The 72,089-nt window shown below is 34.6% G+C and overlaps 3 protein-coding genes and 1 pseudogene across 3 annotated transcripts; 2 read left to right on the plus strand and 2 right to left on the minus strand.

Moving 5' to 3' along the window:
• Positions 1-9,387: 9,387 nt before the first annotated feature.
• On the minus strand, positions 9,388-13,714 carry LOC139040922 (olfactory receptor 4P4-like). The gene is made up of 2 exons (XM_070488626.1): positions 12,805-13,714; positions 9,388-9,518 (listed from the first exon to the last, which is right to left on the minus strand). The coding sequence occupies exons 1-2, from the start codon at positions 13,712-13,714 to the stop codon at positions 9,388-9,390; spliced, it is 1,041 nt and encodes a 346-aa protein (XP_070344727.1).
• An 11,090-nt stretch (positions 13,715-24,804) lies between these two features.
• Positions 24,805-27,288, plus strand: LOC139040923 (olfactory receptor 4C46-like; annotated as a pseudogene).
• An 11,022-nt stretch (positions 27,289-38,310) lies between these two features.
• Positions 38,311-39,243, plus strand: LOC123278136 (olfactory receptor 4C11-like). Its single transcript, XM_070487197.1, has one exon. The coding sequence runs from the start codon at positions 38,311-38,313 to the stop codon at positions 39,241-39,243; it is 933 nt and encodes a 310-aa protein (XP_070343298.1).
• A 22,059-nt stretch (positions 39,244-61,302) lies between these two features.
• LOC139040924 (olfactory receptor 4P4-like) lies at positions 61,303-62,238 on the minus strand. Its single transcript, XM_070488627.1, has one exon. The coding sequence runs from the start codon at positions 62,236-62,238 to the stop codon at positions 61,303-61,305; it is 936 nt and encodes a 311-aa protein (XP_070344728.1).
• Between the last annotated feature and the right edge of the window lie 9,851 nt (positions 62,239-72,089).

Consider the following 72,089-nt stretch of genomic DNA (forward strand, 5'->3'; position numbering starts at 1 on the left):
GGCAAGGGTGAAAATCACTAGCATTTCTATCTCCCTCTTCTCACCAAAGGTGACCCTAGGTGCTGAGAGAACAAAACACCTGAGCACCTTTTAGTAATTTACTTTTAAGAGTAGAACTACTATTGCTGATACTAGAAAAGAAATCCAGTACAGTGGTTAAAAATGAATTTCAAAGTCAGAGAGCCTGGATACCATCTCTTACTAGCCACACTATTGAACTTCTCTGCAGAAGGAACATAAGTTCTCTGAGATCGTAAATGCATCTCTAGTCGCAAGATGAGAAACTACAATCACATATATTTACTTCATGCCAGAAACTGAGCAAGGTGCTTCCTATAGTTTAATCAAGGTCAGACAGCTATGCTCTCACTAATAGGTTTTTCTGATTCCAGAACTTGAAATCCTGGCTACTACAACACACCCTGGTCCATCACATCCTGTCATGACCGCCTGAATATCTACATGTGAGAATATATTTTAATCACTGTGACCCTAACACATGAGCTAGATTAAAATGTGCAAGCATGAAATTAAGAAAAACCTGTCATCCTCCTATGATATATTCCCAAGACCTCGAAAAAAGAGAGTTGGAGAAAACAGCTGTAGCTCAGTTTTCTTTGTGGTGGGCCCAATTCAGTAACATAGCTGATTTTAAAGTAAAAGTATCAGACAACGAAGTAAAAGGGAGTATTTTGTGCATTTTCAGAAGAAGCAGGTAGTTTAAGAGATATTTATTAAAATCAAAATATTCTGGGAAATTTGATGAGTTAGCTATTGAGAAAAGGACTATTTGAAACTAACAACGTTTTGAAATATTTAGGATATGCTGTAACCAAGTCTATAGGCTTCTCTTAGGTATTGAAGAGAACACTTGATTAGCCTAGAGGTGTCTAAATCAGCCCACTCAATAGATGCCTAAAAATGGACATAGGTTTGAGGGAGAGGATGAGGGATGACAAGAGTGAGATCGAGGCAGAAAGTCACATGGAACTACGTCACCCACAGGTAGTTTTGATCTCGAATCTTTCCTTTAGGCCCCATCCAAAACTCTGAAGTTCTTCCAGTCTGATGATTTCCAACACTCTGGGACTTAAATAGAGTGCTTGTGTAATGTGAATGTTCACCAGCAGGTTAAGGTATTCCTTTAATGCACCCTAGTAACGGTGAACTTCTAAATTTCCAACAAAATAATACAGTAGTAGGTAACATTTCTTTAACGATACATTTATAATGCAATATATTTGTAAAACATTTTATGCTTTAATTCATACATTGAGCAAAACAAGTTCAATATACAATTTTTTGGCAGATATTTTTACAGAACTCGGACATTGTCCTACAAAGCTAGAAAATAAATACATAATAATATAAATAGAAACAAAATAAAAATTACTAGCAAATAGATAATCTTGTTTACTAAATTATGAGTGTGGACTTTATGTATAACTTAGTCATATTTTCAGCTAATAAAATTTTGTGGCCTCTTGGTGAAACAACAAATGATAACAGTTTCATGGTTTTGTTTCATAGCACACTCTGATGGAAAGGGTCTTTTCCGTGAGTCCTCCTCAAAAGTCCCACACTCCTCATACCATATACATGCAGACACCCACATAGGACACACACAGGCACATATAGGCAAGAAAATTTTCCTTACCTAACACAAATCTAAATACTCTACGGAAAAAATAGCACATCAAACCAAATCAAACAGAACGCTATATAACCTGCTAGTTAGAGCTAATTTTCTTCTGAATGGACAGAATGTTTTTCCCTGGTATTCCATGACTTTAGGAGAAGAAAAGTTGATAACTGTGTAAAGGACTCTAAGAGGTGAAACATCAAACAGTTGTTCCTGGCACTAAAGACAAACTGTATTGTGTCTGTGGTTTTCCCTGGATCTCTCCTTGGATATGAGGCAGGAGTAACTCATTCAGATGTGCTGTGTGGATGCAATTCAGTCATTCTGCTGAGAAAAGACAAGGGCCTCAGCAGAGACAGATGTCTAGAAAACAGAAGAATCAAGACACAGAGCTGAGATTGTGTTACATGATTTATAAAATGTGGGGGTAAAGGGTAGTTAGAATAGTATCTCCTTATGAAGAAAATAAATAAGTAAAAAGACATTATGTGGGAAACAGGGATTAATAGGAGGAGCTTAGAAGATTGATAGGGCAGTGAAAATATTTTGTACAATACCATAATTGTGGATACATGTCATTATAAGTTTGTGTAAACCCATAGAATATATAACAGCAATAGTGAACCGTAATGTAACTATGGACTTTGGGTGATTATGATGTGTGAATGTAGGTGCATCATTTGTAACAAACGTACCACCTAGTGTGGGATGTTGATAATAGGGGAGGTTATGCTTGTGTAGCAGCAGGGGGTATATGGGGAATATATTCACCTTCTCTTCTATTTCAGGTGAACCTACAACTGTTCTAAAAAAAAAAGTATTTAAAAATAAAAGACATTATTGGACTTAGAGTCTCCTGGATTTTATTCTCTTCCCATAATTACTGGGAATACACGTTAAATTTTAGAGATTTTGGGCATCACATCTTCTGTTATAAATGCATGACTGTGAATGACATAAAGAGATGTAGATATGTGAGAACAGTATATACCATCAAGAAAAGAGAGGAGATATTATGTTGAATTCTTTAACAACATTTTAAATTTTATTCAAGAAAATGTCCTGTATTCTTTATGCCATAAATCCATTTAAAAGGGAAAGATTTATTTTTCTCTTTCATAAACAATGAAACAAATTTTCTGGTAATAAAATCGGTCATTTTCCACACATTCCCTTTCAACATTCAGATTGACATGCTTTGTGACGGTTTTTCAAAAGATAAATTTAAATTCAGCTATATTTTTGTTTCTTTATCAGTAATTGCTAAGAGAATAATTTGTCCTATTCCTCCTGCTATAACAATTCTTCTCAATTTTATCTCCCTCATTATTTTTTTCTGTTCTTTATACTTCTCTGCACTGTGCCTCCTGAATCTGTAACTCTTGCATTGCATTCACATGTTCCAGAACTCTTTCAGTATCTAAATTATCTTCCTTTTCATAAAATCTCATTAACCAATCTCTTCTCTGTTGTGATATTTTCTGTATCTTAAGGGATATCTTAAGGGATCTTAGTTTAAATCCTGTTAAGCATGCATAAAAGTCCTTTCATACAAGTTTCTTCTGATTTCTCTAGAAAATATTTCTCAGATTTATCTTCATTATAGTTACAAGTTGATTTGCTTTATGTATTGTGCCACAATATATTTTTTTACTCAATAAACTTTATTTTTTAGAGCAGTTTTATGTTGACAGCAAAATTGAGCAGAAATTCCATCAATTCTCATACACCCCCTGTCCCCACACAAGGACAACCCCTCCCTCCAAAATGGTACACTTCTTACAAAAATGAATCTACACTGACACATCTTTACTACCTAAAATTCACAATTTACATTAGGGTTCATTCTTGGTTTTGTACACTCTATGCATTTCGACATGTATAATGATAGTATCCAAAATTTTGGTAACATACAGAACAGTTTCCCTAAACATCCTCTGTGCATACCTATTCTTTCCTCCCTCCTCCCTAACCCTTGGCATCCACTGATCTTTTTGCTGTCTCCACAGTTTTGCCTTTTCTAGAATGTCATATAGTTAAAATAATAGAGTAGGGAGACTTTTCAGATTGGCTTCTTTCACTTTGTAATATGCATGTAAGTTTCCCGAATTTCTCAGATATAGATTAAGGGATTGAATATAGGAGCAATGATGGTGTAAACTAGTGCAATACTTTATCCTCAGGGAAAGTGGTGGGAGGTCTAAGGTAAATAAACATTACAGGCCCCCAAAATAAGATAAGCACAGTGATATGAGATCAGTTGGGAGAGAGAGCTTTGCATATTCATTCATCTGAGTGATTTATTAAGGTGGATAATATAATGCCATAAGAAACAAATAAGACAACAAAGGCGACTAAGGAGACCATACCTGAAAAGGCAATCATGAGGACACCAGTGATATAGGTACCAGTACAGGCAACTTTTAGCAAAGGAAAAATATCACAAATAGTGATCAATTTTGTTAGGAACACAGAAGAGCAAATTGACTACCGTAGAAAAGAGAGGAAAAGAATTAACAGCCCCACCAACCCAAGCAGCCAAGACAAGGAATTGCATCTTGCCCTGTTCATGATAATCACATAGTGGAGAGGTTTGCAGATGGCAACATTGTGATCAAAAGCCATGGCAGTAAGAATGAAGATCTCAGTACCTCCAAAGAAGTGCATGGTAAAGACCTGTAACATGCAATTACCATAGGAAATGGGTTTTTTTTCCACTAGCAGGTTGGCAATTAATTTGGGTGTAACTATAGAGGTATAGCAGATGTCTATTAAGGATAAATTGATGAGGAAATAGTGCATTGATTGGTTCTAAAGAGGACTGCATCGAATAGAACTAAGGATCATAAGGTTTTCTACCAACAGGGCAACGTAACAGAATAAGAAGAGCACAAAGCAAAATATTTGTATGTTTTTGTCATGAGAAAGTCCTGGAAGAATGAATTCTGAGGTGTTTCTCTGGCTTTCCATATGTTTCAATTGGATGTATGTTATATACAAATGACTTATGTTTCTGAAAAAACAAAACAACTTTAGGTGAAAAATTAATAGTATGAACACAATAATGTAAAATTTACTAAGAAATAGATTGACGTGAATAGAATCTTAACATTAATTGATCTTAGTTTCTTGAATTGAGCCTCTTTCTCTTTCATTATGTCTCATTTTATAAATCTATTGTGGAATAATTTTATAGTGTTTACAATGAGAATAATTATATATTTTCCTCATAAACAGTGGTAATGATTTAAAATATTTAAAACAAAAATGATTACTATTATGTTATATAGATAACAAAATTATTAATTATATTATTTAGTCTGATGTAAACCAAGAAAATTTTTTTGTATATTTTTCAATTTCTTTGCCTTATAGATAAAATCAGTTTTTCTTATTTTTGGATTTTCTGATCAAATTCCTTGAATTATCTGGGAATAAATCTTGAAGAAGTGCAAGTGTGTTTAAACACTCCAGCTTGACTGCTGAAATTTAATTTGTGAAGAGCATACTCTTCTTTGTTATGTGACCAAACATTTTCAAAGGGTCACGTTAAACCAATGGAATAGCTGCTGTATTAAAAAGCAAAGAATACTTTAAAATTATACATTAAGAAAGACTATCAATCAATGACTGGGATTGTGAAAACTAATCTGCAAATTCATTTATTTCTAGTATTTATATTTTACATATTAAAGACATTTAAAAATATGTACTGACATTGAAGTTTGTGATGGAAATTGGTAAAGGAAAGATAAGATCTTTAAATTGCCCACGTGTATTTGAATTGTGCATTTGTCATGGCTTTTGCTAGAGGTTTCATATTTTATATACAATCTAAAGAATGAATGTCAATAAAAGTTGATGATACAGAAAGCAATTTGAAGACAAACTTTGTGGTTAATTATCACTCAGTGATTTTTGTTGCAATAACAAATAAGTGAAAAATTCAGGAATTTGAATCCTTTGTACCTAATGTAAATGTTAAGACATTATTTAATCAGTGCAAAATGAGTGTAGCATAGAGAGAAAGCACTTCAAGGAGTGATTTTACCCACTGATGAGGAATTATCTGACCTTAGTGGGTTTGCAAAAGCTAGCACACCTTCTCCCTTAGTCTGGATCTGATGTGACAGTCAACTCTGGGACACCAGATATCTATTTAAAAAACACAGGGGCCAGCCCCTGGGGCCAAGAGGTTTTCTCCCACTCCGCTACGGCGGCCCAGGGTTTCACCAGTTTGGATCCTGGGTGCGGACATGGCACCGCTCATCAGGCCACTCTGAGGTGGCGTCCCACATAGCACAACCAGAGGCACTCACAACTAGAATATACATCTATGTGCTGGGGGGCTTGGGGAGAAGAAGAAGGAGAAAAAAAGAAGATTGGCCACAGATCTTAGCTCAAGTGACAATCTTTAAAAACAAAAACAACACAAAATGCTTTTGTTTCAAGATTATTTAGGAACCATAAACTCTAGTGATGCATAAATTCAATATCTATGTTATTTATAGTCTTTTAGAGGACTGTAGGTGACAAACAGCTGACAGCTGTGGCATTGAAAAATATGGTCCATACTGAGGGAACCAATTCTATTTTAAATTACTTTTCAAAATTCTAAATTCAAGAAGTAGAAATTTTCAATTTGTTCCTACTTTGCTTCAGTATCACTACAAGACTTCCTACCCGCCTTCATATTAAAAAAAAACCAAAATAATTATCAATCACAGTGTCTAGCAGTTAAGTGTAACTAAAGAGTATTGAAATATTTAAGGAGTGTGCAGATCAATGACCTCTCTTCTACTTAATGCAACTGATATTCATTCTTTGTTTATAAGGTAGAAACAATGTTATCTTTAAGATACATTTACTTATGTAAAACCATTATATTTATAGAGAATTATTATATATGTAGACTATGAACAACATAGAAGTGGAAATCCCTTAACTAATCCAAATCTCTGATTTTAAATAGAAGATACCCAGATGAAGAGAATCTAAGTAATTTCTTAGGATTGGAAAATAATACCCTATGAATGTTAGAACACAGAATCTTGTTTCTCCCTCAATCTGGGGCTACATTTAATGTGTGAGAGCTGGGAAGGATGTCAGAGGGTATCATGAAGGACGGCAATGAAAAGACTATTTTGAATCCTCATCTGAGTAGAAAAGAATAGTCAAGATGCTGGGTTACCAGACACCCAGTCTGTGCTTCTGAGTACTCATGTATGTAAAGAGTAGTGGAGTATTTAACACAAACATGTATTCTAGAATTCTCTGATTCTAAAACATTTGAAATAATTTTCCTTCAGGAAGCTCTTCAAATCAAGATTCTTGCTTGTTTTCTAGATCATCATTGGCATTTAATCTGCAATAGCTCTAAACGTCTCCTGTAGTCTGAGGGAATGTGTTATATGATCGGTGCTGTTAGCAGAGGGAAAAGGGAAAAGTCATTCGAGGAGAATTATGGTCATAAAACAATATAGTGATAGTAAGGGAAACCTCCTATGTAAAAACTGAAGTCACAATTGATTAAATAAAGCATATCAGGAAACCACTGAAGATGGCGTTAGAACAGTTGGTAACACAGAGAAGGAGAAACATTGAGGAATGCTAAATAAACTGACCAGTGTAATCCTTGAGCTAATCATTAAATCTCTTTAAACCTCATTTACCTTTTTTATAGGATTAAAGTATCATTATACAGTTCAGAAACTTAATAAGGAGTACATGAGGTAATATAAAATATCCCAGTGACACACGTGGTTTATAACACACAGTCATTTTCCTTTCACAGTCTTTCCTGTTTGAGTGAATTGTTTGGCAACTACATAAATTGTCTTACACACATATACAACTAAACCCAATGAAAAAATAAAGAAAAAACATTTGTAACATAAATTTAATGTGTGATCAGGTAAACTTCAATTTCGAGAATCTATTAGTGAAAATCTGTTAGTTTGATAATAGATTGGTTATCTTAAGGTACTTCTTAACACAAATCATTAGTCTTTTTAATTTTCACTACAAAAATATACTTCAATAATTACTTTATTTCTCTGGTAGTATTGAATAAAAATGCTGTGTGCTTTTTGTGTTATCCTGTCCATACAAGACTAGACACTCATATTTAAAGACAATTTTCACCACACATTCAAATTTTCTCTCAGTGTAACAGAATGTAGCATACTATAAACTTACTGTAGTTGACTCAGATAAAACACATATTTTAGCATGCAAAGTGTTTTGAAAGATAGTAAATTCTACATTATTGTAGACATTCAAGCATAAGTTGATCTGTTTCTTAATAGTAATATGGCAGATTGCATATAAGCACAAGAATGGGACAAAATGAAATTCACTGCCAACTTGAAAATGTTTTAACTCTATTCTTTTTCATGGGAATTTTGCTTATAAACAATGCCCAATTAAAACTAGAGTCTTCTAAAACATTTTTAGAGTAATGAAATTATCATATGCAGCAAGAGAAATTACAGCCTTTAGAATGAAATTGTATAAAGTAAATATAAAGAACATAATATTAACCCAGCACATGTTTGGTGGGACTCTTCTCAAATCAAGGTGACACGAGTACTTCACTTAGCCATCAGATCTGAGGGGCTGTCAGGTTAACTTTAGGGTGTACCAGGAAGCATTCTGCCCTCACACACTCACTCTGCCAATTCGCCTCCAGTACACAAATCTGAAATAAAAGGCAGAGAATTACAAACCAGTAATTCAAACACATCCAGAATAATTCTCTGCAAATATTTTTAAAATCGCAACATGCTTTAAACCTCCTACAGGTTTACAAAGGAATTAGACTTCAAATAGTCACTAAAAACTAGCAGCAGTGCAAGGAGAAGTGAATCTTTTTTCCTCAGGAAAGCAGGCTGAAATTTTTGAATGCCAATTAACAGCCTAATAAAAACCCAAACAAAAAATAAACAAAACGTATTTTTAAATTCCTGCAAAAGCTAAAACAAGTATTTAGGTCCTAGGAACATCTATTTTATGCCTATGCATGAAGAGAGTTTGGTTTGGAAGAACAGAAGATCAACTCAAGTGACAATGCAAGCATTAGTAGGTATCTGAAAGGTCTAAGTAATTATAGTCCCAAAGGCATTTCTAAACAGATCCTGGCCAAATGTTGCTAAGTCAGTGTCCACAATAATGTGCTTGCTTACTATTTGGAAAATAACTGGTCCTATTTCTCTGGAGGCCCAAAAGTCTATACTCTGAGCAACTCTGGAAACTGACTGCTCTGTGTTCTTCCAGCTTTCTGAAAAATAAGATGGAAGCTAATGTAGCCTGCAATAATATTAGCTTAGGTTTCAGTAAAATCTCAAATGAGGTAGGACAAAGAGAAGTGAACACAGATATTTATAGTCCTACATGGGCAATTATCAAGATTCTAAGTGTGTAGCGCAGATTGACCAATAATCAATGACCTGTGATATCATAATTTGTACAAGGTTACTTTTCGTTAGAAGCTAACATTGATGGAATTGATGGTTGGAGGATGAGAGACAAAGAAAAGGAAAGATAAAAGAATAGACATTATTTTACCATAAACTTGGCAGGTAGGAAAAGTAAAAATAAATAAAGGATTTTAGCATTTCAGCATTAAAGGATATCGTAACCCAGTGTTTTACTGATTGTCTACTACAACATTATACACAATGTTGACCAAAATTTACTCAAGTCTACCTGTATCAATCCACAGAGGGAGACAGCTGGTCATGTTGTCATGTCTCTATCCTCCCCACACAAACACACAGTAGGACACCCCTTAGAGGCAGACAGAAGTTTTGCATGTACATCCTCAATTCCTTTTTTTTGGTGAGGAAGATCAGTCTTGAGCTAACATCTATTGCCAGTCTTCCTCTTTTTGCTTGAGGAACATTTTGCTGAGCTAACATCTGTGCCAATCTTCCTCTATTTTATGTGGGATGCCACCACAGCATGGCTTGATGAGTGGTGTGTAGGTCCATGCCCAGGATCCGAACTGGTGAACCCCAGGGAGCAGAAGCAGAGTGCATGAACTTAACCACTATGCCACTGAACTGGCCCCTACATCCTCAATTCTTGAATTCATCCCTGGTCATATACTAGGTCTACTGAATATTTTTAATTTTGATGAAGTGAAAATTATCATTTTCTGTTTTTATGAATCATAATATTGGTGCAATTTTTAAAATTCTTTTTAAAATCTAAGGTCACAAAAATCTTCTCCCATGTTTTACTCTAAATGTTTTATACTTTTATGTATTACATGTAGGTCTAAGATCCATTCTTAATAAATTTGTCTAACATGTGATGTATAGATGAAAGGCTTTTTCTCTTTTGTTTTGGTACGTATAGATATACAATAGGCCCACAACAATTGGTTGTAAAGATGATTCTTTTCTCCATTTAATTAACTATGGCCTTTGTTAAGATTAGCTGCCCATATATGTGCAGATCTACTACTGAGCTCTTGAGTCTGCTTAACTGATCTTATTGTCTATCTTTATGAAAATACCACTCCATTTGAACACAGCAGTTTTATAATATAACTTGAAATTAGATAGTGTAAGTTCTCCAACTTTGTTTTTTAAAGTTGTGGGACCTAATTTAGGTCTTTTGCATTTCCATATAAATTTTAGATCACATTTGAAAAGTTTTAAAATGTGCTTGTTTATATTTTGTTTGAGAATTCTGGAATCTAAAAATGTTGGTGGGGAGAATTCATACTTTAATAATGTTGAGACATTTGTCCATGAACACATTTATATTTTTTTAAATTTTTAATATTTTTTACTTTTCATCTATTAAGGTGCTTATGTTTGTTACCTCACAAAATTGGTGTTCTCTTGTCCAATAAACCTTTAAGAAAGCAAATTTTTATGGCATCAGCTTTCGGAAAAAGAAACGTAGCTTTATTTTGTGAGATTGATCTGCAAGGAGACGGGAGCATGTGCCCTCAGATCTGTCTCCTCAAGCAGGTCATCAGGGACAATTTATGAGATGAAGGGCAGGGCAGTCTGGAGTGTGGAGATGGATGAATGGAGGTAAGGAAAAGTGAGGTAATTGATGATCCGTGCAAGCATGTTAATCTTCATGCCTCTTCATAGGACACATGTTCACAAAATGGCAGCATAACCATGAGCTGAGGGTGGGATTTTTAGCTCCTTGACACCAAAAAGTTCACTTATCGAGCATTTACAAAGGCTCAGTTGACGTGGTGTTAGTGCTCCCAAACGTCCTGAACTAGACAAGGGATCCCAGTTCTTGAAAGACCACTCTTAATTACTCTGTTGCTAAGATGTGGTCAGTTGAACTGGTTCTGGAGGGTGTGTGGCTACAGACCCAATTCAGATTATAGCTTCCTTTATAGCAAAACATCTGAATGTGAAGTAAAATAAGACTAATTTCTGCACTTTCAGATGAAGCAGCTAGTCTAAGAGATATTTGATAAAATCTAAATGTTTTGGGAAAAATGATTATTTAGGTACAGGGAAAAGGATGATCTACTTGAAATTAAGATACCTCTATGTAGCATTATTCACAATAGCCTCAATGCAGAAACAACCTAAGTGGATTAAGCGGATGAACAGATAAAGAAGAATTCCTCAAGCAAAAAGAGGAAGATTGGCAACAAATGTTAACTCAGGGTCAATCTTCCTAACAAAAAACAAAACAAACAATCAAACAAAAACTAATGGACCACTGAGAAAAGAAAACAAATCATAATAAAAGGTTTTTTGGTTTTGTTGCATAACATTCTTTCTGATGGGATGGGTTTTTCCCTGACCCATTCTCAAGATCCCAAGGATTGGATTATGTGATTCAAAGGGGATGGGCATAAATGATAATAAAAAGTGTACCTCCTTGTTGCATAAAATAACTAAGGAAAAAGACATTATGGGGGCTGAGAGTCTGCTAGATTCCATCTCTCCCTGATAGTTACATAATGATGTATGTTAAAATTTTAGCCTCCCTGACATTACTTGTCTTATTATTAATGCATGACTGTTAATGGCATAAGTGGATGTTCTAGATATGTGAGAACAACGTATACAGTCAAATAGAAAGAAAAGATAGTGCCTTTGAATTTAATTCAGTAACTGTTTATTTCCATCTTAATTTGTACAGATTTATTTCTGAAAAAGACGGAGAAACAAAGAAAAATAAAGGTACAACACATTACCTTCTGGCTCAGTTAAACTGGAAAAACAGTTCATAAGAAGAAACACTAGTATCAGGCATAGGATTATTTGAAATACAGTAAATGTTCAGCAGAATACCAATAAAAAATACAGGGCAGGAATCAGAAATCTTCATGAATAAGAAAACATCAGGAGTGTGAATTATATGAAAGGCATGCACACTAAAGCACAGGGGTGGGGACGTTATAAGCAGAGGAGATGGCAGAAATAAAGCCATAGAGGTGAGATATTTTAGAGAATGTTTGGAGAATGTCATGGGGTTCCGTGTAGCTGGATGAAAGCATCCAAGCAAAGGGAAACATAGAAAGAAAGGTAGGGAAAGAGGAAAATCCCCTAACGTCAATTTCCTGTATGCCATATGCGATGCTAAATCTTCACTCAGGTTAGCCAAACTAATATTTCATCTTTAAGAAGTATAATATTTCCATATTTCACAGATATTTTTTAAATGGAGGTTCACATAATTAAACCAAATTGCCAAGACACAGAGATAAAAGGTTACAGAGTCAGTAGTCACCCAGGTCGCCCTGGCCCCATAACACCACACATTCTTCCAGTATATAAATTTTTGAAATCAGTAAAATCAAGTCAGACCTATTTCAGGAGATATCTGATAAACAAATGAGAAGGTAGGATTATATTCCAAGGAAAATAGAGTTCCAAATAAATTTTTGGAGAGAGGAGTTGTGACATGATTAGAGACACACTTTAGAAGGGCATGTGAATTACTCAAATTAATGTAGTCACACTTGGAACTAGTTGGACCTTCTAAAGTGCAGATAACATTCTGAATAACAGTGACTTGCATTTTTGGCTCATACTTTGTCAGAGGTCATTTAGTCCAACTTCCCAAAGAAACCTTATATGCTTTCAAAACATCTCAGATGATAAATGCCCTGAGGACACAGGATTGAAAGCACAATGAATATTATCTTAGTTGCTTTAATTTTAAATATGCCATTTGAGACCATACCTTCCGCATGGCAATTTTCATCTCCATATTTCTCAGGGTATAGATGAGAGGATTCAGCATGGGGGCAATCACAGTATAAAACACAGAGATTTCCTTATCTTTGTTCTCACTCCCTGCAGGTAGAACATAAATATAGATACAGGGCACAAAGAACAAAACTACAACCATAACGTGAGAGCTACAGGTTGAGAGTGCTTTGCGTCGCCCTGCAGAGGAGCGTGTCCTAAGATTATATAATATGAGTATATAAGAAGCTACCAAGACAAGAAAAACAACCACCACCACCATCCCTGAATTTGCAATCATTAAGATATTAACAACATGAATATCTTTGCATACCAGTTTCAAAAGAGGCTTCACATCACATAAGTAATGATCTATCTGATTAGGACCACAGAAAGTTAAATTGAGTATTATGAGAAGTAGAGCAATAGAGTGCCAAAAGCCCACAACCCAGGCCATGATGATCAACATGTTACACCTCTGCCGGTTCATGATGACCATGTAGTGCAGGGGCTTGACAATGGCAACATAGCGGTCAAAAGCCATGGACACTAAGATGAATATTTCCACAGCAGCCAGCAAGTGGGCAGTGAAGAGCTGGGTCATACAGTTGTTATAGGAAATATTTTTTCTTACCGCAGCTAAATCCCTGATTAGCCGGGGGATCACAGTGGAGGTGTAGCAGAGGTCCATGAGGGAAAGGTGGCAGAGAAAGTAGTACATGGGTTGTTGGATTAGATGGCTGCAAGCGATTGTGAGTAAGATGGTGGAATTCCCCATTAAGACGGCCATGTAACAGAGGAGGAACAAGAAAAAGAAGAGTAGCTCTATTTGCTTATTATCCCACAGCCCCAAGAAAACAAATTCTGTGATATTCTGATTTCTCATGAGGTTAAGGTGAGTCCAGAGTATACAACAGAACCTTGGTTTATCTGAAATGACAGAGAACATAGTATATCGTCAATAATATATTTTTTTTAAGTTTTGGAACATTTAAACACAGAAAAAAGTGATTTAGGCCATAAAGGATTCATTACGGACTTTTAAATCGTTTTCTGATAACTGGCATCATTATATTTCAAATAATATTCAATGAGAGCATATTTTATGTCTGGAACTTTTGTAAACATTTTGTACGCACTTAACTAATAAAAACTCATTAGTTACAATTCTGATACTCACTTTATATATGAAAAATAGAAAACGGTGTGTTCACTTCATTCCACAAAATCATTAAGATATTAAGTAGCAATTTACAACATGAGTGTATCTGATGTCATTTTCCATGCTTTTAACAGCTATGCCACATTATCCATTAATCAAATGGTCTCCCAGCTGTTTTCCACCTCTATAAAAGATATGAGGTTTTGCTCCATCTCTGCCATTAACTATCTGTATTATGTTAGGCAAATTGCTCCCTTCCAGTATGCTACATATAACTTATACATAAAGTCCCAATCATGCACCAACATTCCATATATCCAATGAAACTAAATATTTATTTTTGAAATAAAAATAAAATCAAGGCTTTGCATCATAGCAGAGAAATAGCCTTAATTAATTCACAATAGTTTCAGTGACTCTCCTTCTTGGCTTGTTTGCTCAAAATTCAGAAGATGGAGAGAAGGAACTAGGGAACTGAAGGTGCAAGTGCTGGGCATCTGAATGAAGGAATACAGGTTACTATTATATAGCAACTTCACCTTTTTTTCTAATTATTCTCATGACACATTAGAGGTTGCTATTGAAACATTAGAAACATTTTAGAGGGCTGGTTGTTTTATGTTGACATGTTGAAGAACCTAGTATGATTATGTAATGATCTGCTTGTTTAAACACACTTTGAGAACATTTTGATATAATATACCTAGGAGCGGAGAATGAATATGTTGACTTTTTACCCATAATCAAATGTCATCCACAACAAAATCGTGTTTTTCCTAGAAGACTATTAATTTCAATGAATTGTTTTTTAATGATGTCAGTGAGAGAACAATATGATATAGTGAACAGATCCCTCATTTAATGATTGAAGATGAGCATCCAGTCTCACTTCTTGTTAATTATTTTTATTGTTAGCACTGAGCAGTTTATTCCCTCTGATCCACCTGCTTCAACTGACAAGTGGAACAAATTATACGGATCTTTTTGCCTTATGCCAAGAGCAAAGTAAATAAAGTTCATGTAAAGAATATACAAAGTAAAGAGCTTAAAATTCTAACTTGTCAAATCTACAAAACAGTACACCCAAAAATGTTTGGAGAGGAACAAACTGTTGTGAAAGAAAATAGACATTAGCATTTTTATCAGTTAATTTGTTTTCTGTGGATTTTATGTTTCGTCTGAAGAGATAGGTTGAAGAACTCATAGGAGACATACAGGAAGCATAAGGGAGAAACATGGGTGTTGGTTTAAGTTTGTTCTGGATTCAAAATGGATTTTAGCAAAGAACATTTTTATGTATAAATTGAGACTATCTAAACCTAGTCTTTTTTATGTGGAAGAATCTGATCAGTTAAAGAACACAAATTAGTGATAACTTTTCATTAAAATTGTATAACAAAACTGTAGAAAACCTAGAGAATCAAAACTCTAGAAGTGCAATTCTTGGTTTAGAATATTCCCTGAACATTGTTGCACACCTCCATTTGGAGCAGTGCTGCTCAACTTACAATGATTGAACATCAATTGGGGAAAGACAGGTCCATGTAAAATAGCATTCTTCAAAGCAGTGCCCATAGAAACCTCTGGCAAAGCTACCTCCTGTGGAAATATCCCCTGTCCTATCCTCAAATCATTTTCTTTACAGCCTCTGTCTAATTCATAAAAAAAACTCTGTGTCTCTTTCCTTTCTTTCTCTCTCCCTGTCCCTTCTCTCTCTCTCTCACTCTGATTCTGTCTCTCTCTGTCTCTCTCTCTTTCACACACACACACACACACACACACACACACATACTCACACCCCTGCCCACATATATGCTTAGATAGGTAGAGTTTTTGGAGTAAAGAATTTTGAGTCCACCTTTTTACATATTTTTCAGCTAGAGATTTTCTTCCAAATATCTCTTCTTTAAACTATAAATTGTTTGAGAAAAATCTCTGAGAGGGATTATTTGAAAAGACATGACAACTGCAGTATGAAAGGGAAAAAAATCTTTTTAAAAAGACTATTGTGAAGTGGGATTTATGACTAAGAATATGAGAATATATGGAGAGCATAAAATCATGAAGTGCATTTTATGATTTTTCTGTTTCTTTAACTATTTATCACATCTGTAATAAAGAAATATTGTGAAAGTGAAGGGCTTCATTATTTGACATGTTTTAAGCAAAATATTTAGATAACACATACAAAGCAATAATATGTTTTAAACAATTTACTAAATACTTTTATTTACCAAGCATTTCATCTTCACCATGACCTGATGGGGTATATGTTATTGTATTATTGGATCTGTTTTGCAAATAAGGAAAATAGAACTCAAGGTTACACAAGCACAAAGGGGAAGGTCTATACCTAAACATTTTCTGTATGATTTGGAAGTTCATACGTTTTCCATTATGTTTAAATGCCTTCTCGTAAATACAAATAAAGGCTTAAAACCCTCAATTTGTCCTCAAATTATCATTCAGATTTTCCTGAATGACTTCTCTTGAAAATAACCACCAAGAAAATTATTTCACAAGAATTTAAACTTAAAAATTTGAATTTGCTAAGTTCAACTTTTACATAAAATAAAATGCTGTTCAAAATCCCAATTATTTTCTCCTAATTTTAATATATATATATATATATATGTATGCTCACTAATCAGGATGCTTACTTCTGGAAGACTTTACATTTCTTTGGAATATCAAGGTGATCCTTCAGGCTGATTCCGTTTGTTTGTGTGACTGTGCCATGAACCCACAAATAGATGTAGAATGCCTCTGGCTCTCCAGTGAACCTTCCATCCAAAGGAAACTTTTAGAAAAGCAGTGGTGAGAATACGTCAAATTAAAAACACATGAAAGACCAGAGGGAAAAACTCCCACAGGCATTTTACAGCAGCTAATGTGTATGTAGTTATAATCATAAAAATAAAGTCAATATATTATTTGGGTATATAGACAAGTTTGAGACTTACTTCTGTTTATCTCTTGAGGGTTCTCACAGGAATGATTCAATACTTCTGTAATGTGATAGCACTGATGAAATACTATGGATATTTGTTCTTCTATCTCTCTCCTCTGCTAGAATAATTTCCTCAAAGACTGAAATTATCGTAGAACATGATATATTTTTAATAAAGGTTGAATTCTTTATCATTCAATTCTACATCATTTAGTGTTACTGGGTGTTTTCTAGTGTTAGGGTACTGGTTAGAATTGGGAAATGCACAATGCTTAATCATTTCCCCCCTTATTTCAGTTTTGATTTGTGAGAGGGGGAGGAGTGTCAGTAGAAACTAAAGGGAATAGGTTGAGTAATCATAGTCCTTAGTTCATAACAGATGATCCTCGTGGGTGCATGTAAGGTCCCTCCAAAGTTTTACTTTATTTTGTAATGTATTCTTCCTTTTGCCATTCCTCATTTCTACTTCTCCTTGCACCTTCTGTGCCCCCACTGTACTCTAACATATTCAACTCTTACTAGTCCCAGAGTATTGCACATATTGTGGTTTTTCTACAGCTGTCCACATCTTGAAAATAATCTCTTACAATACTCTTCTTCAGTTATGGCATTTGACTTGGTCTTCTTGCTCCATTACCCTGACTCACACATGCACATAATAATATGACATCAAAATGCATGAAACAGAGTTAGATAAATCCACATGAAGAAAAATATCAATCTACCTTCACAGTGGAAGATTTCAATGCTCCTTTTTCATTACTGGTGAGTAAAGCAGGAAATACGAAGAATATAAACAATCTGAAAAATACAATTTAAGAGTATACAGAGGCATGCATAAAATTATACATCTAAGTAAGAATACATATCATTTTCATGCACAAAAGGAATAATTGCAAAATTAGGTATTACACCATTAAAAAAACCTCAACATATTTTAAAGAAGTGACACTGTACAAAACTCTTGGCACAAAAAATTATAGATCTAGATCTATGTTATATTATTTTTCTAGCTCAAACTGCTTAAGCATATCTCTGTCAAATAACTAGCTAAGCAATAAGATCATAGAAGAGACACTGCAAAAGCACACCTCATAGAAAATTCAGTCTTTCCAAAAATCATTTAGAAAAGTTACTAAACATTCAAGCAACTACACCCAACAAATCCTCCCTTCATAAAGTCAAAACAACACAAGAATGTCCACTCTCATTACTTGTATAGGCATATCTCATTTTCTTGCACTTCACTTTACTGCACTCACAGATATTGCATTTTTTACAAATTGAAGGTTTGTGGCAAATCTGCGCTGAACCAATCCTTTTGGCACCATTTCTACAACATTTACTTACTTTGTGTCTCTGTGTCACATTTTGGTAATTCTCACATTATTTCAAACTTTTTAATTATTATGGTTATCTGTGATCAGTCATTTTGATGTTACTATTGTAATTGTTTTGTGGCACCATGAACTGTGCTCACATAAGGTGGTGAACTTAATCAATAAATGTGTGTGTTCTGACTGCTCCACCGATCAGCTGTTCCCCTATCTTTCTCCCTCTCCTCAGGCCTCCCTATTCCCTGACACATAACAATATCAAAATTAGGCCAAGTAATAATTCTACGTGTTCAAGTGGAAGGAAGAGTTGCACGTCTCTCACTTTAAATCAAAATCTAGATATGATTAAGCTTACTGAGGTAGGCATGTCAAAAGTCAAGATAGAATGAAAGCTAGGACTCTTGGGTCTCTTAGGCAAGTTGTGAATGCAAAAGAAAAGTTCTTGGAGGAAATTAAAATTGCAATTCCAGTTAACACACAAATGATAAGAAAGCAAAACAGCTTTATTGCTGATATGGAGAAAGTTTTATTGGTCTGGATAGATTAAACCAACCACAACATTCCCTTAAGCTAAAGCTAAACCAAGAGGAAGACTCTAACTCTCTTAAATTCTCTGAAGGCTGAGAAAGGTGTGGAGGATGCAGAAGAAAAGTTTAAAGCTAGTAGAGGTTGGTTCCTGAGGGTTAAGGAAGAAAGCTATCTCCATAACATAAAAGTTCAAGGTGAAGCAGCAAGTGATGATATAGACACTGTGTCAAGTTATCCAGAAGACTTAACTAAGATAATTAATGAAGTTGGTTACACTAAACAAAAGATTTTCAATGTAGATTAAATAGTCTTATATAGGAAAAAGATGCTATCTAGGACTTTCATAGCTAGAGAGGAGAAGTCAATGCCTGGCTTCAAAGCTTCAAAGTAGGCTGTCTCTCTTGTTAGGGGCTAATGCAGCTGGTGATTTTAAGTTGAAGCCAATGCTCATTTACCATTCTGAAAATCATAGAACCCTCAGGAATTATGCAAAATCTACTCTGCCTTTGCTCTATAAATGGAACAACAAAGCCTAGATGACAGCACATCTGTTTACAACAGGATTTATTGAATATCGTAAGCCCATTGTTGAGACATACTGATCAGAAAAGAAAGATTCCTTTCATAGTATTGCTGTTCATTGACAATACAACTAGTCAACCAAGAGCTCTGGTGGAGATGTAAAATGAGATTAATGTTCTTTTCATGCCTGCTAACACAACGTGCATTCTGCAGCCCATGGATCAAGGAGTAATCTTGAATTTCAAGTCTTAATATTTAAGAAATACACTCTTAAGGCTATAGCTCCCACAGATAGTGATTCCTCTAATGGACCTGGGTAAAGTGAAGTGAAAGTTTCTGGAAAGGATTCATCATTTTAGATGCCATTAAGAACATTCATGATTTATGAGAAGAAGTCAAAATATTAACATTAACAGGAGTTTGGAAGAACTTGATTCCAACCTCATGGATGGCTTTGAGGAGTTCAAGACTTCAGTGGAGGAAATAACTGCAGATGCCGAGGAAATAGAAAGAGACCTAGAATTAGAAGTGGAGCCTGAAGATGTGACGAAATTGCTGCAATCTCATGGTAAAATTTTAATGATTGAGGAGCTGCATCTTCTGGATGAGCAAAGAAAGTGGTTTCTTGAGAGGGAAGCTATTCCTGATGAAGATGCTTGAAGATTGTTGAAACAATAGCAAAGAATTTAGAATATTACAGAAACTTAGTTGATAAAGCAGCAGCAGGATTTGAGAGGATTGCCTCCAATTTCTAAAGAAGTTCTACTGTGGGTGAAATGCTATCAAACAGCATTGCATGCTAATTGTTTGTGAAAGGAAGAGTCAGTCAATGTGGCAAACTGCATTTTGGCTATTTTTAAAAATCACCACAACTCCCTCAACCTCCAGCAACCACTCCCCTGATCAGTTAGCAGCCATCAACATTGAGACAAGACTATCCACCACCAAACAGATTACGACTTCCTGAAGGTTCAGAAGAGGCTTAGCATTTTGAGAAATAAAGCATCTTTTAAATAAGGTATAACAGTTTTTTTTGACATAATGCTATTACCCACTTATAACACTACAGTACAGTGTAAACATAACTTTTATAAGCACCAGGAAAACAAAAAATTTATGTGACTCACTTTATTGCAGTATTTGCTATATAGCAATGGTCTGGAACTGACCCCACAATATTTCCAAGGTATGTCTGTCTGGGAAATGTCCAGAATAAGCAAATCCATAGAAATGGAAAGCTGATTAGTGGTTTCCAGGTCCTTGGGCTGGAGGAATTGTAATATGACAATTGACTGCTTAATTTGTGCAGTGTGATGAAAATGTTCTGTAATAAGAAAGGTGTGATGATAGCACAACATTGTGAATGTATAAAAGTCAATGGATAGTACATTTTTAAATGGCTAAAATGATTAATTTTATTTCATAAGAATTTTACCTCAGCTAAAAAAATTTACAAAATAAAAAATTTTGAAGTAAATGAAATTGAATTAACAACATATTTGAATATCTGGGAAGCAGTAAAATCTTTAGACAGAAATTTGGACCATAATATATTTATATATCAGATATAATATATACATAGTTATTATATATCTGATATATATTATTCAATATATTATTATATATACTATATATTTTATATTACTATCATATATGTCTAATATATATATATATATATGTTAGAAACTAAATAGCGTCTAAAATCAATTGCCAAATGTTTTGACCTATAACAATAGAAGAGTAGAGAAAATAAGTAGAAGGCAGAAAATAATAAGGATAAGGAAAAAATTAGTGAAATAGAAAATTAAAAAAAATAGAAAAATCAATGAAACAAAAAACTGATTTTTTTAAAACCTCAATAAAACTGATTAGCTAGATTAATGGGGAGTGGAAACAGTGAAAAAGGAGAGAGAGGGAGAAGAGACAAATTACTCATATTAAAAAGGAAAGTGCATCTAGTATTACATATTCAGATTCTATTGACATTAATAAAATAGTAATAAATATCAAGAACAAATTTTCGCCAGAAAATTTGACAACTTAAATATCAATTATTTGTAAAAATATTATAAAATCTGACTCAAGAAGAAACAAAAAACCTAAATAGTCCTATACCATTTGAAAAAAGCAAATTTTTAGTTAATATCTTTCTCAAAAATAATCCCACGCCCAATGAATTTACTTTTAAATTGACAAAATATTTAAAAAATAAATAATACAAATTCTACACAAATTTTTTCAGAAAATAGAGAGAACACTAAGCGCATCAGTTTAGGTAGCCAGCATTGCCCAAATGCTAAATCACATTACAAGAAATAAAATGAGAGATGAATATCTTCTAGAACATATACACAAAGATAGTAAACCATATACTATCAAAAATATGCCAAATTAAAAAAAATAATTCACATGAACATGTGGAGTTTATACCAGGAATAAAACGTGGTTTAACATTCAAAACTCAATCAATATTCATTTAATTAACAGAAAAAAGAGAATAATCACAAGATAATGTCAATAGATGCATAAAAATTGATAAATTTCAATTTAGATTTATGATAAAAAATTTTTATCAAATGAAGAATAGAAAGAAACTTGCTCAACATGATAAACAGCATCTGTATAAAACCTACAACTACCATCACACTTAATAATGAATCCTCTCTAAGATCGAAAATAAGTCTGTCCACTCACCATTTTTGTTCTGCATTGTATGCTGGGTTCCACTCATTACAATAAGTTAAGAAAAAGAAATAAAAGACTTACAAATTGGAAAGGAAGGAGCAAAATTGTAAAAATATACTTAGGTGCAGATGACATGATTGCATAGGTAGAAACATTTTGTGCTCTGCAGAAAAACTAACAGACCTAAGCAGTTAATTTAACAAGGTCACAGAATACAATGTCAAGCAAAATATCAAATACATTTCTATAATAAAGTTAGAGATTGAAATTAGAAACAAAGTACTATGTAAAATACTGTTAAAAAACATGACATTTAATAGATATGTTTTAAAAATACATTCAAGACTTCTATGTGACAACCAGAAATTGCTGAAAGTCAATACATAAATAAATGGAGAGATGCCATGTTAATGGGTTAAAAGAGTCGACATTTTTACCATATCAATTTTACAATATCAAATTCCAATAAAAATAAAGCAAATTATTTGGAGATGTTGACAATCCTATTCTGAAATTTATGTAGAAATAGACAATTTTAAAGGAGCTTTGAATAGCAAATAAATCTCAAAAAAAAAAAAGAACACAATTACAGAACCTTTTCTACCTAAATTCAAGATTTACTATAAAGCTTCTATAAAAAATGCTGTGTGGCACTGACATAGGATAAACATATGGATCATCGCAACACAACAGAATGTCAAGAAATATACTCAAATGTTTGAAATTTTTACAAAGATGTCAAGGTAACTCAATGGGGAAACAATAGACTTTTCAACAAATTATGCTAGATCGATTGGTATTCATATGAGAAAAAAGGAACTTCAACCACTACCTCACACCGTATACAACAATTAACTTGAAATGAGTCAGAAGTCTTCATGTTAAATTGGAAGCTACAGAAATTCTAGAAGAAATATTTTTGACCTTGGTGTAGGCTAATATTTATTACACATGACACAACAAGTAGGAATCATAAGGAAGACTGACAAAATGAAACTTGTCAAAGTTTTACATTTTCTGCCTATCAGATGTCATCCTTTTTAAAAATGAAAAGGCAATCCATAGACTGAGAAAAAACTTTATATATTTTATACATAAAAATTTATATTTGGGTCTGGCCCAGTGGCATAGTGGTGAAATTCATGTGCTCTGCTTCGGTGGACTAGTATTTGTGAGTTCAGATCCAGGGGGCGTTCCTATGTACTTCTCATCAATCCACCCTGTGGTGGCATCCCACATAAAAAATAGAGGGAGATTGTCACAACAACAATCTTCAGCAACAATGCAACAATCTTCCTCAAGCAAAAACAGGCAGATTGGCAACAGATGTTACCTCAGGGAAAATCTTCCTCACCAAAAAAAAAAAAAAAAAAATTATATTATATGTAATTTATATATAAGATTTTATATATTTATATATGAGATTTTAAATATAAATTAAATATAAATATATATTTTATATTTATTTTTATACACAAAACGTATATATGACCAAAACCTATATCTAGAATATATAAAAAATGCTTAAAACTCAGTTATGAGAAACCAGAACTCCTATTTTTGAGTTGTGAAAAGAACTTGAAAAGAAACTTCAAAAAATATATCCAAATAGACAGTAATAACAAAAAAATGCTCAATATCATTAGTCATCATGGAAGGCAAACTAAAACCACAATAATTTGTCACTACAAACCTGCTAGAATGGCTCAAATGAAAATTGCTAACAGTACCAAGTGAGAAGCGTGGAACAATTCCTGTGTTTGAAATTAGAACCCTCTTCTTGTGTTTTAGACATCTCCCCACAGTTTTAATGTTGCCTGGTATTCCATACCGACCAGACCATGAGTCCCAGAGACAACTAATTGGGAAACTTAGAGTTTCTGCTTAATTTCACAGCCCTCTGATGAATGTGAAAAACAATTTTTATAGTCAAGTACTTTAAAATGGCTCATTAATTTTATGCCTTCACCACTTTAGCTCTCAAGTAATCAAGAGAGCGTTTCCCGAAAAGTTTTAAAATTGATAAGAAGACATAAGTTCTCTCAGGGTTCAGATTGAGAAAGGGGATTGTCATATGTTCACCTTTCAAGGGCAGGGAATACAATTCCCCATTAATGAGTGAGTGTTCCTCAAACACGTCTGTCCAGAATAGCTGCTGCTAAGACAAAGACTTTTCTCAAAGGAGGCATTTCATTCCTGGGAGAGAAAGTAGTAGATACAACACAAAGTCCTTGAAACTTTATAAAAACCTCTTCAAATATCCATGCAGTGCAAAGCGAAGATATTTTTTTGGTGTTAACATCTTCAGAGTAAATTCATCATGGGTGGAATGACCCATTTGAATGTATCTCCTCCACACTTTCTGCCTTTTGCCTATGGGACCATCTACAGAAGATCATTTCTCCATAGTGTTTCAAACGAATCCATTCTATATTTAAACCCGGGTTATCTGTGAAAATGAGGCTTTAGGCTAGAAGGAAAGATTTAGACTTATGAAAACACTTTCTTAACAACTGTTGATTTCATATCGAATTGTCTGAAAAGGTTCTTTCTGAGTGTGTCATATTTTTCACTTTGAAATTTATTTATCCCAAGACAAGGTCAGTTTGAAGAAGGAACTGTTTCTGAACACCCCCAAACATCACTAAGATCATCTAAAACTATAAGGTAAGTTTTCAATAGTGCTGGAGCGTGTTGAAGATTTTTACTCCTCGTATATAGTAATCATTGTATTTCAACACTTTTCAAATATAGTAGTAGAGCATTTCATCATCAACTCAATTTTTCAAAAGATGGAGGTAAATATCATTAACGTAATGGGACAAATGAAAAATTTGAGTGTCACAGAGATTAAGCAGATAGTAGGACCCTGCTCTCTGACCGGAGACACCCTTCTTTTGCTATGAGACACCTCCTTTCACAATCAAGACTAATTTTGAGAGTGAAAACAAAATTTAAGTACACTTCAGATACAGAAAAGACATAAATATGAATATTAAATGACATAAATTATCAGCTGTTTAGTCCAAGCACGAACATGGAGCACCCTTCTCAGGATCAACTGTTGTAGATGACAAGTCTCTGTGCCTTCTTTAAAAGTAAAGTGGAGAGGCCTGGGCAGTGGTGCAGTGGTTAAGATTGCAAGTTCTGCTTTGGCAGCCCCAGGTTCGCTGGTTCAGATCCTGGGTGTGGACCTATGCACTACTTATCAAGTCACGCTGTGGCAGGTGTTCCCACATATAAAGTAGAGGAAGATGGGCATGGATGTTAGCTCAGGGCCAGTCTTCCTCACACACACATACACAAAATGAAAAAGTCAAAATGTCAATTCTTTCTGTTTCCTAGGTGAATACACGGTCACAAAAATAAATAAAAATCCTTATGTATCTATAGCAGTGTAGAGAATATGTTCATATATGTTTTCTCAATCAATTTTCATAACAACCTGTGAAGTGGTTATTATTATTCCTACTTTAAAGATGAGGAAACAAGGCTGTGAGGTGCCAAAGCAATGCATCCCAGATAAAAGTTGTTGCAAGTGGAAAAGTGAAGATTCCAGTCTGGTCTTTCTAATTCTGAAGTTAATACACTTAACCACTATGGAGGTCATTTTCAACATTTTGCAGAAGAATCTGGGGGCCCATGTCTGCAGGGGGATTGGAAAGAAAGAAAATGGATCTGAGGGAGAAGTCAAGATGAAAGGAATCTTCAATGAAAGAAGAATCACATTTCTATTAATATTTGGGGATTCCAATGTGTTCCTATGTGCATATGTGTTGATGAAATTGCGACATAAACACTCATATACACTTGCCTCTAGATAGTATGAAAGTAACTATAATCATTATGGTCATATAAAAAGTAGATTACGAGTTCAACATTGTTTATAATAATGTAAATTCATGTTCAACCTCCTTCGTCAAGCTTAACTGCTACTATGTGCACCATCTACTACTTCACGTTAGTCTTAGTCATCTCAGATGATTAACTGCTCACAGACAATCTCCTGCCTCTGTGTTTCCAATTCCTTGTGTTTATATTCTTAACAGAATCTTCACTCAGGAGATAATTTAAGTTGTCTTCAAGAACTCAGAACATTTTTGTATTTCAAAAAATGTCATAAGAATTCACTACTCACTAGAATCCAGGAATCTATTATTTGTTAGAGGGAGAGGTTTAATGAATTCAAGTTTTCATTAATAAAAAGTGATTTTTTTCAGGTAATATAATTGACCATGAGATAAAGCTCATGGACAATAGGAACATCACAGAGTTTGTTCTGCTGGGGCTCACAGAGAATCCAAAGATGAAGTAAATCATATTTGCTGTGTTTTTTGTCGTCTACATCATTTCTTTGGTAAGAAATGTGCTCCTCATGGTCATCATCACTGCCAGCCCATCACTGGGGTTCCCCGTGTAGTTTTTCCTGGCTTATCTCTCCTTTATTGATGCCTGCTATTCATCTCTCAGTACCGTGAAACTGATCATAGATTCACACCATGAAAAGAAGACCATCCCGTTCACTGCATGTATGACACAATGCTCTGGCAAACATTTCTTTGGCGGTGCTGATGTCATCCTGCTCAGTGTGATAGCCTGTAAACACTGTGTGGCCATCTGAAAGCGATTACACTATACAACCATCATGAATCAGCAGCTATGTGGCCTGCTAATGAAAGTGTTACAGGTGAGAGGTTTCCTTCATGCACCATACATATCCTCTTCATCTTCTGCTTAACTTTCTGTGGTCCTAATCTCACAGATTATTTTATGTGTGATCCGAATCCTTTTCTCAATCTTGCCTGCCATGATACCCACAGTCTAGGGCTCTTCATTGCTGCCTATAGTAAGTTCATCTGTGTGTAAAACTTCCTCCTCTTTTTGGTCCCCCTATGTGGTTATACTGTGCTCCCTAAGGACCCACAGCTGGGAGGTGAGGTGCAAAGCCCTCTCCACCTGTGTCTTCCACATCACAGTGGTCATCTTATTCTTTGTGCCCTGCATTTGTGTACATGAGACCCATAGCTACTTTATCAACCGATAAAGCATTTGCTATATTCCCTACCATGGCAATATCCACATTAGATCCCTTAATCTATACCCTGAGAAATGAGCAGATGAAAAATGCCATTAGGAAATTGTGTAGTAGGAAAGTTATTTCAGGTGACAAAGAAATGTGCCTGGAGACCAACATTGATTCAACTGAGGAAAGGCTCAAAAGGACATTTTGGATGATCTCCACAAGGAAGACTTATGGGATAAAGAAATTCAAATGACAGCTACACATCATAGATTCTTTACTGAGAGGAGTAGAAATGAGTGTAAGAAAAAGGAGAAAATCCAAACTCAGGACCACTATTTGCACATTTGAAAAATTCTACTGAACTGGGGCTTAGTTTTATTAGTTCATCCATGTATACGGATACATGAGCTTATATTCTAATAAAAGTAAAAGAAATTAAAAAAAATATATCAGTATTGAGCATTAACCTCTATAACAGTCCAAAGAAGTAAGCACTGTTATTACCCATAATTCTATGGATGACGAAACAGACAGAAATGAGAAGGTATCAGAACAGATACATTGAAGAACCAGTAACAAGGATCTACCTGATTTTTCTCAGACCATGCTCTTAACTGCTGTGACACACTGCTAGGCAATGACGATAGAAAGGTAAGATAATTATAATAGTTACCGTTGATTGAGCTAGGGGCTGAGCTAATGGACACTATATATTCATTACCTATAACTAAATTCTAATAGTTTTTATTAATAACTCTGCTCATTTTTATATATGATAGTTGATGATAATATGTTGACTGAAATATTGTAATATTTCAGTAAATACTTCAGGTATACAAAATCAATAGGCCGTTTAACCTTAAGGGGTAAGTGACGAATATTACACCATGTTTCCAAATTTCTGTGTAGGTTTCAGAATCATTTTGTATTGCTCCTGTCACCATCTAATGCTGATCACCCCTCAGAAAAATTAATGACTCAAATAAAAGAATATCTTAATGTCACAGGAATTTCCATTTATTGAGTATACATTTGTACTCCATAAAATACTTGCCTGTTAACTAACAAAGTTTCTACAAGGAGAACAACATCTCGTGCATGATAAACATTGAATGAATAGATAAATGTATAAAGGATGATGAAAAAAAGTCAATAAAATATACAGCAAAAAAATAATACTGGAGACCAGGGATATTTTTTTTTCTACTTTTATCTGGTTCAGACTCTGAGGAGAATTCTAGGTAGATTTCTTAGGGAAACCACAATTTTTTTTTACTCCTTCTTAAATTGTTTCAGGAGAAATAAAACTGAAACTGAAATTCTCATGAATGAACAAGTAATTTACCTCGGTATTCTTTCTGCTTTCAGCAAGATTTTATCATCTTAGGAATGTGGACTGCTGATGTTATATTTTGCCATTAATTGGTTTACTTTTTGGTAAAATTTCATTATGAAAAGCCGTTTTTAAAAATATGTAGCTCCATCTACACAAAAAGCTATGCCAGGGTAAATATATTCCATTCATTCCTTCCCTCCTTCATTCATTAACAAACAATCATTTTTGAACATAAGGAATGTACACATTGATAGCTGCTGGTGCTTCACTGGTGAATAAAGAGGAACCAAGGTCTTAACAAAGCTTAAGATTCATTGAGAGACACCCAGAAGACAGCTGAAAACTACAATATAGGGTTATAAATGATAAAATAGTAGTAGCAAAAGGTAGTAGGAAAGCATGTTTGAGGAACACACAGCAAAGACCTGTGGCTTCAGGAAAGATTCCAGGAAGAAAAGACATAAGAAATGGGATCTGAAGCATGAAAAAGAGTCAGCAGAGTGAAGAGGCATCAGTTAGTGCAAGAGCATTCCTATGAGAAAGAATATGTAACAAAGGCCAGAAGGTGAAAATAAGCATGCAGAAAACCTACTCAATTCAATAGAGCTGCGGTTCTTACTTCATTTATTCATTCAACAATTATTTAATGAATGTCTACTGTGTGCCAGGCAACATGCTGGACACTGGCCTTATAAAGGGTAAATGGCAAGATATGAAGCTGGAGGGACAGGAGCAGGGCAGATCAAGAAGGGTCTCATAATTGTGTTGAGGCTTAATGCTAAGTACCATGGGGAAAATATTGGAAGGTCTTTTAAGCTGGTGAATGATGTAGTTAGATTTGAGTTTTGCAATGGTAATTCTGGTTGTGATATCGGAAGTGAACTGAAGGAGACAGAACAGGCAGAAGGAGAGCAATTACGATGTTTTGTAATGATCTATGTATGAAAAGATGGATGCCTAACCTCTGATGGTGCCATTGAGGATGGAGTATGTGGTGGACACTGCTGCATCCAGTACAAATCCCCTTCACTGGGTTAGTGCATCTAGGCCCCAGATGCTGTGTGTTTGGGCTACTAAAGCTTATAGCCTCATCTCCTCTGGACAATTGCACCGGAGAAAATTGATGCTGCTTCCTCTGGGGCCCAACAGTGGCCAATTAATGACTGAAGTGAGGGTACAAAAGGCTGGTGCCCTTGCCTCAAGGTGGAATCAGTTCTGTAGTACAATGTATACTTCAGGGCTCCCATGGCTCCAAGCTGAAGCCAGACACCAGTTGAGACCACATCCTTTCTTTCCCACCGTAGTCAGCTTCCCTCAAGCCTTTACCTTCTAAATCAGTTTTATAAAAACCCCCATCTCAGAGTTTGCATCTAAGAAAGTCAAACTAACATGGAGTGATAGAAAAAGGTTCAAAAAATGTTTAGGAGTTATAAACTAATAACTTGATATAGGATGAAGATTTGAGAAAGAAGGGTCAAGAAGGAAACACACCTTCTGAATCAGATCACTGAATGGATGAGGAAGCTGAGAAGACAGAATAGAGAGAAGATGAACTTCTTTTGTAGTAGCAGAGGCCTCTTCACTCCCAGTGGAAGTGGCTTCTCCTGCTATTCTGAAGGATTTAACTCTGCATTGCCTAAGGAAACTGTTATAGCCTCCCTTGAGGCAGTTACCATAAAAGATAACTCTGATTCTCCAAAGGACTCATCCCATCGCTTTGTTTCTGAACCTATAACCAGACACAAGTCCCAGCAGGGCCCTAAAGGTGAGGTACAAAGTGTGATTCATGAGGAGGTGCACTACACTCCAAAATAACTACTTGCATTTTCTAATTAGAGACAAAAATCTTAGAAATATATGTTGGAATGGATATGAAAGGTATGGGGTACTCATGGAAAAAATGTAAAGTTTGATCAGGCTGAATATTTCAATGTGGGCTCACTAAGCAGAGATTCTGCATTTAATGTTGTAGCTTTTAGAGTTAAGAAAGGCTCTGTCAGTTTGTGTGTTTGGTAGCTAACACATGAACGAAATGGTGGCTCACAGTGTGATACTTAGAAATACCAGACATGCCTTGGTTTAATGTAGAGGAAGGAATTCAATGGAGTAAGGAAATTAGAAAGAATGTTAGAGTGCATTTGTCATTTAAGATCTACTCCATCACAATGGGAGGGTACAGAGGACATAGCTTTCATCACAACCATAAAAAATATTCTGATGGGGGATCCCTGGCATCCTTGAAAAGCCCTGTGATCCCTTTTATCTGTAGGCCAGACCTCTAATTGGAACTATGGTCACTGAACCAGGAAATCTAAATGCAGTGGGAGTATTGTGATCCTGGGTAACTGTGGCCAAGGGGTGGCCCTCAACTCCCAAAGCCAAGGTGCGCATGATCGCTATAATGCACAGTAGAGTCAAAACAACAATCAGAATAATCAACACAAGAAAATTTATAGTATTGGCTGGTTGATCATGGTGTTCCCAGAAGTGAAATAGAGAGGAAGCCAACTCAATTTTTGCTTGATCTGTGTCAGCAGAAAAGTTTTAGGTTGAGTAAACAAAAGTCTAGCTTGAATCATAAAAGCAGAGCCATGGCCTCATAACGTATTCCCAGTCTGGAGCCAGTTTACAGACCTAATTCTTTGAGTCCCCTTGAGGAAGGACCCTGGATCACTGCTAAAAATTTGCATATTTTTCTTTCTCACAGTCATCCCTAGATGGACCTATGATATTTTATCAGGATAACTGTGCATTGTGGAAAAGAGAATAATCAGACCTTTCAGGAACTACTGGACACTGGCTTTGACCTGACAATGATTCCAAGAGATCCAAAAACAATGCTGTGTTCCACCAGTCAGAGTAGGTCAGATTTCAATGAAGTTTTAGCTCAAGTCTATTTCACAGTGGATCCAGTGGGTCACTGAACTTATGCTGTGTTTTATTCCCCAGTTCCAGAATGCATAATTGTAATAGAAATACTTAACAACTGGTAGAATCACCACATTTGTTCTCTGACCTGTGGAGTGAGGGTTACTGCAGTGGGAAAGGCCAATTGAAAGCCACTAGTGCTGCTTTTACCTAGGAAAATAGTAAACCAAAAGCAATGCCACGAATCTTGGAGGGACTGTAGAGATGAGTGCCACTATCAGGGACTTCAAAGATGTAGGCATGGCAATTCCCAGCACATACACATTCAACACTTTTATGTTACCTGTGCAGGAGATAGACGGATCTTGGAGAATCACTGTGGATAATTGTAAGTTTAATCAGGTGGAGATTTCAATTACAGCTGCTGTACCAGATGTGGTTTCCTTGCTTGAGCGAATTAACAGATGATCTGGTATTTGATACATAGCTAGAGATCTGGCAAATGCTTTTATCACCCTGTCGTTAAGGACCGCCAGAAGCAGTTTGATTTCAGCTTGCAAGGCCAGCAGTATCATCCTACATCCGGGCTATGTCAGCTGTCCAGCACTGTGTCATAATTTAGCTCATAGGGATCATGATTGTCTTTCATTCTGTATCATGCTGATCCCTTATATCGACATTGTTTGGGGTTGTGTGTGTGAGGTTCTTCTGGATGATATTAATGTTTGAATCAGTAGACTAAGTAAAGCAGATTGCCCTGTTTAATGCAGGTGGCCCTCATCCAATCAGTTGAAGGATTGAAAATAACAAAAAGCTGAGGTCCACTGTGTAAGAAAAATTTTTCCTGCCTGAGAGCCTTTGAACTGAAACATCAACTCTTCCTGTCTGACAGCCTGAATACTGGCACATTAACTCTTCCTGATTCAAAGGCAGCTTCCGCCCTATGGACCTGAATTGGGACATTGTCTCTTACTAGTTTACAGTAGTTTCTGGCCTTTGGACTCAAGCTAGGATATTGGCTCTGCAGATTTTGCACTTACCAGCCTCCAAGATTACAAGAGCCAATTCCTTACAACAAATCTCTTCAAATATCTCTCTCTTTCTTTCTCTCTCTCTCTGTATATATACATATATAGTTATGTCCTTAATGTCAGGGATACATTCTGAGAAATGCATCATTAGGTGATTTTGTCATTGTGCAAACATTATAGAGAGTAGTTACACAAACCTAGATGGTAGAAACTGCTACAGACTTAGGCTATATGGTAGCAATCTTATGGGACCACCATTGTGTATGTGGTTTGTCATAAACTAAAATATCATTATGCAGTGCATGGGTGTATATACACTATTTGTTCTAAAAGATATTTCATTTTCATGAATTGGAGAACTTATTGTTAAGGTGTCAGTAATACTTAAAACAATACAGATTCAATACAATCCCTATCAAAACTCCAATGATAGTTTTGCAGATATAGACAATTTATTTGAAAATATCATATGGAATTTCAAGGGACCTCATAGCCAAGAAAATCTTGAAAAGAAAAACAAAGTTGAAGGTCTCACATTTCCTGATTTCAAAACTTGCTGTAAAGCTGCAGTAATCAAAATGGTGTGATACTGGCATAAAGACAGGCATATGGACCAATGGAATAGAATAGAGTGCAAAAAAAAATCACATGAATGGTCAAATGACTTCTACAAGGGTGCAAAGATCATTTAATGAGGAAAGGACAGTTTTTTAAACAAAGGGTATTCGAAGAACTAGATATCTGCATGTGAAAGAATGAAGGTGGACCCTTAACTTACACCATATATACAATAAACTCAACATGGATCAAAGACCTAAACATAAAAGCTAAAACAATAAAATGTTTAGAAGAAGTAGAGAGGATAGATCAGGCAATTTTATTAGGCATTACTTTTTGGAATATGATCTCAAAAACATGGGCAACAGAAGAAAAAGTAGATAAATTGAAGTACATTGAAATTGAAAACTTACTTGTGCCAAGGGATACAATCAACAGAGAGAAAAGGCAACCCTTTGGTTAGGAAGAAATTCTCACAAATATATATCTGATAAATGGTTAATATCTAGAATATACAAGAAATTCCTACAACTCAATAACAAATAATAACCCAAATAATAAGTGGACAAAAGACTTGAATAGAAACCTCTCCAAATAAGATATAAAAATGGCCAATAAGCAATTAAAGCATGTGCAACATCACTAATCACACCTGTGAACTCTTCTTGGGAATGCAAAATGGTGCTGCTGCTGTGAAAGACAATATGGCATTGCTCAAAAAGTTAAAAATAAAATTACCATATGGTTTTGCATTTCCATTTCTGGGAATATGCCCAAAATAACTGAGTGAAGGTACTCAAAAAGATATTTGTACACTCCTGTCCATAGCAGGGTTATTTACAACAGCCAAAATGTTTAAGCAACATAAGTATTCATCAATACTTGAATAGGTAGAATATGTAGATATATAATGGAATATTATTTAGCATTAAAAAGGAAAGAGTTTGTAATACATGCTACAACATGAACAAACTTTGAGGATGAGTTAAATGAAATAAGCCATTCATTTTTAGTAAAATTTATATTTTATAGTAGGTTTGCATTTACAGGGAAGCAGTGAAAATAATACCGAGAGTTCCTATATAAGCCACACTCAGATTTCTCTATTATTTTTACATTAGTGTGATACATTTATCACAACTAGTTAATTGCCACTATTACATTATGTTTAAATAAAATGCATGCTCTAACCAGACTCATTGTTTAGTTTACAAAAGCCTTTATCTTCCCCAGAATCTGATTCAGGATACCACCTTACATTCAGTTGTCAAGTTTTCTTCAGCTACTCCAGACAGTGACAGTTTCTCTGACTTTTCTTGTTTTGGATGAACTTGACAGTTGAAGAGTACTTGTCATGTATTTGGTATGAAAGCCCTCAATTGGGTATTATCTGATATTTTACTTACGATTAGAGTGGAGTTATGGATTATTGGGAGAAAGACCACAAGAGAAAGTTTCATTTTCATCACATCATATCAATAGGTACATGCTCTCAATGTCACTTACCGCTGTTAAACTTGTTAATATGATCACCTGGCTGAGGTAGTGTTTGTCACATTTCTTCTCTGTAAATTTACTTTTCCTTCCTCCTATACTGTGATCTTTGGAAGGAAGTCACTATGAACGGCCCACACTTAAGAGGTGAAGAGCTTGAGGTCAGAGTATCTATATAAATCACTTGGGATTCTTTTCTATATTCTCCTCCTATATTCATTTATTTATTTAATTATTTAGATCATTGTAACTCATGGATATTTATTTTGTACTTTGAGTTATATTTCAATTATGTGTTATCTATTTTACTGCTAATTTTTTTTTCTAGCTTTGGCCATTGGGACTCTTTCAGTTGGCTCCTGTGTCCCTTTGTCATATCCTCATCACTGTGTGTGTGTATTTTAGCACTTCCTTAAGTTCTAGGACTACAGTATTTTCCAGTTCATCTTTACATTCCATGCCCCAGTCCTACAATCAGCCATTTCTTCAAGAATTCCTGATTCATTTTATTGGAGAATGGTATTAGAAACCAAGACCTGGGCACTAGGCGACCATGATTTTTTATTCTAATTAAAGATGTCATTTAGGATCCATATGAACATCTTTAATCGCAAGAATAGGCCGCCTTTTTTCATAATGTAGTGAGACAAATTGAAGATTAAGCACTTTATCACATCTGGCTCATGTTTTGTAATTGTAAGAGAAGGGACACTTCAGGGAATAACGTTGCCCAGACTCTTATATTGTGCATCGTTCATGTTAAATATTCCTACAAGGAAGACAGAAGAGAAGCATTTCCCAGTCAAAATCCTATGTGAGAATAGATTTCAGAAATAGTGGAGTGAATCTGGGACCATCCTAGCCTCTGGCATGCAGATGAGAACTAAAGCCTCTTTGTGAGAGCAAAGAGATCCTGGTTCCAGATAATCAGACAGAATATTAGAATCACTTTTTTTATTCTCATTTGAGTAAAGAGTGTCCAAATTGCCTTGGGAAGAGAAGAAGGCAACTGAATGTCCTAACCTATGCATAAACTATTACCAAAGCCAGTAAGATTTGCATTGGAGATTAACTTAGTTTTATTTAATACTTGGTGAAAGTGAACCTTACCAATGCTACTGTGAGGATCTAATACATACAATGCATTTGTGGAAGGATAGAAAGTTTAGGACATTTTTAGGAGTGTTTTACATTCTAAAGTGAGATGATGGAAATAAAAAATGTGCACAGCAGCTCCTGATGGAAATGGCACTATTAGGTACGGTATATTGGAATGAATGTGTGAGAGACAAGCAAATAGAAATAATATCTGCTTGGGTGTTCCAGGAAATAGTCCATAGATATGATGACATGGTGGTGGATATAGTAGGATACAGGCTTCCCTTTTCCTCAATGCCATCTGAGTATAGAATAGTGCAGAACACTATTAGATTGTAGGATTTTTAATTCTTTCATTCATACAACAAATATTTATTAAGCACCTACTTTTTTTTAGACTTTGAAATTCAGTAGGTGATGGATAAAAATTCTCACCCCTATGTTGCTTCATTCTAAAGTGTGTCATTTGTATATATGTAATGCTAATATGTGTATATTTATATATCTACATATACACACAGGTAAATAGATATAGATAAGGAGGGATATTTATATAATATTCTTAATTGATATAAACTGCCAACAGTTTTTCCATTTGTTTATTGAAGAGCTTTGATAAGAGTATGTTTGGAAAACATCCAAGAAAGCCAGGGGACCTGTAATTAACGGCAGCGTGGTGGTATATGATGTGATTAAAAAGCACTGAGTTCTAGAACTACCTCAATAGTTAGCTCACCATCCTACTCACACTCTTGGGTCTTATTGTTGCCTCAAATTATTGCTGCTCTTTCTACCTCCATCAGAAGAGAGTTGTATGGCTCAGTGATATGCCAATGTGAGTAGTAAACAGCCTCCTAAGGTAAGATAATGTTTTAAAAAGGTTTATTTTTAATGAAACACATGATAGTGCTATATTTTCAAATGTTGCCAAACAGTATGTCTTAAAAATTACATATTGCTCACATCTGTGATGCCAAGAATACAGTTTCCTCACAGAGAGAGTCCAAATGCACGCTTTTGTTGACATTCTTCAAATTACCGTTCATTTACAGAAATGTATGTGTGTAATATGTATCTCTTGCTTTTAATTAAAACAACATCTTAGGATACAGTTCTGTCCTCTTATTTTTCACTTTAAAATATATGTTAGAGACCATATGCACTATTTAACCAGTGATTTTATCAATGAGTAGTATCAATAAAAGTACCATTCTTGATTCATTCAGCCCCCTTCAGATGGATTTTAATTTTTTTCCATCTTTGCAAGTAAGAGTATCTGTAGGAAATAGAATCACTGGATTGAGGTCTATGTGCAGTTGTAATATTATAGATGTTGAAAACCATCCCTCAAGAGATTCCACCCACTTACACGCCAACCGAAAATGGGTGGGATTGATGATTGCCCACAATTTGTCAGCACTATATGTCAATAAACTTGTATCATAAAGATTAGTTTATTAAAATGATACGTGAAAATTTTATTTAATTGGAAACTGAATTTGAATGTATTTAACTATGAATGAAATTGAGCATCTTTCCATATGCTTATTACATTTAATAAGTAGAAGAGACCCTTTTGAAGTTGACTCTTTGGTCCATCATTCATTTCACTGTGTTTTTAAGATCGTTGAGTGAAATCTATTTATGGTTGAAAATTATGCTTTGTCTAGCATGTGAGTTGTAAACATACTTTGCCAGTTTTGCAATTATAATTTGCTGTTGACTGTGCTATTAACTGGAAACCATAAAAGCACATAAAGCAGTTTGTCCGCTGTTTGGCATATAGTCAGACATGGGTAAATATGAGTTTGTTTTTATTTCTATCTTCTCTTACTTGAAGTGAGAGTACATGGCATTAAAGATATATATCCCAAGAATTCTACTGAAAACTTTCAGGTATGGCTTAGAGCTGCCTGAGATCATTTTCTGAATCCATTACACTTAACATTAAATCTGAAATTGGAAAGAATGTTCTGGTTTATGGCTAGTATTCTCCCTCTATTTTATCTTCACTTTAGTCTCAATGAGTCCTTCTGTCTTAAGAAAATATATTGAAAGACTTAGAAAAATAGTAAATATGGGGATAAATTTAATTTTGGACAACATATTATAATTAAAAGTACAAAGTTCAATAAGATAAGCTGAATTTAGAACAGTAAACAATTAGAAAGGTTGAGAAGTAAAATAAAAGAAAAGAAACCTAGTCAAGGCAACAGTTTAAAATAAGTCTCATGATGGACTGGGCCAACTGGCTGTGTCCATTGCTAAAATTTCATTTTTATTGTTTCTATTGCTCCACCTCCCTCCTTCTACCACATGTCTGTGTGTGTATGTGTGTGTGTGTGTGTGTGTGTGTGTGTGTGTAGGTTTTGTTAAGAAAGACACTGAAATGTTTAGACAATCGTTTTCTCATTCAATGTTTACTAGAAGAGTATTTTATAGCTGGACTCTTGGTTCAAGAAATGTGACAGCATGTTGAGTAAATCATGTAAAAGTTTCCTCTACTTCCGCAACACACTACCTTATATTGATGTGTCCTCGATGAATGCTGAAGAAAATATTCGGCTGAAAAAGTTATTCACTCATGCCAAATAACCTAAACTAATGTTTATTTTGTCAGAGGAGTCATTTACTTATTTATTATTTTTCTATTCTTATGTCATTATTTTCATATGCAATCAGTTAAATAAATATACTAAATATCATTAATTACATTTTATTCAGATAAAACCAGAAGTACTCTGCAGGTAAGTGATTACTTATCGGAAAGTGGCAGTTCCATGATTAAGTGTATTCAACCTCCAAATGCAGTATTCATTTTAAAATTCTTTTCTCTTTTCTTCTTTGCAGATTATGTCTAACCAGTGCTTTCCCCAAATTGACTCAAACAATGAAGCAAAATAACAGTGTAACTGAGTTCATACTGTTAGGATTGACACAGGATCATAAAAAGCAGAAAATGGTGTTTGCAATCTTCTTCATTTTCTATTTGGGAACTGTGCTGGGGAATTTGCTTATTATTGTAACCAACAAGTTCAGCCAGACACTTGGAAGCCCCATGTACTTCTTCCTATTTTATTTGTCCTTAGTTGATACCTGCTTTTCAACGTCCACAGCCCCTAGACTAATTGTAGATGCTCTCTCTGCAAAGAAAATCATTTCTTACAATGAGTGCATGACTCAAATCTTTGCACTGCATTTATTTGGCGCCATGGAGATCTTTGTCCTTGTCCTCATGGCCGTTGATCGCTATGCGGCAATCTGTAAGCCCTTGCACTATCCAATCATCATGAACCGGCAGGTCTGCATCATCCTGATTGTTCTTGCATGGATAGGGTCTTTTATACATTCTATAGCTCAGATTATCCTGGCCTTGAGATTGCTTTTCTGTGGATCCAATTTGATTGATCGTTATTGCTGTGATATGCAGCCTTTGTTGAAACTAGCCTGCATAGATATTTATGTGATCAACCTATTAGTGGTGTCTAATAGTGGGGCCCTTTGCACAAGCAGTTTTGTCATTTTGATGATCTCATATATTGTCATCTTGCATTCGCTGAGAAACCACAGTGCAGAAGGGAGGAAAAAAGCTCTCTCCACTTGCACTACCCACATCATTGTAGTTGTCTTATTCTTTGGTCCATGTATATTCATATATACACGCCCCCCAAGCACTTTCTCAATGGACAAGATGGTGGCAGTATTTTATACTATTGGAACACCCTTAGTCAACCCACTCATCTACACATTGAGGAATGCAGAAGTGAAAAATGTGATGAGAAAGTTATGGCATGTCAAAATTACCTCAGACAGCAAAAAGTGAATTGAGGGTTTGGCCTGATGTCAATCATGGTTTGACTGAATCTGTAAATATATCAAATATGACTATGTATATCCTTACTATCTCATGCAATTTAGTATGATGCACTTTATTTCCTTGCTTTTTTCTGTGCTTCTGCCCTCAGACTAGTAGCTCTCCTCACATCTTCAGCCTGACTCTTTCTTTACCTGAAGGGTCAATTCTAGCATTGCACATGGTTAAATACACCTCACAACACAGTCTACCCTCTTATTTGATAAAAAGAAAGAAAGACATACAATCACAACTGCTCAAACATGTGACCATCCATAGATAAAATGTAGCTAGTTTTCAATGATTCATCATTACCTCTATAGCACATTTCAAATTAGGTATTCTGCTTTTTCTTGAACACTTTCACAACAAAGGAACTAAATTTGCATATCAAGAAGTTCATTTCATTATATCATTATTTTTTCCTTAAAAATTTTCTAATTATTGAATCAAAGGCTTTTTTAAAATAAATTGATATTCTAAAATAATTTTTCTTACTTTTTCTTTGGCTATTAAGATAACTGAGAAATTATGTATGTGATTATTTAAATATAGTGTTACAAAGACCTTGACATAGTCAACTGTTTGTCTGATTGGGGTATAAGAGCTATAGTAATAGAATCCTATGATTCTAAGAAGAAGGAAAGTAAAATGGTGTATATTATCAGGATCTAATGAAAATTAAAAATACACCAGACATACAACTTATTTTCTGAGATTGAAATACAGAAAATGGAACCGGGTTTTAAGAAACAAATGTGTGATATTATTTTATATAAAATTGGATTATGTCAATAAAATAAAAGAAAGTGCTATAGGCTTTCAGAAAATATTCAGTATACTTGTCTCTAGTTAGTGGAGTTAGAGAGAACCCACTATGCAGCCGGAAGCAGCTTTCTTTGTTTGTACTTTCTTAATAAAGGGATGGTACAGATTCATAAGTTAGAATTGCCAATAGAATTTTGTTGCCCAGAGTGGGCAGAGCAGATTAACACCTGCTGCTTGGATGTGCATGCTGGGGATTATATCATGAAGTTTTAATATTCATCCATTTCAGTGTATTAAAGTGTACCGCATTCTTAGTACCTGTTACAACATTCTACTTCATTTTTAATACTGTTTCTCATTATTTAATTTGAAAACCTTACTGATACTAATATTATCCTCCTGTCAAAGATTATTTTAAAATAAATTCATTAAAATAACACGTTTTCAGTGTTCTCACTTGCTTTCTGAGATATTATGAAGCTCAGCGTTGCACTGGTTTCCCATAGTTGGCATGTCATGCATGAGGAGGGTCATATAATTAACACAGAGTGGAAATGTCATGATCCATCATAAACTTACCTAGTCTACTTCTCTATAACACCAGCACACATCAACACACTCACATACACACTATACAGGTTTTCATGGTGATTTGCATTTCAGATGAATAATTGAAGGTAGGAGGTATAGAAGAAAAGAAAGAAGCTATAACGTAAATTTAAAAATCAAGGCTATAAAATAGGTGTAGAAGAAGCTACACGACGGAAGAAAAGTTGGAAGGGTTGGTGCTGTTCAAAAGTACTTTTAGCTAAATTAAAAGTGGGAAATTTAAGCACAAGTTTTAAAATTTCTGGGATATTATATTCATCCAATGGATACTTATGAAGTGACCACCAGCCCTCAAAACTGATTTGTCTAAAGAAAAATAATGAATTCTAGTTGTAATTTTAGGAACAAGTAGTATCTGATATATTCCCCAAGGCTTTTTTTATTACAATACCTGCGTTTCACAAAAATAGTACCAGGTTATGTATTCCTATTGAAAGTATACAGTTGAAAAATCTAAAGGTCAGAGAAATAAACAAATTCCTTGAGGTTGTTTTGCTAAGTACCAGAAGCCAGGTTTTAAACCAGTTCTATGTGTTTTCCAAGTCAATAACAAATGCCCCTATCCTATATTATGCCTTATTTCAAACATCTTAGTAAATGGCATAAAATACAGGAAACATTAAGAAGTTGATGCAGTGATCATAAACTTCACTTATTTTAGCTTCCAGGAAGGTGGTAGACTATAAAGATTAGGAGTATGACCTCTGGAGTCAAACCACATAAATCTAAATGCTGGCTTTACCACTTTTTTAACAGCTTTATTGAGATATTTTTTGCCGTACAAAAATTAAATATATTTAATGTGTACAACTTAAGGTTTTGACATATGTATAATGTGAAAAGATCACCACAATTAAACTAATTAACGCACCAATTGTCTCTACATAGTTTCCATTGTGTGTGTGTGATGAGATTTAATTTAAGATCTATCCTCTTTGCAATTTCATGTATACAATATGACATTGTTAATTGTAGTCACCATGGTCTATATTAGACCTATAGAAAGTATTCATTCTATGTAAGCGGAACCTTGTACCCTTTGACCAACATCTTTCCATTTCCCACAAACCCTGGCCTCTGGGAACCACCATTCAATTCTCTGCTAATAACTGAGGTCACAAGGCAAGGAGTGTAGGGGGAGCTGGCTTCTGCTTGTATTGAGGTCAAGGTTGGGGGTCTAGGGTCTCCAGGACTCACTCATCACTGGCAAATTTAAAACATAAGAGTTGGAATTTAAAGTATGGGAAGAGAGAAAAAATAACAAGTGGTCCAAATGGCTAGTTATCTAAATCAACCAGGATTTCTAAAAACAAAGGTGCCTCACAGTGGGGGTGGGGCCCCACATCCTCACTCTTTAGCTAGTCATGTGGCTGGGAATGTGTTTATTTGAGATAGCCTGCCTCGAAGTGGATGCCTGTTTGAAATGGATGCACTGGCAATTAAAGCTTAAGTCAGGCACTTGCATTACAAAAAGAAAAGTCAACTGTCAAGGCTTACATTACTATACATACATATATGTACATATGCGTACATATAGTATACATAGTATATACGTACACATATATATCCTATATAGGATATATATATGTATATAGTATACACACACATACTCATTACTATATTTTCTTTATCTGTTCATCGTTTGACAGAGATTTAGGTTGTTTCCATATCTTGGCTATTTTGACTAATGCTGCAATGATGATGGAAGTGCAGAAATCTCTTTGAGATCCTGTTTTAATTTCCTTTGGATATATACCCAGAAGTGAAATTACTGAATCATATTGTAGTTGGATATTTAATTTGTTGAGGAGCCTCATACTATTTTACACAGTGGCTGTACCAATTTACATCCCCATCAACAGTGCACAAGTGTTCCCTTTACTCCACATTTTAGCCAACACTTCTTATCTCTTGTCTTTTTGATGATAGTTTCTAACAAGTGTGAGATGATATCTCATTATGGTTTCGATTTGCATTTCTCTGGTGATTAGTAATATTGAACACCTTTTCATGTACATATTGAGCACGTGTATGTCTTTGGAAACGTGTATTCTGTCTTCTGTCTATTTTTTAATCAGATTATTTGGGGTTTTTTTGATATTGAGTCTTATGAGTTCTTAATATGTTTTGGATATTAACCCCTCATCAGATAGATGGTTTGTAAATATTTACTCCATTACATAGGTTTATTTTTCATTTTGTTGATTGTTTCTTTTGCTGTGCAAATGTTTTTTTGGTTTGATATAGTCCCACTTGTTGATTTTTGCTTTTGCTGCTTGTCTTTTTGGTGACATATCCAAAAACCTTTTGCTGAGATTAATGTCAAGGAGTTTTTCCCTATGTTGTCTTCTAGAGGTTTTATGGTTTCGTGTCTTACATTTAAGCTTTTAATGCATTTTGAAATAATTTTTGTGAGTGGTATAAGATATGGGCCCAATTTCATTCTTCTGAATGTGGCTTTCCTGTTTCCCTACATCATTTATTAAAGAGACAGTCCAGTCTCTATTGAGTATTCTCACCTCCTTTGTCAAATATTAGTTGACCATACATTTCAAGGGTTTATTTCTGGGCTCTTGATTCTGGTCCACTGATGTGTGTCTGTTTTAATGCCAGTCCCATACAGTTTAGATTATAGTGTATAGTATAGTATAGTATAGCTCCTTGTGTATGTAATTTTTGTGTGTTTTTTATCATGAAAGAATGTTGTATTTTGTCAAATGCCTTTTTTTGCATCTATTGAGATGGTGACAGAATTTTTATCTTTCATCCTATTAATATAGTATATCACATTTGTTGATTTCTGTGTGTTGAGCCATCCTTGCATTCCAGTGATAACTCCCATTAGACCATATTGTATAATCCTTACTGTGCTGTTAAAAGCAATTTGGAATATTTCTTGAAAATTTTTGCATCTATATTCATCAGGTATATTCTCTTGTAGTTTTCCTTTCCTGTAATTTCATTATCTTCCTTAAGTGCCATGGTAATGTCAGCATCATAAAATGATTTTACGACTGTTCTTCCTTTTCAATATTTTGGAGATGATACTTCATTGTGGTTTTGACTTGTGTTTCCCTGATGAATTGAGATGTTGAACACCATGTCATGTACCTGTTAGCTATTTGAATTTCTTCCTTTGAGAGGTGTTTATTTATATCCTTGGCTCATATGTGATTGGGAAATTTGCATTTTGGGACTTGAAGTCTATATATATTTTATATATCTTCAATATTAACTTCATTTTCAATACGCAGTTTCCAAATATTTTTCCCATTCTGTACATCACCTTTTTATTATGTTGATTTGTGTGGGTGCAGAAGCTTTAAGTTTGATGAAATCACGCTTGTATACTTTTACTTTGGTTGCTTTTCTTTTTGGTGTCGCATACAAAACAATTATTGTCAAGGCCAATGTCAAGAAAGTTTTTCCCTGTGTTTTCTAGGAAGTTTATAGTTTCAGATCTTATTTAAGTATTTAATCCATTTTGAGGTGATTTTTGTTCTGAGATAGAAGTTCAATTTCAGTGTTTTGCATATAGATATACAGTTTTCCCAACACTCTTTGTTGAAGAGACTATCCTTTTCACATTTTGTGTTTTTGTCTCCCTTGTTCAAGATCAATTGGTCATACACGTGTGGGTTTATTTCTGGGTTCTCTATTCTGTTCCATTGGTCTATATGCCTGTTTTTGTTGCATCAGTACTTTACTGTTTTGATTACTATAGCTTTGTAACATAATTGAGATCAGGAATTGTGAAGCCTCAGCTTTTTTCTTCTTGCTCAAGATGCTTGACTCTTAGGGATTTTTTGTGGAAGAAATTTTAGAATTGCTTTTCCATCTATTTTTGAAAAAAAAACCATTGGGATTTAACAGAGATTGTATTGAATCTGTTGATCACTTTGTGATATTAAGACATTTTAACAATATTCTTTCATGCCATGAATATGCAATGTCTTTGCACTTTTATTTGTGTCTTTTTCTAAATTTTTCATCAATATTTTAAAGTTTTCAGTGTACAAGATTTCAGTTTCTCTGGGTAGGTTAATTCCAAAGTATTTATTCTTTTTATTGCTAATGTGGATTGTGTTCTTAATTTCCATTTCTGATACTTCATTGTGTATTATAATGCCAATGATTTTTATATATTGATTCTGTATCTTCATCTTAACTGAATTTATTAGATCCAACAATTCTTTTGTAATGTCTTTGAGTTTTCTGTGTATGTGATCAAGCTGTCTGGAAACAGAGGTAGTTTTACCTCTTCTCTTCAACTAGGTTGCCTTTTATTTTCTTTACTTGCCTAATTTCCCTAGCTAGAACTGTCAGTACTTTGTTGAATAGAAGTAGTGAGAGTAGACATCCTTGTCTTTTTCATGATCTCAGAAGAAAAGCTGTCAGTTTTTCATCATTGAATGCAATGTCATCTGTGGATTTTTTATATGAAACATTATTTTGTTCAGTTCTATTCCTCCCATACCTATTTTGTTGAGAGTCTTCGTCATGAAAAATTGTTGAATTTTGTCAAAGGCTTTTTCTACATCTAGTGAGATAATCATGTGATTTTTGTCTTGCATTCTGTTAATTTGGTATATGACATTTACTGATTTTCATATGTTGAACCATCCTTGCATCCCATATATAAATCTTAAATGGTTGTGATGAATGATTCTTTTAATGTGCTGTTGAATTCAGTTTGCTAGTATTTTATTGAGGACTTTTACAGTAATATTAATTGGGGGAAATTAGCATAGAGTTGTCTTTTCTTGTGTCGTCTTTGGTTTTGGAATCAGGGCAGTGCTGGTCTCAAAAAAAAAAAGTGTTTGGGGCTGGCCTGTGGCGCAGCAGTTAAGTTCACGTGCTCTAGTTCAGTGGCCCAGGGTTCACCAGTATGGATCCCGGGCACGGACGTACCAACCACTTATCAAGGCATGCTGTGGCAGGTGTTCCACATATAAAGTAGAGGAAGGAGGGCACAGATGTTAACTCATGGCTAAGCTTCTTCTTCAAAAAAAAGAAAGGGTTTGGAAGTATTCCATCTTCTACCTTTTGGAAGAGTTTAAAAAGTGTTGGTATCAGTAGTTTGAATGTTTGGTCGAATTCACCCATGGAGCCGTCTGGTCCTGGACCTTTCTTTGTTAGAAGATTTTTGATTCAATCTTCTTGTTTGCTATGGGTCTGTTCAGGCTTTCTACTTCTTGTTGATTTAATCTTGGTAGGTTTTACATTTCTAGCAATTTATCCATTTCTTCTAGGTCATCCAATTTGTTGGCATGTAATTGTTTATAACAGTCTCTTCTGACTTTTTATATTTCAATGTCATCCATTGAACTGTCTCCTCCTCCATTTCTGATTTTATTTATTTGAATCTTCATTTATTCTTAGTCTAGGAAGGCTTCATTGATTTTGTTTAGCTTTTTAAAAAATCAAATGATATTTTCATTTATTTTTTCTGCTATTTTTCTTTCCTCTATTTCATTTCTTTCTGCTCCAGTCTTTACTACTTCCTTTCTTCTGCTATTTTTTGGGTTTAGTTAGTCAATGTGTATTCCACTACTGTTGGGTGAAAAGTTTTGTGTATGTCTGTTATGTCTATTTAGTCTATTGTGTTGTTTAGGTGATTGATTTTCTACCTTGATGTTCTATCCAGTATTGAAATGAGAGTAGTAAAGTGTCCTACTATAATTGTATTGCCCTATCTTTCTCCCTTAGTTATGTTAATATTTGCTTTGTATATTTAGGTGCTCTGATGTTGTGTCCACGTATATTTAAAATTGTTACATTTTCTTGATGAATTAATCCTTTTATCATTATATAATGTCATTCTTTGTCTTCTTTGACCATTTATTTTTTTAAATTTTTTTTCTTTTTTTTTTTTTTTTGAGGACGATTAGCCCTGAGCTAACATCTGCTGCCAATCCTTCTCTTTTTGCTGAGAAAGACTGGCCCTGAGCTAACATCTGTGCCCATCTTCCCCTACTTTATATGTGGAACACCTGCCACAGCACGGCTTGCCAAGCAGTCCTATGTCCATACCCGGGATCCGAACCGGCGAACCCAGGGCCGCCAAAGCAGAACATGCGAACTTAACTGCTGCGCCACCAGGCTGGCCCTCTTTGATCATTTTTGATTTAAAGACTATTTTTTCTGATATAAGTATAGCCACACTTGCTCCTTTCTATCTATTTGTATTGGATATGTTTTTCTGTGCCTTCACTTTCAGTTTATTCGTGTCCTGAAATCCAAAGTTGGTTTTCTTACAGACAGCATGTAGTAGAGTCTTGCTTTTTGTTCTTTAATCCATTCAGCTGCTTTATATCGTCTTATTGCAGATTTTAACCCAAATAAATTTAAGGTAATTATTGATAGGTAGCGACTTGCCATTTTGTTATATATTTTCTGTCTGTCTTATATTTCTTTTGTTACTCCATTTCTCTCTTGCAGTATTTTGTTGTTTGTTGCAGTGATATTCTTAGATTCTTTTCCATTTTTCTTTTTTGTATTATCCATAGGTGTTTTTATGTGTGGTTAATATGACTTACATAAAGTGCCTTATAGTTATAGTATTGTATTTTAGTGATAGCATTTTAATATCAATCACATCTACACTTTCACTTCTCCACTCACACTTTACAATAATTTTGTTATTAATGCTACAAGTTATATCTGTCCATTAAAAATTTTTTGTAATTATAATTATTCTTAAAACTTTTGTCTTTCAATGTTTACATTAAAATTAAGAGATTTACATGCCACCATTAAAGTAACAATGTATTCCATATTTGTCTTCATATATAACTATATAAAATGTTTTATAATTTCATTTGTGTTCATATTGTTGTTTTTTGTCCTTTCTTTTCAACTTGAAAATCCCCCTTAGCATTTGTTGTAGGCAGGTCTGGTGGTGACAAACTCCCTCAGCTTTTGTTTGTGGGGAAATGTATGTCATCTTTATTTTCAAAAGACACTTTTTTTCTGGGTATTGAATTCTCAGATGACATTTTCATTCAGCATTTTGAATATATTATCTCAAACCCTTCTGTCATAAAAGGTTTCTACTGAGAAATGCAGGGAGGGGCAACTTAGGGCTCCAGTTGGGAGCACAGTTTTTTCCAGGTGACCTTCTGTTTTTTTATCTGGCACTATTTTTCTTCTTTCTGGTCTTTACCACCTTCTCCACTATTCATTGTTTTTATTCTTCTTTTTTCCCTGGTACTGTTGGTCACTCTCAAGCACATAACATCTCAAGATCCTTGTTTCTATATGGTTAATGAACAAAAGGTAGGTTAACTTGCTTTTCTTATAGATTGAGTAGACAAACCAAAAGTTAAGTTATTACATATAAGATGGTTCTGACTAGTAAAGCAAGGAAAACTTTAAGGTAGAATACTCTCTAGAATGCTAATAATTTACATAATTATTTCTTAAAGTAGTCCCCCTGGAATGTGGACAAGAACATTTTTTCTGGTGTTGTCTGAGAAGGCTGCTGTGAAAAAAGGATAGTCAGACTTGACACTAATTCAGAGTCTTCTAACAGGGAAGCGACAGATTATTTCCATCTATGTAAACAGAGTGACATCATTACAAAATAATCCAAAATAATTTTCTAGCATATTTCCATATTTATTTTGATTATACTGTTTCCACACACTCAGAAAAGAACGGGGAGAAAAAGAACAATCCAAAGTTTTTCGAGATGTACTATTAACATAGGGAATAAATAGAATAAATATGTATTGGGGAAAAATGGTCTATTGAACTAATAAATCTTTTATGAGCACCAGGTATGTGAAAAACCACCACTGAAGTGTAGTATAGGGGAATTCTTTCCACACGTTAAGGTTTATCACAGTTTCTACAGATGGCAGAGTATAGAAACTTCACAAAAGATTTTGATGAAAAGTAGTTTAACAAGATAAATGCTCGCTAAGAGCTATGCATTCTAGAAAGATAGAAACAATTATGACCGGTTAGAAATTATAGAAAACGTTAATGGAAATAATGACCTTCACATAGTTTTTGGAGAATGAGGCTTTTCCACCTCTAAGAGAAATCTTTGAATAGAATTTCTATATCAGAGTATAAAATTATTACTCCTTGTAGGCTTCCAAAATGATGTCATGATGATATAATTTGCAGGTGATGCATTTCCGAGATTTAATTTAAAAGTAGAATAACTACTTCTCAAAGAAAGCTCAGAGGAAACATGACAATGAGGATGCTAAAATCTGAAAGATAACATGCCATATATGTGGGAGGGGTGTTTCTAAAAGTACGTTGGGTAGAAATCTTCCCTTTCCAATATTTGTCCCTGCCGTATCTTCTTCCACAAGTGATCTAATCTGCCTTGCTCCTCTATAAGGCTTCTTCTGTCTTCAGTAAGATTCGTAAAGAGGAAAAAGAATAAATATTAATTTCATGTCATTTGGGGCAACCAGCTATGGGAAACATTAGAAATGATTATTAAGTTTCATGACGACTTTTTAGTTCTCAGTTAGAGCTGTTTTCCAGGGCATCTCTTGAACAGATGAACAGGAATCACTGGATTCAGTTACACAGACTGAGAAATTCAAGAAGGGTAGATTATATCATTCTTTTATTTTGGCTTTTGAGGGGTAAAGAAACTCAGGACAACTTGTTGACATTTTCACAGAGAATGGTAAATTCTTCATAGAAATAAAGTAAGTGTAGGGATCCTTCCAAAGACAGAAGTCTAATGTAAGTTGGTTAGGGAGGGGTGGGTAGTTGAAGAGACAGTGCCTAAGGAAAGCAATACTGCTCACTATAGCATCTGTAATAAACCATAGAAACACAGAAGGAGCCACTTAACAATCTGTATTACACCCTTCTTTATTCTCCACCTTTTCATGTCTACTTTTCTTTCAGTTCTTCTTTGTTACCTACCCATTTTCAAACTAACACATTCTCTTATTATTGTTTTGATAAATTCAGTCACTTTAAAGTAAGCTGATTGTGTTTGAAGAGTTGAAGTGAATACAGAATATTAGAAGATGTGCCATGTCACTGATGCTGTTTTGTCTCTGGTCCACTGTAACCTGTTTCTATGTCAGACTCCATTGAGAATGGAAAGGTATTAACACTTCTCTGGGGGGAAAAGTCTAGCGTGTAGTCATGCACATACCAAACATAAAAACATGAATCAATATTAGGAGGATATGAAAAATGTCTCTATTTTTCTCCCAAAGGCTCAGAATTGTTTTTTAAAAAATGCCTTAAGATTCTCATTTTTATGGGTGTCAGAGTTTTAAGGTCTTACCTGCCATGTGTTACTGTTTGTACTAAAACATCTTCTACTCCAAATTGTACAACAATTCAAAAGTTATTTAAAATTTGATCTCAAGTCATTTTTTCTTTTTTCTGGCTTTATAAACTGGAGGCGTATTTGTCTCCCTATCATACACAACAGACAGAAGACTACAGTAAATTTCTGCTGTGAATGTGTTTTGTGATCAGCATAAGGCAACAACAATAAGAAAAATATAACATTTTAAGGGGTAATAGATAATATTCAATTTAAAAGCTCCTCCTGAGCACCTCAAAAGTACAAGGCATTGGGTTGGAACTGTGGAGAATAATTCCTGAGAATATATAGTTTTCCAAATTCCAGTACCAAAAAGGAAGCTAAAATAAGCACATTTATTCTTGTGTTATAAGCAATAATATCTAATATTATAAGGCGAGTTGTAAAGAAAGTCTTTAGAGAGCAGGAGAATTAATCTTCCTTCTCACAGGTCATCACTGAAACCATCTAGAGGATGTTTCTGAGCAGTTTGGTCTTAAGGTTCCCAGAAAGTTGAAACAGCTAAAAATGGAAAGTCATTACAGTCAGAAAGGAGAAGGTACAAGGGGTTTGGATTCACTACAACTGTTTATTTTTAATCCTTGGCTACTGTATTACTTTCATTACAGAGACTCACCTGATATATACTAATCTTTGTATACACCCATTACATTGTGAACATACCGTGCTTATATACAAACATCAATAAATACTCATTGATTTGAGAAGTATATTCTCCCTTTTCTATATCATGGGGTATTATAAATTACAAAATAGATTAAAAATTACTTTGTTTAACATAGCGAATCTTTGAAATGTACTTGAGGCCACAGAGAATATTTTTCAAAGAATTTAATAAACATATGACTAAAGTAGTCTGGGTTGTTTCGAAAATGAATGGATAGAAATGAGCTTTATGGATGCAGTTTGGTGTATAGACTTTTAACATCATCATGAAACTATTCATTAAATATTTGATGAAGACCCACACTTATTAGAGTTAACTAAACTATATATATTTATTAGTAGTAGTAACTTTTAGGTATATATATCCAAATATAGAAAATAAATGTTTGCCCTAGAAATGGACAGACTAATAGGATTGATAATATCCAAACCAAAAACTAAGGTCTCAAGAGAGTGGCCCAAATCATTGACTAAATAGAGTGAGAGACTTCCACATCCTCTTGCTTCCAATGCCTGCTGTATTTTCAAACGTCAATATTTTATGATACAGTACTCATTTAACAGAATAAAGGAAAGAATAAGCTCATTGTAATGATTCAGATACCAAGATTACTTCTCTTATACTTTCAGATCTTTGTCCAAGTCACAAAGTCCAAAGAAGCTTCTTTTTTTATCCTTGGCACTCCAAAGCGAATAGCTTCATCAGACGTTTTCCCAAGAGTTGTTTTTGATTTGGAGGATGATAAGATAAATTTAAATTCTATGGAGAAGAAAATTTACTAAAGGAGAGAAAAAATGTTTAAGGGTAATTTTTTGTCTATTCATTCTATTATAGTCTGAGCTTTGGTCAACTCATAACTTCCAAGACAATATATTGGAGGTATGGGTGAGATGGGGAGGAAGAAAATAGGATAAGTAAGTCTTCCAGAATACATTCAAATATATTTGATTTCAGTATATATTTTTGCTTGCATATAATGTCTCTTCAACAAGAACTTGGCAAGAAATATCTAGATAAAAGATTGTGTTCATGGAAATGAGGGTCATGATAAAATTTGTTTTTAAATTTGAAAAAAAAATCTTTATTGAAAGAAGTTACATTTCAAAGTTCAATGACTGACTTGGCTAAACCCACATCTCTCTCATATTTCTGCTTCTCTGCTGTTTCATGAATGTGGGGTTTGGGAGGTTACAATCATGATCCGGTCCTAAGCATCTGCCTGGTGATACTGGAGTATCACTTAATGTAATCAAGACACCTAATTTTCAATAAAAGTGACTCATTACGAGAATGTAAGCAATTTCTTGGCATCAAAAAGTAATGCATTGTGGACATTGGAGAATGGATATGTGATTTCGCTCAGTCTGGGGCTGCATCCCGAGTTTGAGAGCAGAGCAAGTGGGGGGGTCACGAAGGATAGCAGAGAGAGTATTTTGAATCCAAAAGAAAAAATATGCAAGGTGACAGATTACTGGGTCACCTAATTTGTGTTTCTGAATGTTTATCTGGCTATAACATGTAGTTAATGTAAATATATGATCCAGAATTCTTTATTCAAAATCATTTTGAACTAATTTTCCATCGTTTTTAGCGAAATGCACATTTCTTAAAGTAGGATTCTGGATAGTTTTCTAGATCATCAGAAAAGTTTAATCCACAATAGCTCTTAAAACCCATCCCAAGTTCTGAGGGAAAGTGATATTATTATCACTGCTATTAGCAGAAGTAAAAGAAACAAGTGAAACAGGACAATGATAGAATTATTGTCATGGAAACGCATATATTCTTGAACACGTTTTCTCAATTTGTCAAATAATTGAAAACATAAATGTTGAAAAGAGGAAATATGCATATACTCTACACATGGTTGGAATAGTGGCAACAAGAAAGAGGTAGAAACATGGAGAAGTACACAATAAAGTGAATGGTGAACTGTTTTGATTCAAATTGTGTGTCTATAATGGCAACCATCTGAATATAAAAAGAAAACCAGTTACCTAAGTAATTCTAATAGTCAGTGATTTGATAGTAAGTGAAGTGTGTCCTTATATTTACCTTATTTTTCACTTTAATTGTAGTTATTTAGGGTTTTAAAATTTAAAATCTGAGCAATCTTGCCAATGTTCTGTGAGAAATCAATCACCCGGTATAGGCATAGACACTAGCCAAACATTCTCACCAATTTATTTATTCTCACTAGTTAGTCTCTCCAATTTTATTAAGCATCTTCCTTTCCTATATATCAAAACTTTAAATAAGGAACTCAGTAAACGGAATCAACTTTCTCCCTTCCATAAATTTTGTGATCATTGACCTAATTGCTAACCTCTCAAAGCCTCGTTTTACACGTTGAGAATTGTGATACTATTTCATAATTCAGAAATACAATGAGGACTACAAGAAATAATGTAATACACAGCAGTCTCTTACATGTTCATAAGCACACGTGTTACTTTCCTTTTCCTTTTTGTATCTTTTGAGTGAGCAGTTTATGAAGTTGCCACACACATATATAATTAAATCCAATGAACAAATTAAGAAAAGACAAAAATATCACAGTATGAAATTAATTAGATGATGAGAATAAGTTTTAATTTTTGCAAATGTTTAGTAAAAATAAATAAAAATATTCTGATAAAATGGTTATTTCTTAACACTAATCACTAGCCTGAAATTTGTCTGTACTATAAAAATATAGCCAAATTATTACCTTATATCTCTGATAATATTGCATAAAAATTCTGCATTCTCTTTTGGTTATGCTATTGAAATAACAAGTATCATTCCTCTTATGGTTCAAGTAAGTGAGGTTTCACCATAAGTTCAAAATTTCCCCTACTGGTGTCAGAATATAAACTCACTTGAATTGAATCAAATTAATCAAGTCTACTTTAGAATGGCAAGGTTTTTGAATGTTACAAAATTACTTATCATTGGAGATATTCAAGCATAAACTGGGCTACACCTTTATACAAATATCAACAAAAATATGAAAATACCAAAATGGTAGTCAATAAGCTCACTGCAACTTCAACATCTCATTGACTTTAACTCAAGTGTTCTTGTTCTCAACTGGAATTGGGGTTATAAATATTGTACAATTAAAAGTAAACTTACATAAAGTATTTTTATAATAATCAAATTATCTTGTGCTGCAAGAGAAAATATAGTCTTAATAATGAAAATAATTGAACAAACTTAAATAAAATCTAACCCCCTTAAAGCATAGTTGGTCAAATATTCTTCAAAAAAGGTGACTGTTAATTCGCTGATGATCCGATCTAAGTGGTTATTAGATTAGGTTTAGGATGAATCAGGGAGAATTCCCTCCTGAGATATTCATTCCACTGACTCTTCTCCAGTATCTAAATCTGACATAAAATGCTGATATTTACAAACCAATTATCCAAACATATTTAGGTCAATTCTCTAAAATTGTTTTAAAAATATCAACCTTTCTTAGAACATTTATACTGTTTTAGGTTTTAGGTATACCTTTGCAATGTGAGTGGGACTTAAATATCGATTAACCATCAGGAGTGCAAGAAAGGATGTTCCAAACGAAAAAAAAAATTAAGTGTTTTGAAATTCTCATGAAAGAATGCAGACATTTTCAGTCCCAGGAGTCATTTATTTTATGCCCATGCCTAAATAAAATTTGGTTCAGAAGAGCAGAATATAAACTTCGATGCCAATGAAATAATTAATTGGTTGTTGTAAAATCTAAGAAATTATATTTCTGGGGCTTTCTGAACAGATTACCTAATGCCTTAAAGTCACTCTCCCTGATAATGTTCCTGGTGCCTCTGGGCATTTTTTGGCTATAACCTTACCTCTCACCTTGGTAACAGCCTGGCTCAGTCACTATTCCTCAGGAGGCCCTAAGATGCTCTAGTCAGAAGAGCAGTTCAAGAAACACTGCCTACTGTGTACTCATCTAACTTTCTGAAGGAAAAGAGGAAAAACAATGGAGAATGAAATAATATTAGGGTAGCTTTGGGGAAAGTCTGAGATGAGGGAGGACCAGGACAACCAAGGACAGGCAGCTACAGTCCAAGTATGCATCATTAATTAGAGTAACTTTCATGCACAGAGTAAAGAGACCAATCAAGTCAGTGACTTGCAATATCAGGACTGGCACCAGGTTATTTGTTGTCAGGGAATAACATTGATGGGATAGATGACTGGCTTGCCAAGCAGTGCCATGTCCGCACCCGGGATCCGAACCGGTGAACCCCAGGCCACCGAGAAGCAGAATGTGTGAACTTAACCACTGCGCCACCGGCCAGCCCCACTATGTGCTTGTTTGTCATTGTTTTCATCTTCTACTTATGAGTGAGATCATATGGTATTTGACTTTCTCCCTCTGACTTATTTCACTCAGCATAATACCCTCAAGGTCCATCCATGTTGTCACAAATGGCCAGATTTCATCATTTCTTATGGCTGAGTAGTATTCCATTGTGTATAAATACCACATCTTCTTTATCCATTCATCCCTTGATAGGCACCTAGGTTGCTTCCAAGTCTTGGCTAGTGTGGATAATGCTGCAATGAACATAGGGGTGCAGGTATCTTTATGCCTTTGCGTTATCAAGTTCTTTGGAGAAACACCCAGTAGTGTAAATTTTTGCAAACACATAAAATAGTTTTTGACAATATCTATCAAGGTGGTCACGACCTATGATCTTGCAATTTGCTTCTAGGTATTCATTTACCGTACCATAAATTAGAGTGACTTGCATCAATGCTTCATCATTAGAAGGATAGATACAGAACCATATATGATCTTAGAAGGAAGAGTAAGTAGATTGAGCATACGGTCATACTTTAAGAAGATCTGCTCTTGTTTGAAATAAGTGTCAAAGAAAACATAAGCAAATTAAGCTCAAAAAGGGAGAAATAACTTTTTTTTGTACTTAACTGAGATAATATACCCATTTCAGAGTCAGAAACCAAAACCTGTAAGGCCAGTCTTCTTATCAAGATGTACTCACTTGGATGAGGTCCATGGAAAATGAATCTCAGTATACTGGACATGTTCAGCATTATGGAAACTCTGAAATGCCACAATGCAATCTGCAATGGGCCTAATAATTCTAATGTGAAAATCCCTCAAAATAAATCCAGATGTAAATTAAATTATAGCTTGGTTATTTGGTTGAATTGAAGGGAGAATCTGAGGAAAGTATAGTTGTGTGGGGAAAAGAAGCAGCTGGGAAAAGAACTAATTCTATGCAAAGAAGGGGCCCTTAAGAATGTCTTAATACAGCAACAAATCATTTGCAGTTCGAAGGAAAGAAATGAATTTTAGTAAAACAACTGTGTCTGCTCAATCTTATGGTTTAAGTGTAATTGTGGTGCAGTGAAATCATATTGCCTATATTATCTCATAAAGTTATCAAAAAGATTACAACATAGAGGATGGGGGAAATTAATATGGCTGAAGAAAACAAAGCATTAAAAGAAACGTAAAGAATGTTTGGGAAATTCAATGATAAAAGTGCTTGGGATTTTAATTGCAAAGGATGCATGTAGCTAAAATAATAGTACCACTGGCGGATGTCTGGGATGTTTAGAGAAAAGTGCCAGGCCATCGGGCAGGCCATTATGGGTGTTTCAACTTCTTCCTCCTTTTGAAGGAGAAATGAAGTCAGAACAGCACTTTGTTCTTCTGAAGGAACCTATAGTCTATCTCCAGTTACATTCAGGTTAAAAATCACCAACATCTCTATCTCCCTCTTCTCATCAAAAAGTGGTCCCAGGTACTGAGGGAACCAAACACGTGAGCTTATTTTCCTAATTTACTTTTAGAAGTGGAGCTACTATGGCTCAAATCCAACACAGTGATTAAAAACTTGAACTTCCAAGTCGGAGAGTCTGGATACAATCTATTACTAGCCACACTATTTAACTTATCTGGAGTGGGAACATACATTCTCTGAGATCCTAGATGCATCTCTAATCACCAGATGAGCAACTATAATCACATATAGAATATTTATTTTACACCAAGAACTGAGCAAGGTGCTTCATGAGCATTAACCAAGGTCACACAGCTATACCCTCATTAATAAATTTTTCTGATTCCAGATGTTAAAATCCTGACTACTACAACACACTGTGGTCCATCACATCCCATCAGGACCACCTGAATACTTGCATGTGAGAATGCATTTTAATCACAGTGGACCTAACACATGTGCAAGCAAGAAGTTAAGAAAAACCTGCCGTCCTCTTATGATATATTCCCAGGGCCTTGAAAAAAGAGGGTTGGAGAAAGCAGCTGCTAGTTCAGTTTTCCTTGTGGTGGACCCAACTCAGACTATAGCTCATTTTATAGTAAAAGTATCAGAACATGAAGTGAAAGATAATTGTTTTATGTACTTTCAGAAGAAGCACGTATTTTAAGAGATATTTAGTACAATCAAAATTTCTGGCAAAGTTGATGATGTAGGTACCGAGAAAAGAATGAACTGTTTTAAAGTAAGAATGTTTTGAAAGATCTAGGATATACTATAACCATATTCATAGGCTTCTCTTAGGTATTGAAGAGAACACTTGAGTAGCCTAGAAGTGTCTAAATCAGCCCTCTCAATAGATGCCTAAAAATGGACATAGGGTTGAGGGAGAGGATGAGGGACGAGTGAGATCAAGGCAGGAGGTCACATAGAACCATCTCACCCACAGGTAGCTTTGATCTCCAATTTTTCTTTTAGGTCCATCCAAGTCTTCTAAGCTCTTTGAGTCTGATGATTTCTGATACTGTGAAACTTAAATGCGGTGCTTGTACAATGTGAGTGTTCACTAGCAGGTTAAGCTATTCATTTAACACACTTTAGTGATGGTGGACTTTTAATTTTTCAATAAAATAATATAGTAATGGGTGACATTTCTTTAATGATACATTTAAAATATAAAGATTTGTAAAATATTCTGTATTTTTGATAATATATTGAGCAAAACAATTGATTAAATTCATCATACATTTATATATGCAGATGTCAGACATCGTCCTACAAGCTAGAAAAATAACTAAAAACAAAAATAGAAATAGAAACATAAAAAATAAAAATAACACCTAGCAAATAAATAATTAATCTTGTTTAATAGATTATGGCTGTGCACTTTGTATATGTTAGTCATATTTTCAGCTAATAAAATTTTGTGGCCCTTGGAGAAAAAAACTAATAATAGGTCTCATGGTTTTGTTTCATAGCACACTCTGATGAGAGGGTCTTTCCTGTGAGCCCTCCTCAAAAATCCCACACTCCTCACACCGTACACATGCAGACACCCACATCTGACACACACTGGCACATATACACATGAACATTTTCTTTACCTAAAAAAAGTCTAAATACTCTGGAAAAATAGTACATTGAACCAAATCAAGCAGAGCACCATACAACTAACTGGTCACAGTTAGTTTCCTTCAGAATGGACCAAATGTTTTTCCCTGGTATTCCATGGGTCGAGGAAAAAAAAAAAAACAATAAGAGCTGTGTAAAGGACTCCAAGAGGTAAAACATCAAAGAGCAGTCCCTGACACTGAAGACAAACAGTATTGTGTCTATGGTTTTCCCCAGATCTCTCCCTCGATATGAGGCAGGAGTAGCACTTTCAGAGGACCTGTGTGGATGCAATTCATTCATTCTACTGAGAAAAGACAAGGGCCTGGGCACGGGCAGATATCTGAGAAATGGGAACCAAGACAGAGCTGAGGTTGGGTTATGTGATTTATAAAATATGGCAGTAAAATATAATTAGAATAATAGAGTCTCCTTAATGAAGAAAATAAACAGGTAAAAGACATTATATGGGGAGCAGGGATGAACAGAAGGAGCACAGAAGATTTTTAGGGCAGTGAAAACACTCTGTACAATACCATAATTGTGGATAAATGTCATTATAAATTTGTCCAAACCCATAAAGTGTCCAACAACAAAAGTGAACCATAATGTAGCTATGAACTTTGAATGATTATGCTGTGTGAATACAGGTTCATCATTTCTAACAAATGTACCAGTCTGGAGTGGGTTGTTGATAATCGGGAGGCTATGCTTGTGTAGGAGCAGGGGTTATGCAGGAAATCTCTTTCCCTTCTCCTCTATTTCAGGCGAACCTAAAACTGCTCCAAAAAAAAAATAAAGTCTTTCAAAAAATACATAATAGGTGCTGGGAGTTTGCTGGATTTCATGCCCTTTCCATAGTTACATGGGAATACATGTTAATTCTTGGGCTTTAGGGCAGCACTTGATTTGTTATTAATGCATGACTGTGAATGATATAAAGGGATGTTCTAGATATGTGAGAACAGTATATATAGGCAAGAAAAGAGAGGAGATATTATTGGAATTCTTATTCACATTTTAAAGTTTTTTCAAGAAAATTACATATGCTTTTTTTAATCTTTGAGTCCATTTGAAGGGAAGGATATATTTTTCTCTCCCATAAACAATGGAATATAAACTTTTTGGTAATAAAATTAATCATTTTCAGCACATTCCCTTTCATAGACTGACATGTTTAGTGATGATTTTTCAAAAGATAAATTTAAATTTGGCTACATTTTCATTTATTAGTAATGGCTGAGAAAATAATTTGTCCAATGCCTGTCTGCTATAACAATTCTACTTAATTTTACCTCCTTCATTACTTTTTCTGCTCTTTAACCTTCTTCGCGCAGCACCTTCAGAATTTTTAACTCTTGCCTTGCCTCGACGTATTCTAAAACTCTTTCAGTATTTTAATTACTTTCTTTTTCATAAAAGTCCATTAACCAATCCTTTCTCTATTGTGATATTTGCTGTGCATCTTAAGAGATCTTAGTTTAAATCCTATTAAGCATGCACAGAAGTCCTTTCATAAAAGTTTCTTCTAGTTTCTCTAGAAAATTTTCCTGATTTCTCTTCTTTATTATAGTTACAAGATGATTTGCTTTATGTATTGTGCCACAATATTTTTTATTTAGTAAATTTTATTTTTTAGGGTAGTTTTAGGTTCACAGCAATATTGATCAGAAAGCATAAGAGTTCTTGTACATCCCCAGTCCTCACACAGGGACAATCTCCTCCTCCAAGGTAATACACTTGTTACAATCAAATGAATTTACATTGATACAGCATTATTACCCAAAATTCATAATTTACATTACAGTTCATTCTCAGTGTTGTACAATCTATGGGTTTTGAAATGTACAAAAACAATATCCAAAAGTTTAATAATGTAGAGAATAGTTTCACTGACTTAAAAATCCTCTGTGCTCCACCTGTTCATCCCTCCCTGCTCCCTAACCCTTGGCATCCACTGATTTTCTGCTGTCTTTGTAGTTTTGTCTTTTCTAGAGTTTCATACAGTTGAAACTTTTCAGCAAGTAGACCATTCACATTGGCTTCTTTCACTTTAAGATATGCATTTAAGCTTCCTTCATGTCTTTTCATGGCTTGATAGCTCATTTCTTTTTCCTGCTGAACAGTATTGCATTGTCTAGATGTACTATAGTTTATCCATTCACCTACTGAAGAGCAGCTTGTTTGCTTTCAAGACTTGGCAATTATGAACAAAGCTGCTATAAACATTCATGTGCAGCCAAAATGCATTTTGCTTTTTGGTTTGTTACTCTGCTTTTAGACCACTTCTTATTTGTCTTTTGCTAATTTTTTTGTCTAATTGCAACAGGAAAGGTCTTTGGTTCTGCTCCAACGATTGCAATATTACTTATCAATTTTAGGCAGATAGCAGTTGGTCAACACTTAAATTTTATCATACATTTCCTTAAGTTCAATGGGCCATGCTATTAAATTTTGGCCAATAGGTGTAATACCATTGTTTATTTTTAGCATTCTAAATTATATATTCTCACTCTGTCTTCACTTTTTTTTTTATTATTTCTTTCAATAGGGTGTCAGGAGAGTTGCCCAGAAGTCACTTTAAAATAGATTCTACTCTACATATTTCCTTGTTGACAACTGATTTCTGAACGACACTAGAGGATGTATATGTGAATGTTCCATCAGAAGTTTAAATTTATTTTAATTTTAGATCACAGCGTCTCCACTACTACAGACTGTCTGTCACTATGTGATATGAGTCAGAAGTTTTTAATAGAATTATCCCTAAAAACATTTTCATTTATAATTCACTGATCAATATAGCATTGCCTATTTGATTTGGCCCTATTGCTTTTTCATGAAGGTAACCATATATAAACCCACTTAATACTCCACAAAATGGAATAGTGTTTAAGTTTGCATGCTCCACTTCAGTGGCCCAGGGTTTGCAAGTTTTATATCCCAGGCATGGACCTAGCATTGCTCATCAAGCCATGCTGTGGTGGCATCCCACATAAAATAGCAGAAGATTGGCATAGATGTTAGCTCGTCGACAATTTTCCTCAAGCAAAAGAGGAATATTAGCAACACATGTTAGCTCAGGTCCAATCTTCCTTACCTACACCCAAAAACATTAACTTAGTTTCCACTTAATTTTGGTTTGCAAGAATTAGAATTTTAGTTATTATTTTAAACTCGTAGTCTTATTTCTCTCATTCATTCCATTTAAGATAGTGACGGTATATAAAATCTATGAGATAATTCCTGTTTTTATAATCCACAGCTACCCCTTTTTCTTTCACAAAGTTACTTATCCAATAAGGTCTTTCAAATTAATTATGTGCATCCTTTGAAAGCAATGTTTGACACCAAACTTTTCTCATGGCGTTTTTCATCTCTGTATTTCTCAGTGTATAGATTAAGGGATTGAACATAGGAGCAATGATGGTGTAAAATAGAGCAGATACTTTATCCTCAGGAAAAGTGGTGGGAGGTCTAAGGTAGATAAAGATCACAGGCCCAAAAAATAAGACAACCACAGTGATGTGAGACCAGCAGGTAGAGAGGGCTTTATGTCTTCCCTTAGTTGAGTGATTTCTTAAAGTGAATAATATAATGCCATAAGAAACAAATAAGACAACAAAGGTAACTAAGGCAACCATACCTGAAAAGGCAATTACGAGGACACCAGTAATGTAGGTATCAGTACAGGCAACTTTTAGCAAAGGAAAAATATCACAAAAATAGTGATCAATTTCATTAGGACCACAGAAGGGCAAACTGATTGCTGTAGAAAAGAGAGGAATGGAATGAACAGCCCCACCAACCCAAGAAGCCAAGACTAGGAGATTGCATCTTGTCCTGTTCATGATAATCACATAGTGGAGAGGTTTGCAGATGGCAGCGTAGCGATCAAAAGCCATGGCAGTAAGAATGAAGATCTCAGTACCTCCAAAGAAGTGCATAGTAAAGACTTGTAACATGCAATTACTATAGGAAATGGTTTTTCTTTCCACTAGCAGGTCGGCGATTAATTTGGGTGTAACGGTAGAAGTATAGCAGATGTCTATTAAGGATAAGTGGATGAGGAAATAGTACATTGGTTGGTTATAAAGAGGACTACATCGAATGGAGATGAGGATCTGAAGGTTTCCTACCAACAGGGCAACATAACAGAATAAGAAGAGCACAAAGCAAAATATTTGTGTGTTCTGGTCATGAGAAAGTCCTAGAAGAATGAATACTGAGATGTTTCTCTGGCTTTCCATATATTTGATTTGATGCATGTTACAGACAAATGACATGTTTCTGAAAGAAAGAAAACAACTTCAGGTGAAAAATTAATAGTATAAACACAATAGTATAAAATTTACTAAAACATGGATTGACAGGAATGGAATCTTATTCTTAATTATTCTTAGTTTATTGAATTAAGCTGCTTTTTCTTTTTATTGTCTCATTTTATAAACCTATTGTGGAATAATTTCATAATGATTTCATTGAGAATAATTATATATTTTACTTGATAATACTGGTAATGATTTTAAATATTTAAGTAATATCTTGAAAATAAAAAATACTGCTGTTAATTTTGTTATTTAGATAACAAAAAAATGTTAATTATATTATTTAGTCTAATTGACCTAAAATAAGAAAAGATTTTTCAATTCTTGTGCCATATACATAAGGTAATTTTTCTTCTTTTCAGATTATCTGATCAAATGCCCTGAATTATTTGGGAACAAATCTTGAAGAAATGCAAATGTATTTAAACAGTCCAGCTTGAACTGCTAAACTTTAATGTGTGTAGAGCACACTATTCTTTGTTATGTGATCAAACATTGTCAATGGGTCATGTTGAACCAATGGAATTGTTGTTGCAACAAAAAGCAAAGAATGCTTAAAAACTATACATTAATAAAATATCAATTAATGACTGTAATTGTGAAAAGTAATCAGCAACTTCATTTCTCATATTTACATTTTATAAATTAAAAACAATTAAAAAACATATACAGTCAGCGATGTTTGTTATAGGAATTGGTAAAGTAAAAATAAGATTGTTAAATTGCCCAAGTATATTTGAATTGTGCATATGTCATGGCTTTTGCTAGAAATTTAATGTTTTACATATAATCTAACGAATGAATGTCAATAAAAGGAGATGATATAGAAGGTAAGTTGAAGGCAAACTGCGGTTAATTAGCACTAAGCGGTATTTGTTGCAATAGTTAATAGATGAAAAATTCAGGAATTTGGATCTTTTGTACCTAATGTAAATCTTAAGACATTATTTAATCAGTACAAAATGAGTGGAGAATAGAGAGAAAGCACTTCCAGAGGCTGTTGTACCCACTGATGAGGAAGTATCTGACCCTAGTGGGTTTGTAAAAGCTAGCACAGCTTCTCCCTTAGTCTGGGTCTGATGTGACAGTCATATCTGGGCCCCCATAAATCTATTTTAAAAACACAAACTGCTTTTGTTGCAAGATTATTTCGAAACCATCAACTCTAGTGACTCACGAATTCATTCTGTGTGTTGTTTATAGTCTTTTAAAGGATTTTAGGTGTCAAATGGTTGACAGCTATGGCGTTGAAAAAATGGTCCATACTATAGGTCATCAATTCTATTCTAAATTGCTATTCAAAATTCTAAATTTATAAAGTGAAAATTCTCAATTTGTTCCTGCTTGTTTCAGTATCACTACAAGATTCCCTAGCCTCCTTCAAATAACGAAGCAAAATAATTATCAGTCACAACGTCTAGAAGTTAAGCGTAACTGAAGAATATTGAAATGTTTCAGGAGTGTGAGAATCAATGACCTGTCTTCTACTTATTGAAACTGATACTCAGTCTTTGTTCATAATGTGGAAATAATGTTGTTTTTTTCAGATACATTTCATTACATGAAACAAACAGAATTATTGTATAGGTAGATTGTGAACAATATCAAAATAGAAATCACATGACTAATCCAAATCTCTGATTTTAGATAGAACAGACTCAGATCAAGAGAAGCTAAGTAATTTCTCAGGATTGGAAAATAATCCCCTGCGAATGTTAGACGACAAAAATCTTTTCTCTCCCTCCGTCTGGGGCTATATTTAATGCCTGAGAGCTGAGAGGTTGGCCGAAGGGTGCGGTGAAGGGCAGTGATAAAGAGACTGTCGTGAAGCCTCATCTGAGTAGAAAGAATACGCAAGATGAAGGATTGCTAGACACCCAGTCTGTGCTTCTGAGTACTCATGTAAAAAGCAGTGGAGTATTTAATATCAGCATGCATTCTAGAATTCTTTGATTCTAAAACATTCAAAATAATTTTCCTTCAGTAAATTCCTCAAGTCAAGATTCCTGCTTGTTTTCTAGATCATCACTGGCAGTTAATTTGCAATAGCTCGAAACACCATCCTGCAATCTGAGGGGACATATTGTATGGTCAGTGCTGTTAGCAAAAATAAAAGGGGAAAGTCAATCGAGGAGAATCATTGTCATAAAACAACATAGTGATATTATGGAAATCTCCTATGTAAAAATTGCAGCCACAACTGATGAAATAAAGAATATCAGCAACCACCAAACAAGTTGTTAGAACAGTTGGCAACACAGAAAGAGGTAGAAACATTGAGGAATGCTAAATAAACTGACTAGTGTGATCCTTGAGCTAATTGTTGAATCTCTTTAAACATTTTCCTTTCATATACAATTGTTATCATTACATAAGTCAGAAATTTAGTGAGGAATACATGAAGTAATGTGAAACACTCCAGTGACATGTGTGGTTCAAAACAGATGGTCATTTTCCTTTCCTGGTCTTTCCTGTTTGAGTGAATTGTTTAGCAGCTACACAAGTTGTCATGCACATATATACAACAAAATCCAATGGAAAAGTAAAGAAAAAAATTGTCACATGAATTTAATGCGGAATCAGATAAACTTCAATTTCAGCAATCTATTAGTGAAAATCTCTTAATTAATTCAATGATAGATTGGTTATCTTAGGGCATGTCTTAACACTAATCATTACTCTTGTTGTTTTTACTAAAAAAATGCTCAAACAGTTACTTTATTTCTCTGTTAGTGTTGAATAAAAATATGTGCTTTTTGTGTTTTGCTGTCTGTAGAAGAATAGACACTCAAATTTAAATAAAATTTTGACTACACATCCAAATTTTCTCCTAGTGTAGCAGCATGTAGCATACTATAAATTTACCTTACTTGACTTAGATAAAACCAGTCTATGTTAGCATCGCAATTTTTTGAAATTTAGGACATTCTTCACTATTGTATATATTCAAGCACTAACTGGTCTATTTCTTAATAGTAATATAGAGGATAATATATAAGCACAAGAATGGGACACAATGAAATTCACTGCCCACTTAAAAATGCTTTATTTAGCTCTATTGTTTGTCATGGGAATTTTGCTTATAAAAATTCACAATTAAAACTGAAGTCTGCTAAAACATTTTTATAGTAATTGAATTATCATATGCGACAAGAGAAGTTATAGCCTTTAGAATGAAGTTGTATAAAATAAATATAAAGAACATAAAATTAACCAAGCAAATGGTTGGTGGGACGCTTCCCACACCAAGATGACATGAGTAATTCACCAGCCATCAGATCTGAGTGTCTGTCAGGTTAGTTTTAGGGTGCATCAGGAAGCATTTCGCCCTCAGATACTCACCCTGCCAATTCGCCTCCAGGACCCAAATCTGGAATCAAATGCGGAAAATTACAATCGAGGAATTCAAAGCATCCAGATTAATTCTCTGAAAATATTTTTAAATCTCAACATGCTTTAAACCTTCTCCAGGTTAATAGGAGAAGTAGACTTCAAATATTCACTAAAACTATCAGTGATGCAGGAGAAATAGATCGTTATTCCTCAGGAAGCAGGCTGGGAATTTGGAATGCCAACTGACACCCTAATAAAAGCTCAAACTGAAAAGTAAACAAAAGTATTTTTAAATTCTTTCAAAAGCTAACACGAGTATTTAGGTCCTAGGAATATCTATTTCATGCCTATACCTGAAGAAAATTTGCTTTAGAAGAACAGAATGTAAACTTAGGCGACAATGCAAGAATTAGTTTTTAAAAGCTCTAAGTAATCATATTCCCAAAGGCATTTCTAAACAGATCCTGGCCCAATGTTGCTAAGCCAGTGTCCAAAATAATGTGCTTGTTGCTCCTGGGTATTTGCTTTCCACATTTGCCCTCTTGGAAAAGAACTCGCACTATTTCCTTGGAGGCCTAAAATTCTACAGTCTGAGCAGCTCAGGAAACTCTGACAGCACTGTGCTCTTCCAGTTTTCTGAAGAATAGGACAAAATCTAATGTAGCCTGCAGAAGTAACAGATTAGTTTTCAGGAAAATCTCAGATGAGGTAGGGCAAAGAGAACCAAACACGGACACTCACAGACCTGCATGGACAATTATCAAGATTCTAAGTGTGAAGAGCAGCTAGGTACATAAAATCAATGACCTGCATATCATAATTTGTACAAGGTTATTTCTAGATAGGAACTAACATTGATGGAATAGATGGTTGGGGAATGAGAGACAGAGGAAAAATACGAGAATAAATGTTCTTTTCCCCATAAACTAGGCCAGTAGGAAAAATTAAAATGCATAGAAGAGTCACAGGAAAGAAGCATGCAAAGCACAGTAAATCTTTTATTGTGTTTACCCTTTGATTCTTTCTCCTGTCACTGAATATTCTCAGATTGTCTAGACTCAGCCTCTTCTACACACACTAAAGTTCAGTTAGCCTTTCTCTCTCTACCATGTACAAATACACACAAAGTTTTCTCATGCATTTAAAACATCAGGGAATTAAATTTTACAGGATTTAATCTTATTTGGATCACACTACTTAGCAAAACAATAACAAAAATTTATTGAGAGATTATTGGGTGTTTTAAGTTCATTAAATTATTTAATACTCATAATAATGCATATTTTGACACAAATGTTATTAGCTCTACTATGCAGATAAGAACACAGAGGATTCTAGAGTTTAAATAACTAGCTCAAATAGCCAGTAAGCAGCAGAAGCAAGAAAATGGATTATTCTAAGTTTAGTGCTTGTTTCTAGGCTTTGAAAGTTTAATAACCCTGAGTAAATAAAGGATTATAGCACTTCAGCATTAAATGATATTGTAAGCCACTGTTTTACAGGTTGTGCACTTCAATATTATGTCCAATATTGACCAAACTTTATTCACGTTAGCCTGTATCAATTCACAGAAGGAGATAATTGGTCATAACTTTAATCTCCCCACACTAACACACACTGGGGCACTCCTTAGAGACAGATACATGTTGGGCATTTACATCCTCAATTCTTGAACTCAACCCTGGTCATATATCAGTTCTGCTGCATAGTTTTAATTTTGGATAAGTGCAAATTATCATTTTTTATGAACCACAATTTTGGTACCGTTTTTAAAATTATGTTTATAATCCAAGGTCACAGAGATTTTCTCATATATTTCACTCTAAATGTTTTGTACTTTTATATTTTACATGTAGGTGTAAAATCCATTTTTAATGGATTTTTAATAAGTTTGTCTAATGTGTGATATATAGATGAAATCTTTTTCTTTTTTGGTTTGTCTTGGTATATATAGATATCCAATACTTCCACAACAGTTTGTTGCAAAGATGATTTTTTTCTCCAGTGAATTGGCTACATATTTGGTTGAGATTGGTTGACCATATATGTGCAAATCTACTACCAGGTTCTCAAGTCTGCTTCATTGATCTTATTACCTATCTCCATGAAAAGATCACACTATTTTGGAACAGTAGCTTTATAACGTAACTTGAAATCAGGTAGTGTAAGTACTCCAACGTTGCTTTTTAGAGTTGTGGGAGCTAATTTAGGTCTGTCACATTTCCATATAAGTTTTAGATCAGTTTTGAAAAATTCTAAAAATGTGCCTGTTTATAGTTTGTTTCAGAAATCTTGAATGTAGAAACGCTGTTGGGGAGAGTTCATACCTTAATAATATTGAGTTGTCTGTCCATGAACACACCTTTTCTTTGAGGTGTTTATACTTGTTACCACACAAAATTGGGGTTCTCTTGCCTGATGCACACTAAAAAACCCAATGGCAACATCAGCTTTTGGGAAAAGAAATGTAGATTTATCTACGAGGAGACAGAGGAATGTACCCTCAGATCTGTCTCCCCAATCCAGGCTTTGGGGCACAATTTATGGGATGAAAGGCAGGGCAGTCTGAAGTGTAGAGATAGATGATTGGAGGTAAGGAGAAGTGAGGTAATTGATGATCTGCAAAAGCGTAGTCAAGGTTCACACATCTTCATAGCAAACATATTCACAAAATGGCAGGATTACTATGATCTGAGGGTAGATATTTTAGCTTCCTGACATCAAAGGGTCACTTATTGAGCACTGGAGGCCAGCCCAGCAGTGTAGTGGTTAAGTTCATCTGTTCCACTTCAGTATCCTGGGGTCCACAGGTTGGGATCCCAGGCACAGGTCTATGCTTTGCTCTTCAAGCCATGCTGTGGCAGCATCTCATATACAAAATAGAGGATGATTGGCATGTTAGCTCAGGGACAATCTTCCTCACCAACAAAAAAATAAGGGGGGGTCATTTATTGAGCATTTGCACAGGCGCAGTTGATGGTTTGGTGATCTTAACCAGCCTGAACTGGACAAGGGGTCACAGTCCCTGAAAGACAACTTTTAAGCACTCTGTTGGTAAGATGGAGTCAGTTGAACTGGTCCTGGAGAGCCTAGGGTTACATATTCTTTGAACAAATATTTTGTTTTCAGTATATATGTCTCTCTTATATCTTGTCATATTTATTCTTAAGTATTTTGACATTATTATAAATGCAATTTTAAAAATCCAATTTCTGTTTATTAGTTACTAGTACAAACTATGCAATTTATTTTTATATATTGATCTTACATCTTGCAACAATGCTACACTCACATTAAAATGAAAGTCACTCATATTGTGTAGGAATAAGAAGACTGTCTGTATTCACAGTGAAATGATTGCCTATAGAGAAATTTCTAAGAAATGTACAGATAAGCTAGTATAAATGATAAGTCTCAGAGAAATATTGGACTGATACAATGAGTTCAGAAATATTTGCTTCTATTCTCTTTAGAAGAGTTTGTACAGAATAAATATTTTTCTTTAATGTTTTCTAGAATCCACCATTGAAGCTAGTTAGACAGGGGGTAGGGAAACAAAACAATATATTAAATTTCTTTAAGAAAGAGGGAACTATTGGGAATATCTATTGCTTATTTTTTTCAATATTCTTGGGTGGCTTACATCATTCAAAGAATTTGTCTATTCTAAGTCTTTTAATATATTGGCCTTAATATGCTCATTATATTCTCTTACTATTCTCCTAAAATCTGTAGAATGTGTAGTGATATCACCTCTATCATTAAAAATAATCGTTTGGTAAATCAATGATCTATAAGTATCCTAGGAACCAAGGTGTAGGAATATAAAAGCAAATTAAATAAAAACAATATGGAAATAAGAATATAAGAAATTAAGCAAAGAAATCAATGACATAACTAACATTCTGAAATAGAATTTAAAAAAGGCAAAAGTCAGTTCTCTAGCAGGATTAGTAAAACTCAGAAAATTTTACCAAGATCAGTTAAGAGAAAAGAGGGAGAGAGAAAAACAAATTACCAATATGAGGAATGGAACTTATATATTGCTGGTAGTGGTGTGAAAAATAAAGAGAAACTTTGAAATAAATTAACACAATATCTACTCAAACCAGAGTAAGCTACGTTCCGTCAATTCTACTTCTAGGTATTTATTCATGATACCATAAAATTGTGTGACTAGCCCCAAAGTATCATCAATTGGATGTAGAGTTAACATCATTAGACATGGAATCATACCTGGTTTTAGAGAAATAATATGTTGCTTGACTATATGACTTTCACTTAGAGCGTTCCAGATCTTGTTTGCACTAAATTTCAAAAGCATGTAACCAAATTAAGCTCAAATGGAAAAAAAAATTGTCTAGTATTTAAGTCTAACACTCTTGGACTTAAAGTGAGATCTTATACCATTTCAGGATGAGAAACCAACATCTCTAAGGTCAGTCTTCTTACAAGATGTACTACTTGGATGAGGCACATGGGGAACAAATCTAGTCAGACTGGATAGGTCAGGTTTTCTGGAGAGTCTAACATACCTACTTGCAATGGGCCTAAAGATTCCATGTGAACCCTTTCCAGTTAGATTCAAAGCTGAATTCAATTGTGGTTTGGTTATTTGGATGAATTGAAGAGAGAACTTGAAGAAAGCATATTTGCATGGCAGTAAGAAGCCATTTGATAAAGAACTAACTGTAAGCAAACAAAGAGCCCTCAAGAAAGTCTTAATATGTTAACAAAGCTTTTGCAGTTGGAAGAAAAGAAATCTATTTAAGGAAAACAAATGGTGCCCTGCCCATTCTCAAGTTTTAGGTGTCATTGTGGTACAGCATATCATTATACATAGGTTATTTCATAAATTTATCATAGAATTTACATTTTGGGGAGGCATAACTGAAAAAGATTACTAAAAGCAAAACATCAAAGAAAGTTAAAGAATATAAGGTAAATAAAGTGCTAAAAGTACTTGGCAACACAATCTGAAGGAACTTGCTTCTATGAAGAGGAGACACTGGCAGATTTTGAGGACCTTTAGTGAATGGAGCCAGGCCACCGGGCAGTGCAAACAGGAGCTGCCAAGGTTTTCTCTCTTTCTAAGGAAAAAGTGAAGTCAGGGCACACCCTGGCTCCTCAGGAAAGAAGTTCCATTCAAGCCCACAGTTGCCTTCAGAGAGAAAGTCACCAACATCTCCATCTCCATTTCCTTATCAATAGGTAACCTCAGCTGGGGAGGGAAGAAAACACCTGTGTTTTTTTTTAAAGTTACTATTAAGAGAACTGTTGCTGCTGCTAATTGACAGGTGTGCAGCACAGTTTTTAAAAACTTGAAATTCATAGATTCTGATTAGCTCTTACTAGTTGCACTGATTAACATCTCTGCACAGGGTAGTTAAATATTCTAAAACCCTAAAAACAAAAGCAACTGCTAGTACATATAGGATAATTACTATATACAGAGAATTAAACTAGAAGCATCGTGTGGCCTATGTTCAAAGTCATGCAGCTAGCCCATCATAACTAGGTCTTACTGATTCAAGAGCTTGAATTCCCATACCATAAAGCATGAGCATATCACATCCCCCAAGAACCACTTGTATGTTAAAACATATACTAATCACTGTGGATCTAATATAGAAGTGGACTGAAGTGTTGAAGCCCATATTTGAAAAGATGCTCCAACCTCTGCTGATATATTTAGCTGATAGTCCAATCTTCCTTGTGAAGGACTCAATTCAGATTATAGCCCATTTTACAGTACAAGTATCTGAACATGAGGTAAAGTAAGACTATTTTGTGTGTTTTCAGATGAAGCAGCCACTCTAAGAGATATTTGATAAAATCTAAATGTTTTGGGAAGTTGGATTATTTAGGTATAGAGAAAAGGATGAATTATTTGAAATTAAGATGTCTGTGTGCAGCATTATTCACAACAGTCAGAAACAACTTAAGTTGATGAATGAATGGATAAAGATGTAAGATATACATATGAATATTATTCAGCTGTGAGAAAGAAGGAAATGCTGCCATTTTCAACAACATGGATAGAAATTGAGGGCATTATGCTAAGAGGAATAAGCCAGACAGAGAAAGAGAAGTAGCGTATTCTATTACTTATATTTGAAATTTAAAAAAAGAAAGAAAGAAAAGAAAAAAAGTCAATCTCATAGAAACAGAAAGGTGATTGCCAGAGCCTGGGAGTTTAGGGGAAAAAGGGAGAGGTTGGTAAAAGGTACAAACTTTCAGCTTTAAGATAAATAAGGTCTGAGGATCTAACATATAACCTGGTGACTATAATTGATAATAACATTATTTGCTAAGAGTGAGAAACTTAAATGACTTCACCAGAAAAAAGTAAAAGATAAATATATGGGGTGATGGATGTGTTGATTAACAGGATAGGGGAAAATTTTTCACAGTTAAAAGAAAACAAGAAGATTGCTTTT

Source organism: Equus asinus, chromosome 17, assembly GCF_041296235.1.
Source record: "Equus asinus isolate D_3611 breed Donkey chromosome 17, EquAss-T2T_v2, whole genome shotgun sequence".
Lineage (NCBI taxonomy): Eukaryota > Metazoa > Chordata > Mammalia > Perissodactyla > Equidae > Equus > Equus asinus.

Excerpts from the sequence above, each read along its gene's own strand:
- LOC139040924 (XM_070488627.1), bottom strand. The coding sequence starts at position 62,238 with ATGGAAAGCCAGAGAAACATCTCAGTATTCATTCTTCTAGGACTTTCT.
- LOC139040922 (XM_070488626.1), bottom strand. The coding sequence starts at position 13,714 with ATGAGAAATCAGAATATCACAGAATTTGTTTTCTTGGGGCTGTGGGAT. Across the intron at positions 9,519-12,804 it reads GGTATGGTCTCAAATGGCAT|TGGCAATAGATGTTAGCTCA; the intron begins ATTTAAAATTAA and ends AAAGAGGAAGAC.
- LOC123278136 (XM_070487197.1), top strand. The coding sequence starts at position 38,311 with ATGAAGCAAAATAACAGTGTAACTGAGTTCATACTGTTAGGATTGACA.